Source organism: Ranitomeya variabilis, chromosome 4 (genome assembly GCF_051348905.1).
Source record: "Ranitomeya variabilis isolate aRanVar5 chromosome 4, aRanVar5.hap1, whole genome shotgun sequence".
In the NCBI taxonomy this organism is placed as follows: Eukaryota; Metazoa; Chordata; class Amphibia; order Anura; family Dendrobatidae; genus Ranitomeya; species Ranitomeya variabilis.
In genome coordinates this window covers 189,729,578-189,801,666 of record NC_135235.1, presented here as the reverse complement: position 1 = coordinate 189,801,666, position 72,089 = coordinate 189,729,578, and the positions used below count along the sequence as shown (strand labels likewise).

Here is a 72,089-nt window from a genome sequence, read left to right as displayed (position 1 = left end):
TTTTTTGAACCCCAAAAACACACTTTGAACCCTTTACACACAAAGAATTCTCCCGCAAAACCTGAAAAACCCTCCTGACCTGCTGAACATGAGACTCCCAGTCATCAGAAAAAATCAAAATATCATCCAAGTACACAATCATAAATTTATCCAAATATTCACGGAAAATATCATGCATTAAGGACTGAAAGACAGAAGGTGCATTAGAAAGGCCGAAAGGCATTACCAAATACTCAAAATGGCCCTCAGGCGTATTAAATGCGGTCTTCCACTCATCCCCCTGCTTAATTCGCACCAAATTATACGCCCCACGAAGATCAATCTTAGAGAACCACTTAGCCCCCCTTATGCGAGCAAACAAATCAGTCAGCAAAGGCAACGGATACTGATATTTGACTGTAATTTTATTCAGGAGACGATAATCAATACAAGGCCTCAGAGAGCCATCCTTTTTAGAGACAAATAAAAAAACGGCTCCTAAAGGTGATGAAGAAGGAAGAATATGTCCCTTTTCCAGGGACTCCTTAATATACTCGCGCAGAGCAGCATGTTCAGGTACAGATAGGTTAAACAAACGACCCTTTGGAAATTTACTGCCAGGAATCAGATCTATGGCGCAATCACAATCCCTGTGAGGAGGGAGTGAACCAATCTTAGGCTCTTCAAAAATATCATGATAATCAGACAAAAATGCCGGAATCTCAGATGGAATAGATGACGAAATGGACACCATAGGAGTGTCCCCATGAGCCCCCCGACATCCCCAGCTTAACACAGACATAGCCTTCCAGTCAAGGACTGGGTTATGAGACTGTAACCATGGTAATCCAAGCACCAAAACATCATGTAAATTGTACAACACAAGGAAGCGAATCACCTCCTGATGGTCTGGAGTCATACGCATAGTCACTTGCGTCCAGAACTGTGGTTTATTACAAGCCAAAGGTGTAGAATCAATACCCTTCAGAGGTATAGGGACTTCCAGAGGCTCTAAATCAAACCCACAGCGCCTGGCAAAGGACCAGTCCATAAGACTCAGAGCGGCGCCAGAGTCCACATAGGCATCCACGGTAATAACTGATAATGAACAAATCAAGGTTACAGACAAAATAAATTTGGACTGTAAAGTGCCAATTGAAATGGACTTGTCAACCTTCCTAGTACGCTTAGAGCATGCCGATATAACATGAGCAGAATCACCACAATAGAAGCATAACCCATTTTTACGCCTATAATTCTGCCGCTCGCTTCTGGACATAACTCTGTCACATTGCATTTTCTCTGGCGTCTCTTCAGAAGATACCGCCAAATGGTGCACGGGTTTGCGCTCCCGCAAACGCCGATCAATCTGAATTGCCATTGTCATGGACTCATTCAGACCTGTAGGCGCAGGGAACCCGACCATAACATCTTTAACGGCATCAGAAAGGCCCTCTCTGAAATTTGCCGCTAAGGCGCACTCATTCCACTGAGTAAGCACAGACCACCTACGAAATTTTTGGCAGTATATCTCCGCTTCATCTTGCCCTTGAGATAGGGCTATCAAAGCTTTTTCAGCTTGAATCTCCAAATTAGGTTCCTCATAAAGCAACCCTAAAGCCAGGAAAAACGCATCCACATTGAGCAACGCAGGATCCCCTGGTGCCAATGAAAATGCCCAATTTTGAGGGTCACCTCGCAGCAAAGAGATTACAATCTTAACCTGCTGGACAGGATCTCCTGAGGAGTGAGGTCTGAGAGAAAGGAATAATTTACAATTATATTTGAAATTCAAAAACCGAGATCTATCTCCGGAAAACACCTCTGGTGTAGGGATTTTAGGTTCAGAAATGGGAGCATGTATAACAAAATCTTGTAAATTTTGAACCTTCGTAGCAAGATTATTTAAACCTGCAGCCAAACTCTGAGGATCCATCTTTAAACAGGTGAGCTCAGAGCCATTCAAGGATTATAAGGAGAGAAAGGCAAAGGCTGTAATTAAAGCTGAAATACAACTGATCCAACTATGGAGCAAGCATAGGGGAAAAAGGGAAAAAAAAAAAATTTACAGACTTCTTTTTTCTCTCCTTTCTTCTGCCAATAAGTTTAACACAGGCCGGTCATACTGTCATGGTTCCCAATGGCAAGGGAACGTAAGAAACATACAAGTAACGAACGAGCTCTCGGGTGATGGAAACTCGAGTTGACCGTGAGCTAAATCTACCACACAACTAACAGTACCCAGGGAGCATACCTACGGCTTCCTATATGCCACGCGCCAGCCGGAGGACTAACTACGCCTGGTAGAGGAAGAAACAGACCTGGCTTACCTCTAGGGAAATACCCCAAAAGATGATAGCAGCCCCCCACATGTAATAACGGTGAATTAAGAGGAAAAGACATACACAGTATGAAAGTAGATTTAGCAAAGAGAGGTCCACTTACTAGATAGCAGAAGGATACAAAAGAGGACTTCACGGTCAACTGAAAACCCTTTCAAAAACCATCCTGAAATTACTTTAAGACTCCTGTGTCAACTCATGACACAGGAGTGGCAATTTCAGCCCGCAAGAGCTTCCAGCTACAGAGAATTACAAAAACTGCAAACTGGACAAAAGGTACAAAACAAAAGGACAAAGTCCACTTAGCTGATCAGCAGACTAGTAGCAGGAACATGCAACCGAAGGCTCTGGTTACAATGATGACCGGCAAGGAAATGACTGGAGAGCAAGGCTAAATAGGAAACTCCCAAACACTGATGGAAGCAGGTGAACAGAAGCAGCAAAGTGCAAACAAGTCACCAGTACCACCAGCAACCACCAGGGGAGCCCAAAAAGCGGATACACAACAGGGAGCATTACTAGTCAAGCATCACTATACAAGGATGGGGTGCTACATAGCGCAGAAAGCAAAGCAAGTGAAAATTGGGAAGCGAAAAACACTACGTAAGGATGTGCACACCCCAAAATATGCAAAGGTTTATTGAACAACAAGGACAATATTAAAAACACTTAAAATTGAATCAGTAGTGCAAGATACTGTCATGATCCAGAACGGGCTTAGGGTCTTGTCTCTCCGTTCCCAGTCTAGTCATGTCAGGGCTTAACTTTCTCTGCCTCGTTCCAGTGTCGGGTCTGCTATTTAGCTGCGCTGCATCCTGCAGGCAGTGTCAGTTATATTTCCTGCCTATGGCATGCGTAGCTGGCTCTGGTGAAACCCTGATTTGTCCTGCTGCGTTTAGCTTACTTTGCCCGTGTCTGTTCGTACCTCTCTTCCCACCCCTTACTCTGTTTGTCCCTGTGTGTTTGGATTCCCTGGTACCCAACTCTGCTTTGGCTTTGACTTGCTTCTGTCTCTCCCTTCTGATACTTCTGATATAGACCGGTACTGACCTTCTGGCGCTCTTTTGACTCTGTGTTTGGAATTTCCCTTTATTCTAAGCTACTCTCTGGTATCTACCCAGGTTGTCTGACCATTCTGCTGCCACCTGGTGGTAGCCTCGCTGCAGTTCTGCTGGTCTGCTCTAAGCAGGATTTCAGCCCTCTCTCCACTCTGCTGCCATCTAGTAGAGTCTGCACTTACCTGCGGACTGCAGAATGATACATCCCAAGCAACAATTTGCCCATCTAAACATACAGCAGATATTAAAGACCATAGTTAGAGGAGTAATATCCCCAGTGCTTAATATGCCAGCAATAGTTAAAGTGCACAAATATATAGAGAGGTGAACCCACCAGGTATAAGATAGAGAATAATAATGTCAATGGTGCCAGTCCTAAAATAAATACACACTGGTCCTTGCTCTGTGAGATCATAAATTGTCATAAGGTTCTAGTGAACCGATAAGTCCATGAAACCCAGTATCTAATAGTACCTGACTATATGCAATGCATAATGACCACGAGATCATAAATAACTAAGGTAGGGAAGATTGCGAAAGCGGTACAATTAGTCATGATGGTGGCAAGACAATAAGTAGATGAGAGACAACAATAACGATCATAGAGGCTCAGGTAAGGATCAAGTAAAAGGGTGAGGTAGGAAGATCAGAGTATAGCTACTGGCACCTATATCAGACAACTACTGGTGCTATGATTATTGACAGCCGGCTTCCCCCAGTTAGGCAGCAGAATCCGGCTGTCAATCAGCATGACACCACTAGTTTCACCCTGTCAACAGGAAGAGAAACTGCTGCTCTGTTGACAGAGAGCAGCTGAATCTCCGGCAGGAGCAGTCAATTACCGGCGCCGGGTACAACAGGCAGGTAGTTGGCTCTCTTACAGCTACCTGCCTTTTTTTTAAGTATTGGATATCCTCTTTAATGACATGGGCTATATGTTTGGGTCACTTGAACTATGGATATACAGCATTCCTGTAAACAACGAGTGCTCAAGAAAGCTTCTACTTCTGTAAAAATTTTAAAATAAAGGTACTTTGTCATCCAACGAGAGAAAAATAATTCCGATTTTATCTTGAGGCAATCCAGAGAATATAATGGTAATGTTTCGGCCCAATACATGGACCTTCATCAAATATGGATTGCTATGGGGTATAGAGAAACCCAGGGCCGGCCCGAGAGATTACGGCGCCCTAGGCGAAACTATTTTGTTGCGCCCCTACTATTTTTAACATACCTCCCAACTTTTGAAGATGGGAAAGAGGGACAAAGTTTGCGGCACGCAAAGCGCGGCAAATTTTAGGCCACGCCTCTGACCACACCCATATCCACATCCCAACCACACCCATTTAGCACTGCTGATCACACTGTTTCATAAAGAATAATTATAAACAAAAAAATATGGCCACACAGTGCTCCATACTGTATAATGGCCACACATGATGCTCCATACTGTATAATGGCCACACATGATGCTCCATACTGTATAATGGCCACACATGATGCTCCATACTGTATAATGGCCACACATGATGCTCCATACTGTATAATGACCACACATGATGCTCCATACTGTATATTGGCCGCACATGATACTTCGTACCGTATAATGGCCACACATAGCTACTCCTACACACGCGGCTGCGTTCCGTACACACGCGCTCCGCTCCATACACCTCGTACACACGCGGTTCCGCTCCGTACACCTCGTACACATTTATCTCCGCTCCATACACCTCATACACACACGACTCCGCTCCGTACACCTCATACACACAGCTCCGCTCCGTACACCTCATACACACACGGCTCCGCTCCATACACCTCATACACATTCAGCTCCGCTCCATACACCTTTTGCCTTTTGAAAAGATTTTTTATAATTTTTTCTATTTTTTCTCTGGCACCCCCTTAGGGTCGGCGCCCTAGGCGGCCGCCTAGTTCGCCTATACGTTCAGGCCGGCCCTGGAGAAACCATGGTGAGGCAACGACTAAGAAAGAGCGTCCGTTGTCGCTGTGTGTGGTGCTGTAAAGTCCTAGATGCCTCATTTATACACAAGATTTAAAAGATATAGATGGATATAAAACACCTAAAAAAAATTACAAAGCGTAAGAAAAGAGAAAAGGGTGGCAATAAAATGAACAAAAATGTAAATTGTAAAATACATTTTATTACATGTAAGTACCAAAAAAATCATGCATATTTTAGATATAATATCAAAAAAACAGAAACCATAATTAGCCTAACCCGGGAAAGAAAAAAACACAAGTGTGATAATTAATAATAACCCGGGGGCTTAATTCATTGCTCCAGCAGCATTATATAGGAAGGAGAAACAGGGAGCCAAGAGTACAAATGTACAAACATAGTTTATTGTTTAAAATTAGGACATAAAACAAGAACAGGATAATTGAGGTATCATGGCAATACAAAAGGGAAACAAAAGAGGGGAACACCTCTACCTGCCAGTCCTCCCAAAGCACTAAATGTAATAAATGTGAGTAGGCACAGATAAAAGGTGAAAAATAGTGAGTGCTTTTATCTGTGCCTACTCACATTTATTACATTTAGTGCTTTGGGAGGACTGGCAGGTAGAGGTGTTCCCCTCTTTTGTTTCCCTTTTGTATTGCCATGATACCTCAATTATCCTGTTCTTGTTTTATGTCCTAATTTTAAACAATAAACTATGTTTGTACATTTGTACTCTTGGCTCCCTGTTTCTCCGTTTCTCCTTCCTATATATTTTAGATATGGCCGTCACAACTTGGACACTTTATTCAACAGGAAATGTAATTAAAACTATAAAAAGGCAGTCATTAAGTGGTTAAACACTATAAGATCTGTGATCTTCAGATAGTGATTCGCACTTACCGTGCCCTGAACCCAAAAGCTCTATTTCAAACCCCATATGTGTTTCCTTTTAGACAGGAAGCAGATAAATGAAATGAGTCAATTTCTAACTGTAGACTGGTAAAAAAAAAAAAAAAGTGAAATGAATTATATGGAAAAGAGCTGACTTTGTAAATGACCAAACCCAGCGTTGGTTGCTGTAGTTACCCATAATAAAAACGTCTTGAACGTTGCACAGTGTTCCCTATTCTGGTCTCGGTCTCCTTAGCTACAGTTTATTTCTGCACAAATAAACCAGTTTCTCATACAATCAGTACCGCAGCACAGTGCAGCCCTCACTATACAATTAATCACGTAGTGTAGAAAGCCAGATGCTATCATTCTACAGGAATTTCCTAAATGTTAAGCTATAAAAAGAAAGCAATGGAGTTCCCTCCTGGTGAATGATATGACACCAATTCCCTCTTACTACATAAGTAGCATTCCTGCCTCTGTTCTCACTTCTGCTGTATGGAAACAAGCCTGGCGAATCATGGCCATCTCATCCACTGTCCCACTATTTGTGTACCATCGGTATAGTCATCAGCGCCGGTCAGTGTCACAAAAACACTCACAATGAGCAAGTGTGGAAAAACAATTAACGTCATTAAAATGTTTATGCCCTCATGCCCATTAAATTAAAGTCATCCAGTTCAATTAGGCAGGATTGGCCGGCCTCCCAATATGCAAGGAGCCTCCAAAATGTCCACCGATAAATTATGTCAGGAGACATAAGGATCGCGCAACTGGAAAGACAATCCCGACCAAAGGGGTAACCCTCAACCAGGTGTTATGTCATCTCTGGTTTGTCAAGAGGAGACCAAGATTCACAGGAACACAGTCCATAGTCACACGTTCAAGTATTTGGTAAGTATATTACCTCAGTATTTGTAAGACAAAACCAAGGGTGGGTAATAAATACGGAAGTGGTGACGTGTTTCTATTATACCTTTCCTCTGATTGTTCCACTCCTGGTTTTGGCTTACAAGTACTGATATAAAATACTGACCGAATACTGAATGTGTGAACCTTGGCCTAAGTTTCAGAATGGGAGTTGGTGAGGATTACTGGTGGTGAGGATGCTTTTATCAGCAGGATAACACATTTAGAGGGGTAGTCTCAAGTTTAATAGATATTGTTGGGACAGAGGACCACTTCCCAAATGATGAGGACTCCGACTGTTGGGACCCCAGCAATTCCAAGAACTGGAGCTCTAATGTGAATGGAGAAGTGGTCAATCATGCACACTGCTACTGTATTCGGAAAGTCAACAGCTGCACCATGCTGGTCTTTTGCCCTCCCTTAAAGAGGTTATTCGGTCTAGAATGTCAAGTCTGCAGTCACTCTATGTGACTACAGACTTGTGAATCCTCCCATAACATGCACTTTGCGCTACAAGGATTCACGGTTGTCAGTGCTAGGAACGGCGATCAAATATGTGATATGTATGTTCCCAGCCAGAACCCATTTAGTGGGCGCAGCCTGGCTCAAAAATATATTGTGCATATGGTGGGAGGATTCACAAGTCACACAGAGCGATTGCAGACATCTCATTCCAGACAAGAAAACCACTTTAAGAATGAGTGGAGTGGAAGTGTGCATGATCATTCACCACTCCATTTACATGGTACCTTTCAGCGTGGTTGGACTCCCAGCAAGTCGAAAGTTATCCCCTATCCCATTGATAGGGGATAGCTTCCAGACTTGAGAATACCCCTGTAAGAAGAGTTTGTTAGTGGTCACCTCGCAGCTCTAAAAAGGACGTCTAAAAACAGGCTTTGCGCTGGCCATGAAGACTTTCAAGTTCCAGAGTTATTCACTAGAACTGGCACTGCAAACTTCCTCTCTTTAAATAGAGAGCAAGCCAGACCCAGGCAGACAGCAGGGGGAAACACTTGCTAAGAATTAACCCACAAGCTTCCGGGCATGGTGGAACCACACGCCCAAGGAGTAAAACAGGGCTACTATATTGTCACCCTGGGTCACCCACCAACCAAAGCAGACATAGAGAGAGCAAACAGCGGTGCACAGGGGAAGGCTCCTGGGATTCGGGTGCAAGTGCTGTCATGCAGAGAACAAAAGTGTGTCATGTCACCATATGGCCTCTGACCACAATATAGTAAAGTGTGCCTCCATACAGGTTCCTTGAACATACTGTAGGTATAAGGATTTTCCAAGAATTAAAATTTGTATTGTACAGCAACGGAGCATTACTCACCAATTGTTCCAGCGCTGCTTCAGGTCTTTGTTGACAGGCTACAACTAGTGTTGAGCATTCCGATACCGCAAGTATCGGGTATCGGCCGATACTTGCGGTATCGGAATTCCGATACCGAGATCCGATACTTTTGTGGTCTCGGGAATCGGAATCGGAAGTTTCCAGTGTATGGTTCCCTTGGTCTGAAGGAGAGGAAACTCTCCTTCAGGCCCTGGGATCCATATGAATGTGTAAAATAAAGAATTAAAATAAAAAATATTGATATACTCACCTGTCCGGAGGCCCCTGGACATCACCGCTGATAACCGGCAGTCTTCTTTGTTTAAAATGAGCGCGTTCAGCACCTTCCATGTCGTCACGTCTTCTGATTGGTCGCGTGCCGCTCATGTGACCGCCACGCGACCAATCACAAGCCGCGACGTCATCCCTCAGGTCCTAAATTCCCTTCTAGGAATTTAGGACCTGAGGGATGACGTCACGGCTTCTGATTGGTCGCGTGGCGGTCACATGAGCGGCACGCGACCAATCAGAAGCCGTGACGTCATGGAAGGTACTGAACGCGCTCATTTTAAGCAAAGAAGGCTGCCGGTTCACAGCGGTAAGGTCCAGGCTGCGTCGGAGAGGTGAGTATATCAATATTTTTTAATTCTTTATTTTACACATTAATATGGATCCCAGGGCCTGAAGGAGAGTTTCCTCTCCTTCAGACCCTGGGAACCATCAGGGATACCTTCCGATACTTGAGTCCCATTGACTTGTATTGGTATCGGTATCGGATCAGATCCGATACTTTGCCGGTATCGGCCGATACTTTCCGATACCGATACTTTCAAGTATCGGACGGTATTGCTCAACACTAGCTACAACCGATCACTGAGAATATTGTTTAAATGCAATCTGTCAGTAGGATCAAACCTCCTAACCCATCTATTTTGGCATGTAGGACATAGGAAGCTGCATAAAACGATGCTTTGATACCTGGAATCGATGTTGCATTCCAGAGATATCCATGTTTTTCTTATATGTAGCTCCCTATGACCTGCATGCCACATGTCTTTTAGACTAATTATACAATGATATAGGCAACTTCACCCCTATAAAATGTATACTAGCATTATTGCTCTTACTGGTACAGCGCTTGTAAAAATACCTTTTAATCACTATGCAAATGTGGGGGTTTTGGTGAACCCATGGCATGGCCGTGAGCTGGGTGCACCGTTACGTCCCCCCAATTTGTGTCTTGGTGACAGTCCTAGTTTGTGACGACACAGCTCACTCCTGGAGTGAACACTGCCCTGTGTTAGTATACATGCGCTGTGATACTGACTGTACGGCCGAGTGGGCACATAGTGGCTGGGCACACTCATCATCCTGGCTCCTCTATACTGAAGCCACTCACACCCTAGGAAGTGGAGCAAGTGGAGAGAGCCAGGTAGAAAGTGCACAACCACTGTGTAAACCAGCAGCTGGCACAGCCGGAATCATAGCACATATGCATGCACTGGGCAGAGTTTGCTCTAGGAGTGAGCACTGTCCATCACAAGCCATGACAATCCACAAGGCACAAACTAAGGGAGCATAGCAGTGAACAAAGCTCATGGCCATGGGTGCACCGAAGCCCCTCATTTGCCTATAGATTAAAAGTTTTTTTTACAAGCACCTTACCAGTCACAGCTACAGTACTAGTTTGAGTTTTATAGGGGTAAAGTCCCTTATATCACTGTATAGTTAGTCTAAAAGGCATTTTTGGGGTGACAGACAACCTTTGAGTTTTCAAAGTAGAACCATAACATACTAACATACTTAGCAAGGCCGAAAAAAGACATTTGTCCATCCAGTTCAGCCTATATTCCGTCAGAATAAATCCACAGATCTACGTCCTTCTAAAGAACCTAATAACTGTAAGATACAATATTGTTATGCTCCAGGAAGACATCCGGGCTTCTCTTGAACCCCTCAGCTGAGTTGACCATCACCGCCTCCTCAGGCAAGGAATTCCAGATTCTCACTGCCCTAACAGTAAAGAATCCTCTTCTATGTTGGAAAAACCTTCTCTCCTCCAGACACAGAGAATGCCCCTTTGTGACAGTCACATTCCTTGGTATAAACAGATCCTCAGAGAGATATTTGTATTGTCCCCTTATATACTTATACATGGTTATTAGATCGCCCCTCAGTCGTCTCTTTTCTAGACTAAATAATCCTAATTTTGCTAATCTCTCTGGGTATTGTAGTTCCCTATCCCCTTTATTAATTTTGTTGCCCTCCTTTGTACTCGCTCTAGTTCCATTATATCCTTCCTGAGCACCGGTGCCCAAAACTGTACACATTACTCCATGTGCGGTCTAACCAGGGATTTGTACAGAGGCAGTATAATGCTCTCATCATGTGTATCCAGACCTCTTTTAATGCACCCCATTATCCTGTTTGCCTTGGCAGCCGCTGCCTGGCACTGGTAAGTTTATCAATAACTAGGATCCCCCAAGTCCTTCTCCATGTCAGATTTACCCAGTGGCTTCCGGTTCAGTGTGTAATGGTGATATTGATTCCTTCTTCCCATGTGTATAACCTTACATTTACCATTGTTAAACCGCATCTGCCACTTTTGCGCCCAAGTTTCTAACTTATCCAGATCCATCTGTAGCAGGATACTATCTTCTCTTGTATTGACTGCTTTACATAGTTTTGTATCATCTGCAAATATTGATATTTTACTGTGTAAACCTTCTACCAGATCGTTAATAAATACTGTATGTTGAAGAGAATAGGTCCCAACACCAACCCCTGCGGTACCCCACTGGTCACAGCGACCCAGTTAGAGAACATACCATTTATAACCACCCTCTGCTTTCTATCACCATGCCAGTTACTTACCCATTTACACACATTTTCCCCCAGACCCAGCATTCTCATTTTGCGTACCAACCTCTTGTGTGGCACAGTATCAAACACTTTGGAAAAATCATGATATACCACGTCCAATGACTCACCGTGGTCCAGTTTATAGCTTACCTCTTCATAAAAACTGATTAGATTAGTTTGACAGGAGCGATTCCTCATAAACCCATGCTGATATGGAGTTAAACAGTTATTCTCATTGATATAATCCAGAATAACATCCCTCAGAAACCCTTCAAATATTTTACCAACAATAGAGGTTAGACTTACTGGCCTAGAATTTCCAGGTTCGCTTTTAGAGCCCTTTTTGAACATTTGAACAGACCCCGTCGCTATAGAGTCCCTAAATTCATAGACAGCAGGATTTGAACTTGACCCAAATGGATTTCTAGTCCATCACTTTAACCAATCGGCCACGACTACTCAGACATGTGATAAAATGTGAAAAATTACCAATTCCACAGATTGTTTCCTTGGTTAAAAGTACACAAACAAAGGTCTCCTCCCGTAGGTCGCGAGTCATGAGCGCTATTTCCCTACTGTGGTGAGTGGGTAAGTTTACTCTTAGAGGAGATTTTACTTTTTTGCATCACATTGTACAATTTAGATAGCAGAGTGGATATTTACCACAAACAATCTTTATTTTCTAGGAATAAAAGTTAGAACACACTGGCACTCACCGGTATACAGTAAAACACAGCAGCTGGTATCTAGACAGATTCTGTGCCAATTCTGTCGCCAAGCATAAAAAGAAAAATATTCAAATTAAAAGATACCGCGCTATGGGATGTACGATCTAAATGTGAATGCTCACTTGGTGGGTGAGCACGTCACTCAGGGTGTACATAGAAGCCTAACCAAAGTTAATGAGATCACCCCCTTAGGTTTGTACCTTTACGTGGATGCAGGCGTATGTCAATACAGTCACTGGTTCATAAAAAGACATGCGGTACATGCGGTCCTTTAACCCCTTCCCGACCTGTGACACAGCATATGCGTCATGAAAGTCGGTGCCAACCCGACCTGTGAAGCATATGCTGTGTCACAGAATGATCGCGTCCCTGGAGGCCGGGTGAAAGGGTTAACTCCAATTTCACCCTACCAACAGGGACAGGGGGAGTGGTACTTCAGCCCAGGGGGGGTGGCTTCGCCTCCCCGTGGCTACGATCGCTCTGATTGGCTGTTGAAAGTGAAACAGCCAATCAGAGCGATTTGTAATATTTCACCTATGAAAACTGGTGAAATATTACAATCCAGCCATGGCCGATGCTGCAATATCATCGGCCATGGCTGGAAACCCTGATCTGCCCCCCCACAACCAAACGCAGTGCCTTTTACCTGCGGATTTTTCAAAAAATGGTGCGGAAAAATCTCACACGAATCCGCAACGTGGGCACATAGCCTTAGGGTTGGAATTAGAGTTAGGGTTGGAATTAGGGCTACGGTTGGAAATAGGGTTAAGAATAGGCTTGTGGTTAGGGTTATGGTTAGGGGTGTGTTGGGGTTAAAGTTGTGGTTAGGGGTGTGTTGGGGTTAAAGTTGTGGTTAGGGTTGGGGTTAGGGTTGGGATTAGGGTTAGGGTTGGGATTAGGGTTAGGGATTAGGGGTGTGTTGGGGTTAGGGTTGTGATTAGGGTTATGGCTAGAGTTGGGATTAGGGTTAGGGGTGTGTTGGGGTTAGTGTTGGAGTTAGAATTGAGGGGTTTCCACTGTTTAGGCACATCAGGGGTCTCCAAACGCAACATGGCGCCACCATTGATTCCAGCCAATCTTGCGTTCAAAAAGTCAAAAGGTGCTCCCTCCCTTCCGAGCCCCGACGTGCGCCCAAACAGTGGTTTACCCCCACATATGGGGTACCAGCATACTCAGGACAAACTGGGCAACAATTATTGGGGTCCAATTTCTCCTGTTACCCTTGCAAAAATAAAAAATTGCTTGCTAAAACATAATTTTAGAGGAATGAAAAATTATTTTTTATTTTCACGGCTCTGCGTTATAAACTTCTGTGAAGCACTTGGGGGTTCAAAGTGCTCACTATACATCTAGATAAGTTCCTTGGGGGGTCTAGTTTCCAAAATGGGGTCACTTGTGGGGGGTTTCTACTGTTTAGGCACATCAGGGGCTCTGCAAATGCAACGTGACACCCGCAGACCATTCCATCAAAATCTGCATTTCAAAACGTCACTGCTTCCCTTCCGAGCCCCGATGTGTGCCCAAACAGTGGTTTACCCCCACATATGGGGTACCAGCGTACTCAGGACAAACTGGACAACAACTATTGGGGTCCAATTTCTCCTGTTACTCTTGCAAAAATAAAAAATTGCTTGCTAAAACATAATTTTTGAGGAATGAAAAATTATTTTTTATTTTCACGGCTCTGCGTTGTAAACTTCTATGAAGCACTTGGGGGTTCTAAGTGCTCACTATACATCTAGATAAGTTCCTTGGGGGGTCTAGTTTCCAAAATTGGGTCAGTTGTGGGGGGTTTCTACTGTTTAGGCACATCAGGGGCTCTGCAAATGGAATGTGACGCCCGCAGACCACTCCATCAAAGCCTGCATTTCAAAACGTCACTACCTCCCTTCCGAGCCCCGACTTGTGCCCAAACAGTGGTTTACCCCCACATATGGGGTATCAGTGTACTCAGGACAAACTGGGCAACAACTATTGGGGTCCAATTTCTCCTGTTACCCTTGTGAAAAAAAAATTGCTTGCTAAAACATCATTTTTGAGGAAAGAAAAATGATTTTTTATTTTCACGGCTCTGCGTTGTAAACTTCTGTGAAGCACTTGGGGGTTCAAAGTGCTCACCACATATCTAGATAAGTTCCTTGGGGGGTCTAGTTTCCAAAATAGGGTCACTTGTGGGGGGTTTCTACTGTTTAGACACATCAGGGGCTCTGCAAAAGTAACATGATGACCGCAGACCATTCCATCAAAGTCTGCATTCCAAAACGTCACTACTTCCCTTCCGAGCACCGACGCGTGCCCAAACAGTGGTTTTCCCCCACATATGGGGTATCAGCATACTCAGGAGAAACTGGACAACAACCTTTGGGGTCCAATTTCTCCTGTTACCCTTGGGAAAATAAAAAATTGTGGGCTAAATAATCATTTTTGAGAAAAGAAAAATTTATTTATTTTTTATTTTCATGGCTCTGCGTTATAAACTTCTGTGAAGCACTTAGGGGTTCAAAGTGCTCACCACACATCTAGATTAGTTCCTTGGGAGGTCTAGTTTCCAAAATTGGGTCACTTGTGGGGGAGCTCCAATGTTTAGGCACACAGGGGCAATCCAAACGCGACATGGTGTCCGCTAATGATTGGAGCTAATTTTCCATTCAAAAAGCCAAATGGCGTGCCTTCCCTTCTGAGCCCTGCCGTGCGCCCAAACAGTGGTTTACCCCCACATATGGGGTATCATCGTACTCAGGACAAACTGGACAACAAGATTTGGGGTCCAATTTCTCCTGTTACCCTTGGGAAAATAAAAAAATCTGGGCTAAAAATCATTTTTGAGGAAAGAAAAATTATTTTTTATTTTCACGGCTCTGTGGTATAAACTTCTGTGAAGCACTTGGGGGTTCGAAGTCCTCACCACACATCTAGATTAGTTCCTTGGGAGGTCTAGTTTCCAAAATGGGGTCACTTGTGGGGGAGCTCCAATGTTTAGGCACACAGGGGCTCTCCAAACGCGACATGGTGTCTGCTAACGATTGGAGCTAATTTTCCATTCAAAAAGTCAAATGGCGCGCCTTCCCTTCCGAGCCCTGCCGTGTGCCCAAACAGTGGTTTACCCCCACATGTTAGGTATCATTGTACTCAGGAGAAATTGCCCAATACATTTTAGGATCCATTTTATCCTGTTGCCCATATGGAAATGAACAAATTGAGGCTAAAAGAATTTTTTTGTGAAAAAAAAGTACTTTTTAATTTTTACGGATCAATTTGTGAAGCACCTAGGGGTTAAAAGTGCTCACTATGCATCTAGATAAGTTCCTTGGGGGGTCTAGTTTCCAAAATGGGGTCACTTGTGGGGGAGCTCCAATCTTTAGGCACACAGGGGCTCTCCAGACGCGACATGGTGTCCGCTAACGATTGGAGCTAATTTTTCATTCAAAAGTCAAATGGTGCTCCTTCCCTTCCGAGCCTTGCCATGTGCACAAACAGTGGTTTGTTACCACATATGAGGTATCGGTGTGCTCAGGAGCAGTTGCCCAACACATTATAGGATCCATTTTATCCTGTTGCCCATGTGAAAATGAAAAAAATTGAGGATAAAGACATTTTTTGTGAAAAAAAAGTACTTTTTAATTTTTACGGATCAATTTGTGAAGCACCTGGGGGTTCAAAGTGCTCACTATGCATCTAGATAAGCTCCTTGGGGGGTCTAGTTTCCAAAATGGGGTCACTTGTGGGGGAGCTCTAATCTTTAGGCACACAGGGGCTCTCCAAACGCGACATGGTGTCCGCTAAAGATTGGAGCCAATTTTTCATTGAAAAAGTCAAATGGCGCTCCTTCCCTTCCGAGCCCTGTCGTGTGCCCAAACAGTGGTTCCCCCCCACATATGGGGTATCGGCGTACTCAGGACAAATTGTACAATCACTTTTGTCATCCAGTTTCTCTTTTTACCCTTGGGAAAATAAAAAAAAATTGTTGCTAAAAGATCATTTTTGTGACTAAAAAGTTAAATGTTCATTTTTTCCTTCCATGTTGCTTCTGCTGCTGTGAAGCACCTGAAGGGTTAATAAACTTCTTGAATGTGGTTTTGAGTACCTTGAGGGGTGCAGTTTTTAGAATGGTGTCTTCAAACTGACTTCAAATGTGAGGTGGTCCCTAAAAAAATGGTTTTGTAAATTTTGTTGTAAAAATGGGAAATCGCTGGTCAAATTTTAACCCTTATAACTTCCTAGGAAAAAAAAAATTTGTTTCCAAAATTGTGCTGATGTAAAGTAGACCTCTGGGTAATGTTATTTATTAACTATTTTTGTCACATAACTCTCTGGTTTAACAGAATAAAAATTCAAAATTTGAAAATTGCGAAATTTTCAAAATTTTAGCCAAATTTCCATTTTTTTCACAAATGCAAAGATTATCGACCTAAATTTACCACTAACATGAAGCCCAATATGTCACGAAAAACAATCTCAGAACCGCTAGGATCCGTTGAAGCGTTCCTCAGTTATTACCTCATAAAGGGACACTGGTCAGAATTGCAAAAAAACGGCCAGGTCACTAAGGTCAAAATAGGCTGGGTCATGAAGGGGTTAAATACACACTTGCCAATAGTTGAACCAAATTACCATCTGGGTTTTACCATCTGATTTTTTTTTTTTACCATCTGATTTTTTTTTTTTACCATCTGATTTTTTTTTAATCGCAGCATGCCAACTGAAACATTTATGTGACCTGTGCTTGGTCAACTGTTAAAAGGGTATATGCATGCAAAAAGTCTGACATAGCCCGTGCGGCTAAGCACTTACCCTGCTTGCATTTCTCCCCAGTCACGAGTTGTGGGATCCAGTCCGTTCGTGTGGGTGGATGGACGGCGGGCTGTCGGAGTGTGACAATGCGGTACGTCACGGTGGGAGAACACAGAGTAGCCGCGCATAGTTATGGGCGCCCTGGCTGGTGGCATCCCTGGTTACCTGGCAGAAGAAAAATGGCCGACTATGCCTGGCAGCGTGTAACGTCACTACAGCTACGGAGCGTCTCTGAGGCTAAAAAGCAAACCAACAAGTTTCAACGGACTCAGTCCTTCTTCTTCAGGGTTAAAGTCCCTAATAATATATCTAATAGATGTGCCTTTTGTGGCGTGCCGGCGAGATGCGACTTTTAGGGTAAGGGCTTGTTTCCATTTGCGAGAAACATGTCCGTGTCTCGCATGTGGAAACCAAGCTGTGGCGCCGGCACTTGGGAGCGGAGCTGTGCAGCTCCATGTGTTCCTATGCGGCCGCACGCTCCATTCTGGAGTGCGGGCGCCAGAGCTTGGTTTCCACATGCGAGACACGGACATGTTTCTCGCAAATGGAAACAAGCCCTTAGGGGACCAATATCCATGGCCTCTTACCAGTCTGAGAATACTAGCCCCATGTGTAGTATGGTATATATTTTTAAATGATTTCAACACTCCAATTAATTAATACTAATTTGAGAGATATTGATATGGTTTCAATCATATATATATATCCCCCATAGCGCGCCGGTGTCCCCGCCTGCTCAGGACACTGGCACCTTGCTCCCAGCTACTAGAGGTGAGTATGTCTTTTTTTTTTTAATCGCAGCAGCATATGGGGCATATTATTCTATGGAGCATGTTATGGGGCCATCATCCTTTGTGCAGCATTATATGGGGCATAATATTCTATGGAGCATCTTATGGGGCCATCAACCTTTATGGAGCAGCATATGGGGCATATTATTCTATGGAGCCATCAACCTTTAGGGCTTGTTCACACCATCCTTTTTTTGCTGCGGATTTTTCAGGTCCTGATTTTGCAAAACCGCAGTGCAAAACCTGCGGTGGTTTTCACTGCGGTTTTCTGTCCTTTTTCTACTGCGGATTCCACTGCCGGTTTCCAGCTGCATTTTCCTATTGGTGCAGGTGGAAACCCACTGCGGAATCCGCAGAAAGAATTGACATGGTACTTCTTTTTTTCCGCAGAAAATCAGCGCGGATTTTCCAGCAGAAAAAAGGAACGTGGGAACACCAGATTTTGTTTTCCATAGGGTAACATTGTACTGTACCCTGCATGGAAAACATCTGCGGATCCGCAGCTGCAAATCCGCTGCGGATCCGCAGCAAAAACCGCAGCGTGTGAACATAGCCTTATACAAAAATAGGGAAAAAGGAAAAAAGGGGGAGAAAATAAGTCAGCTCACCGATCCCTCAGCAGTGCAACAATGTCCACGCACGGAGCTGCCTTGGTCAAGGGCGTAGTCCAGAGCCAGCAATGAAAGAGGAAAAATAATCTCCAGCATGGATCTTCTAAAAAGTCAATTTATTGGAAACATTTTAAAAATGCAAACATTTGCAAAGAGATGGGGGTCCCAGGTGGTCAACGCTGACGCGTTTCGACCATCAGGTCTTAGTCATCAGGTCGGTGTTTTTTGGCTTGGATTTCATGTGCGCCTTTTTTTTTATTTGCCCGTTTATTTTTTTCTATATCCAGCAGTGTGGATGGCGTTTGGGGCTTCTAGATGTTTTCAGCCATTTCATCAATTGTGAGTTTTTCAAAAGTCGTACAATTTTTCCCTAATTTCTTCAGTCGATCCTCTGGAGTGACGTTATGCGCGCCATATATTTGGCACAAATCCTCCTCCGGCTTGGGAAACCTGCGACCTTTGCACTAACCAGTTGCAAAAAGCCATGAAGACCATTTTGATGCAAAAGTCAGGAGCTGCTTGCGAAATTTGAAACAACAGGAACGAATACCATAAAACTAAAATGTGATCATAGAAAAAACCTTTTATTTTTGTCTTTAACTTATTTTGTGATTATTATTTTCATAGCGCAAGTTTCTCTAAAAGTTGCACACAAAAAAAAAAAGTCTCAGGCACAGATAAAATCGCTGCTGTACCTTTGCGACAAATTTTTGCAACCTCTCGAAAAGTCACGAGTGGTGAATCAGGGGGAAAACCATCTTATAAAGTCTGAACACGACGGAAGATAAATGGGCGAAGACATAGGAAACAGACGTGAAAAATGGCGCAACTTAAAAGAAGCGAATAAAGAACAGGCAAAAAAACAAAAATGGAGACCAAAAAAATGGGCAAATGAAATAATAAAGGAAGACCTCCCTGTAAGTTTGCCTTTTTGGTGTAATTTATGTCAGTAATTTACATTTAGTATGTTGAGAACTAGAAGTCCCAGCGTGCAGTCTGGAGCAGCACAATGGAGGCTGTACCACAGCAGCAGTTACCTCAGCTCCTCACATAACTTGCAGCCTCCTGAAGGAGACACGTAGGGACAGAGGGTAAATGTACACTCACGTAGAGCGGGGCAGGAGCCGCAGCTGGGCCCCGCTGTGTGTGTGACGTGCTCTTGTCTCCGCTCCCTGAGCCGTGTGTATGTGTCTTTTGGCCGCACCCGCCCAGCACCGGGTTCCGAATCTGCTCATTCCCTTCTTGTCGTCGGGCGGAGAGTTGCACAGTGTCGGTGCTCACCAGGTAAGTGCCCAGGGTCTGCAGGTGAGGTGCTGGCCGGACCCCTGCACTTGTGGGGGGCACAGATGTTCCCAGCTGCTGCACATTAGCTGTCGGAAACGCTTTCTCATTGTTTTTTATTTTGCTTTATTTCCCCCTTTCCTCCACTTTTCCGGCTTATGATGTCACACGATGTTGGTCCACAGTGATGTCATCATCCCAGATTTGGGCGTGTGACATCACCGTGGTTGCAGAGTTTAAAAAAAAAAAAAAAAGTTTTTTTGTTTGTTTGTTTGTTGTAGACCAGTTATTTATTTATTATTATTTAACGCAGGAACAAAGCGCAAAATGCATGATGTTTCTCCTTCCAACACTGCTGTTTTCGTGTGTGAGACACGCACGCACTGTGAACTTAACATAAGGGGCATTCCATTTTAATATTGGGAATTTGTTTTTGTTTTTTTGTTTTTTAAATCTTCCCCCATGAAATATTCAATGTCAGTGATTTTTCTCCTATGCAAAAATGAAACAATCCACTCTTCGTCAGTGTTTGGTTCTTGCAGTTTGGCCGTGTGCACATGAGGAGGCTTTTTGCAGAGTTTTTGGAACAAGTTTTGAGATCTGGAGAGTTTTTGCTCAGTTTCCACTCCTAAAACTCAGCAAAGGGGGTGCCTACCCTGGGGGGACGTGCCCACAATAAGGGAGAGCAGCGTTTTGGACAAATCCCAGCTACACTTCATCCAAACGCTGTTATATTGTGGGCTCGTAGCCTAAAGCTAGATTCACATGGAGGTTTTTGAGGTGGATGCTCCAAAGTCCAAACAAGGCACTGCCCAATCAAAAGGATGCAAAGAACATTTAGGATGGGAATACCTCCCAAACGCTTCAAAACCCATTCACGAAAAGGGGGGAGAACTCCCATGGGGGAAAAAAAGACTCTGGTTACAAAAAAAAAAAAAAGCCTCCCACCTTGTGAACCTGGTGTAAGTGGTCTACATTAGGCTGAGGCTATAGGGCAACTTGTAGGATTCCACACCCCTGGGCGCAGCACTCAGCTGATTCTCCTAACGCCCCCCCCCCCCCGTACTCTGTAGATGGCTGCTGGCTGAGAGACGCTTTGATAGATAGTCGGGCCGTCCACCACCTTGGCCTCCAAACCTTTCATTCAGTGTTATCTTTCTGAGAGCCGCTGCCAGACGTCTCTGCCACCGGCCTTCCTTCGGCAGACCAAAGCAGCCTGCCATCTGTAATTGGACGCGCCCAATCTCCCGCTTCCCTGACGAACAGTTGGCTGGTGCCCCCACACGTTGGCTGGTGGCCCACATTAGCGTGCCATCCTAACTTATCGGCCATGTATATGGTGGCTTTAGCCCAATAGACATAGTGGAGAGGCAGACACTGGTAGACCATTCCTACATTGAAGCATGCAGTAAGGGACAACACGGAGTTGAGGACCCCGCTTCTTGTGATTGCGGGCCCCCAAGGTTCAGGCATTCATCACCTGTGGGAAAACTAAACTGATCCTCTGATCACCTCCTGATACAGAGGAGCCTGGATTATTGCTCTTTGATAAATAATTGGCATAACTGTGCCTTACATATGGCGGTCTTTGCAGTAGAGACCGCGCTGCTTTGTTGCGCCATTTTCGGCAGTGCAGCTCGCTGCCCCTGCATGCTCACGTGTTCGTACACCCCTCGGATCTGCTGTATGTGTACTCTGTGTAACAGCTCTCGCCAACTTTTGCGTCTACTGTTCTATCAAGGTGAATATAACCTGTGTGATTGGGCACAGTTCACACCACAGTATTATCGGTCCATGGGGAAAACTGACCTCACACAGACAGCACTAGGAGTAATTTTATTCAGCAGGGCTGATCAGATTGTATTTTTTCAGACCGAATGTCCATGTGAAATCAGTGGCAGCCAAAAAATCTGACCCCGCACGGATCACCTGTACAGCATCCGATTATTGGCAGAGGACGCTGTATCTGGTCTTCTCAACTTTCTCCACTGCGGAAGAGAATACAGATGAGAAGTCATTTTTCTTTTTCTGGATTATTATTTTTTCCTCACTGGGCGAGGCAGAGCTGACCGTTGCGTGCCATGAGATTCGATATAAGCCATGTTGGTAAAGATTCAGTTGTAGCCACGGACTAATGTTACTGATCATCATTACATCATTGACCCAAAAAACGCAAATTGTGACTCGAGGTGATGTCGTGTTACAACAGCTGGAGAACCACAGCTGAGCTATGGATGTCCAAGCTACAAATGTGACGCTTAGGGTATGAAAATGCGTTAGTCCTGCCTCGGTCTGTAGTGATAGCGATAACATCACAATATGTATGATACATATGACAAAAAACTGAGTGACATATCCAAACTAGTCTGAATAGGTGCATACAAGGAGGAGCCACCTCCATCTACACTATACAAAAATGGCTGCACTCTATTGTGCTAAAGCATGTCAATGTGAAATATAATATAATATGAATAGCAATACGGCTTTTCAATATTAAACAATTGCATAAACTTTGGCCAAATTATATCTGCCCATCAACCAACGTCTAAGTGGTCTCAAAGGCTGAGAACAGGCATTACTGAGAGAGGTGTCCACATTCGCCCAGGAATTCAGACATCAGCCTAAGGGCTCCTTTCCACTTGCGAGAAACACATCCGTGTCTCGCATGTGAAAACCAAGCTCTGGCGCCGGCACTTGGGAGCGGAGCGTGCGGCCGCATAGCAACACATGGAGCTGCACGCTCCGTTCCCAAGTGCCGGCGCCAGAGCTTGGTTTTCACATGCGAGACACGGATGTGTTTCTCGCAAGTGGAAAGGAGCCTTAAGAGAGGTAATCATATAGATAGGGACCCATCAGTCTTTGAGACCACCTTGACGTTGGTTGATGGGCAGACATAATTTGGCCTAATTTTATGCAAGGTGTCTCATTTTTTTTTTCCTAATATTCAAAAGCCATATTGCTATTAGTATTTCATTTCACATTGACAAGCTTTAGCACGATGGAGTGAAACCTTTTTTGTATTTCACATTATGATACAGTCCAGCAGTAAACGTCATAAATTCTTCATTGAAGAACTGGTTAGAAACGTTCCATCACAAGGCTCCGTCCTCACTGCACACGTCTGCCGGGATTTGTTATCACTATGTCTGGATACCATTATGCCCATATGTGGACAAGTAATGTGCTGTGTGCCTGGCTGCCGTCCATAGCATGTCATGGAGTGTTCACGGTACTGTCCTGTACTACAGTCATGTGTAGGGAGGTAATGCACGCTCCTGATACTGGCCGCAGTCCATAGCATTGCCTGTACTGAGGATACTACAGTCAGTGTGAACATATAATCCTTTTAAAACATACTGATTTACTGGGGATATTACAGTCATGTATGAGTGGTGTGCATGGTACTGCACCTGTGTAGGGAGGTAATGTATGCTCTCTATACTGTCAGCCGTCCATAGCATGTCCTGTTCTTGGGGTACTACAGTCATGTATGAGTGGTGTGCATGGTACTGCGCCTGTGTAGGGAGGTAATGTATGCTCTCTATACTGGCAGCCGTCCATAGCATGTCCTGTACTGGTGATACTACAGTCATGTATGAGTGGTGTGGAGGCAAGAGGGGGTCAAGGAGCTGCACGCCACACCAATCCAATCCATATGAGGCCGGGTCCAATGTATAACAGGTGAGTGCCGATCCCGCTGAAAAGCGCAGCCATGTAGAACGAAGGGGAGGGATACGGTCGGCACCTCAACTTGTAACTAAAACCCAAAACTCGAGGATGCCAAGCCATGTTAAAAAAAAAAAAAAAAAATCTATCTATCTATCTATATCTCTCTCATGCGTTTCAGGCGTGACAATAGCTCCCTTAGTTATATCGCCCTATGACTAAGGGCGCTATTGTCGTGCCTGAAATGCGCAAGGTTTTTTTTTTTTTATTAATATATTTTTAACATGGCTTGACATCCTAATAAAGTTTTGGGTTTTAGTTACAAGTTGAGGTGCCGACTGTATCCCTCCCCATCTTTCTATGAGTGGTGTGCACGGTGCTGCGCCTGTGTAGGGAGGTAATGCATGCTCCCTATACTGGCAGTATATCATGTGACATGTAACTGAACGTAGGGGCAGTTATACATCACATCAGTAGCTGGGAACGTTCTTCGTCTATGTTTATGCTGGGAATCCTATTCCGGATGACATGAGTAGAAGCCTTGCATCGGTGCAGTACAAGGACGCACCCTACAGCTACACAGGACGGGGGCATGCCCACGCACTATGGACTAGTCACTAACCTCAACTACTGTAGCCACTGTCTTGTGTTTTTATATACTGTGATAAAGCAAGCACCTTAAACGATCTAGGGCGCTCTTGGCTACGTTCACATGAGTTTTTGATGTGGCACCAATTAAAATTACGGTAGGTTACCTGTGTTTTTCACTGATTTTTTTTTTTTTTTTTTTTTTTATGTTTTCATAAAACGCTGTGTTTGTAATTTTTTTTATTATTTATTTTTTTCTCTTGATTTAAAGGGAACATGTCAGCAGGTTTTTGTTCTCTAATCTGAGAGCAGCATGATGTATGGGCAGAGTGCCTGATTAGTGATGAGCGAAAATGCTCGGGGTCCTCAGAGTATTTTTTAGTGCTCGGAGTTTTAGTTTTTAGCGCCGCAGCTGAATGATTTACATCTGTTAGCCAGCATAAGTACATGTAGGGATTCCTTAGCAACCAGGCAACCCCCGAGCGTGATTGAGAAATCTCGAGTAACGAGTATTTTCTCTCATCATCACTATTCCTGATTCCAACGATGTCGCTGTTTGGCTAGAATCAGTGTTATCAGCAGACAATCATCACTACTGGACTGTCTCGTACCTCCTGGTCCAACCCCACCGGCACCACTGATCAACAGCTGTGTCACTATTGTCACTGTTCAGTGTACAAAGGAAACCGCCAATCAGTGGTGTGGGTGGGGTTATACACAGCTCAGCATTCGAGCTCTGCTAGATCTGTAGCCGATAACTGTGATTCTCTCACAACGGCTGCACCCAGTAACCTAAGTGATTGCTGGAATCAGGGTCTCTGTTCCTACATTATGATGCTGTCAGGTTATACAACAAAGACCTGCAGACAGATTCCCTTTAAAGCTAGTTTGTTTGTTTTTTGTACTTTCTGATTTTTGGCTTTTGACTCCTTTTATTAATACTCATGTGCAGATCGCATGCATTCTTTTACCTGCTGATTTTCCTAATTTAGTGAATCTATATAGAAATTCTGCACATAGAGCTCTGCTTGCCCACCGTGGTCATGAGATTCACTCCTATAAATTCCACGCACTTTCCTGGACTGTAAGCAGCGCAAAAAAAAAAAAAAGACTATGGCGAAAGCTCATTGTGGGAACTTGAACCTATCAGGCATGCAATGTACCTGGATTTATTGGGTTAATCTATAGGTAAATGGCTTTAAAACCCTGTGTGGCTCTTTGCCTCCCGAGTGTGTTTACATGGAGAAATGAAGGCTTAATTCTAGTGTAAGATAGCAAAAAAGCTGAACTAAAACTTGACTTTTAGTTAAGTCGATACATAATGTCGATACAGTTAAAAGCAATGATGGAGGAGAGCGTCAGATTACGCTCCCCCATCATTCCCCTCTGCCACAGCAGGTGCGTGATCACGTCACTTCAGTGCACACCATGCTGTGGAGGGCAGTGGAGCTTCTGAGACACTATGCAGGGACCAAAGCAACGGTGTAAGGCCGGGATCACACATGTGAGAAATACATCCGAGTCTCGCATGGTAATACCCGGCATTGCTGCCGTCACTCGGGAGCGGAGAGTGCAGCTGCATAGCAATACATGCAGCCGCACGCTCCCCTCCAGAGAGTCGGCATCAGTGCCGGGTATTACCATGCGAGAGTCGGACCTACTTCTCGCATGTGTGATCCTGGCCTAACAAGGAGGAGAGGTGTATTTTTTTTTTTTTTTTTTTTAAGTAACACACAATACAAGGACTATAGGGTGCATTATACTATGGGTAGTGCATTGTATTATATGGAGGACTATGGGGAGTGCATTATACTGTATCAAGGACTATGGGGTGCATTGTGCTATATGGAGGACTATGGGGAGTGCATTATAATGTATCAAGGACTATGGGGTGCATTGTGCTATATGGGGAGTGAATTACACTATTTGGAAGACTATGGGGAGTGCATTATACAACCCCTGGCAAAAAATTATGGAATGACCGGCCTTGGAGGATGTTCAGTCAATTGTTTAATTTTGTAGAAAAAAAGCAGATCACAGACATGGCACAAAACTAAAGTCATTTCAAATGGCAACTTTCTGGCTTTAAGAAACACTAAAAGAAATCAAGAACAAAAAATGTGGTAGTCAGTAATGGTTACTTTTTTTTAACCAAGCATAGGGGAAAAATTATGGAATCGCCCTGTAAATTTTCATACCCAAAAGTAACACCTGCATCAAATTAGATCTGCTCATTAGTCTACATCTAAAAAGGAGTGATCACACCTTGGAGAGCTGTTGCACCAAGTGCACTGACATGAATCATGGCTCTAACACCAGAGATGTCAATTAAAGTAAAGGAGAGGATTATCAAACTCTTAGGGTGTGTGTCCACGTTCAGGATGGCCGGTGGTTTGGACGGAGCGGCAAACCCGTTCCGCCCAAAGCTCCACCCCCTTCTGTAGACGCGATGATGCCGGATGTATTCATTGCACACATTCGGTATCATCGCACCCCACACATAGGGCCGTGTGTTTTACCTTGCGGCAGCGCGATCTGATGATTGCGTCTATGTAGCAGAGCTGATCACGTTGTGCCAGCTTCTAGCCTCCATGGAGGCTATTGAAGCATGGCAAAAGTGGGAAAAAAAAAAAAGTAAAAAAAATGTGAAAACATAAAAAATATAAAAGTTTAAATCACCCTCCTTTCGCCCCAATCAAAATAAATCAATAAAAAAAAATCAAATCTACACATACTTGGTATCGCCGCGTTCAGAATCGCCCGATCTATCAATAAAAAAAAGCATTAACCTGATCGCTAAACGGCGTAGCGAGAAAAAAATTCAAAACGCCAGAATTACTTTTTTTGGTCGCCGCGACATTGCATTAAAATGCAATAACGGGCGATCAAAAGAACGTATCTGCACCGAAATGGTATCATTAAAAACGCCAGCTTGGCACGCAAAAAATAAGCCCCCCAACCGACCCCAGATCATGAAAAATGAAGACGCTACGAGTATTGGAAAATGGCGGAATTTTTTTTTTTTTTTTTTTTTTTAAGCAAAGTTTGGATTTTTTTTTTCACCACTTAGATAAAAAAATAACCTAGTCATGTTAGGTGTCCATGAACTCGTACTGACCTGGAGAATCATAATGGCGGGTCAGTTTTGCCATTTAGTGACCCTAGCAAAAAAGCCAAACTAAAAACAAGTGTGGGACTGCACTTTTTTTGCAATTTCATCACACTTGGAATTTTTTTCCCGTTTTCTAGTACACGACATGGTAAAACCAATAATGTTGTTCAAAAGTACAACTCGTCCCACAAAAAATAAGCCCTCACATGGCCAAATTGACGGAAAAATAAAAAAGTTATGGCTCTGGGAAGTAGGGGAGCGAAAAACGAACACGGAAAAATGGAAAATCCCAAGGTCATGAAGGGGTTAAAAGAGGGTAAATCATCACGCAATGTTGCAAAAGATGTTGGTTGTAAAATCTGGAGAAATACAAATAACATGGGAAGGTTGTTAAAGGCAAACATACTGGTAGACCAAGGAAGACATCAAAGCTTAAAGCAATATGTCTCCAAAACAGGAAATGCACAACAAAACAAATGAGGAACGAATGGGAGGAAACTGAAGTCAATGTCTGTGATCGAACTGTAAGAAACCGCCTAAAGGAATGGGATTTACATACAGAAAAGCTAGACGAAAGCCATCATTAACACCTAAACAGAAAAAAAACAAGGTTACAATGAGCTAAGGAAAAGCAATCGTGGACTGTGGATGACTGGATGAAAGTCATATTCTGTGATGAATTGCGAATCTGCATTGGGCAAGGTGATGATGCTTGAACTTTTGTTTGGTGCCGTTCCAATGAGATTTATAAAGATGACTGCCTGAAGAGAACATGCAAATTTCCACAGTCATTGATGATATGGGGCTGCATGTCAGGTAAAGGCACTGGGGAGATGGCTGCCATTACATCTTCAATAAAAGCAAAAGTTTATGTTGATATTTTGGACACTTTCCTTATCCCATCAATTGAAAGGATGTTTGGGGGTGATGAAATCATTTTTCAAGATGATAATGCATCCTGCCATAGAGCAAAAACTGTGAAAACATTCCTTGAAATAAGACACAAGGTCAATGTTATGGCCTGCAAATAGTCCGGATCTCAATCCAATTGAAAATCTTTGATGGAAGTTGAAGAAAATGTTCCATGACAAGGCTCCAACCTGCAAAGCTGATCTGGCAAAAGCAATCGGAAAGTTGGAGCCAGATTGATGGAGAGTCCTGTGTGACACTCATTAAGTTCATTCCTCAGAGACTGCAAGCTGTTATAAAAGCCAGAGGTGCTGCAACAAAATACTAGTGATGTTTTGGAGTGTTTTTTTTTTTTATTTTTCTTTATTTTCATCAGAATTGAGTGATTCCATAATTTTTCCTCCATGCTTGGTTAAAAAAAAGTAACCATTACAGACTACCACATATTTGTTCCTGATTTCTTTTAGTGTTTCTTAAAGCCACACAGTTTTGTGCCATGTCTGTGATCTGCTTTTTTTTTTTTTTTTTTTTTTTTTTTTTTTATACAAAATTAAACATCTGAATGAACATCCTCCAAGGCCGGTGATTCCATAATTTTTGCCAGGGGTTGTACTAAACAAGCAAAATGCTGCCTATTCATCGAGTGATTTAGATGCCGGAACAAAAATCATTGTTCTCAGCAGCACATCACCTGGTGAAAAAAATATTTTGAGCCAAGCATATGAACCCAATGTGTTGATGAGTATCTTTAATCTGATAAAGGTATCAAACACAGTGCTTGCGTCATAGCTGAAGCAGTTTTCCTGGAAAGTGTGGTCCACTGAAATATGCATGATCTGATGGGGTTTCCTGTTTGAGGGTGGGAGCTGATGTCCCAGATAAGTGTTTTCTAGTATTGATTAGTACGTCTATGAACAGTTCCCAACTAGCAACCTGGTTCTAATATCATTCATTTGTTGCCAGCACTTGTGATTGAGCAGCAGCCGCTTTATTACATACACTGTGTGCTCAGACGAGATATTGCAGAACGTTTTCTGCATGGAAATGTGGCTTGCTGGAGAACATTTGGGCAATACCAACACTGAGTAGAACAATCTGACCCTTAAAGGGAATCTATCAGTAGGATTGACCTCTCATAAGCCGTCGATATGGGCCGGTAGGTCATAGGACGCTGAATAAAATGATACCATGATATCTGCAATACTGGTAAATGATAAGGAACCCCTTCACCTGTGGTAGCCCCTGTCCAAGATCATCACGGACAGTGCAGCCGCAGGACGTCACATTTGCCTGCAAAATGTCAGACATGACCGTGGGTCATCTCGGAAAGAGTATTGGGACCAGGAGAGGCGTTTAAATTATTTCTCTGCCTTTTACAGTATAGATCGCACCAATGATGTAATCTGACCTATGTGACTCCTGCCACTAACCCCGAAGAGGAAGTTGCCTGACATCACATTGACAGCAGTGGATTTTCCTAGCAGCCTAAAATGCAGAAGTCCCATGGTCTAGAAACTGACTTGAAACTAAACTATATTTTTGGTCGCACTCTTGATTCTCACACAGATCTTGTTTCGACTGAAGTCAGTGCTGTGATTTAAAAGCTACGGGCACTTTTAAAACCTTTAAAAAAAAAAAATGGCTAACTGTTAAAATTTCAGTCCTCAATCTTCATTCATTTCAGATGCCCATGATATGCAGTTTGCAGCCTGATCCAAGTTTCAGGTTTTTCTCCTGCGGAGGTGACTCTCCTAAGGCTATGTGCAGACGTCAGGATTTTTCCTCAGGATTTGTAGCCAAAACCAGGAGTGGAACAATTAGAGGAAAAGTATAATAGAAACATATGCACCACTTCTGCATTTATCACCCACTCCTGGTTTTGGCTACAAAACCTGATGAAAAATCCTGACAAAATCCTGACGTGTGCACATAGCCTCATAATGTAGGCTGGATGTGAGCTTTGTCTATCTACTGTCGGCACAGCTCCAGAACTGCACTTATTTCCTCTTTATGTGCTTTCCTCTTTTTCTGCCCTCCCTGAGACTGTTGATGCTTTCCACTCTCTCCGCACTGGAGATCTGTGTACAACTTAGTGAGGGGAAGAGCAGTTAAAGTAAGACATTTTGTATTAAGATTTTAAGATTTCTAAAAAAAAAAAATATCCTGTCCCTCCCTTTTCTAAAATGTCAGTCTCATTATGACCACTATACAAAAGAAATGTTGCCTGGAAATAGATCTTGGTGCGTTCCCTTTTAGACAATGAGTCATATGTATCATGAGAAACTAAAATTTGTTTTAGGAGTTAAATGACCTCTCTGCTTAGGGTCATGGGGATTAGGAATGTTTGTAGTATCACATTCTCAGTCTAAGGGTACCGTCACACATTGAAATTTTCATCGCTGCGACGGCACGATTCGTGACGTCGCAGCGTCGTATAATCATCGCTCCAGCGTCGTAGACTGCGGTCACACGTTGCAATCACGGCGCTGGAGCGATGCCGAAGTCCCCGGGTAACCAGGGTAAACATCGGGTAACTAAGCGCAGGGCCGCGCTTAGTAACCCGATGTTTACCCTGGTTACCAGCGTAAACGTAAAAAAACAAACAGTACATACTCACCCGTCGGTGTCCTTCAGGTCCCTTGCCGTCTGCTTCCTGCTCTGAGTGCAGCCGTACAGTGAGAGCAGATCGCAGCACCGCTGTGATCTGCTCTCACTTTCCGGCCGGCACTCAGAGCAGGAAGCAGACGGCAAGGGACCTGAAGGACACCGACGGGTGAGTATGTACGGTTTGTTTTTTTACGTTTACGCTGGTAACCAGGGTAAACATCGGGTTACTAAGCGCGGCCCTGCGCTTAGTTACCCGATGTTTACCCTGGTTACAAGCGAAGACATCGCTGGATCGCTGTCACACACAACGATCCAGCGATGTCAGCGGGTGATCAAGCGACGAAAGAAAGTTCCAAACGATCTGCTACGACGTACGATTCTCAGCAGGGTGTCTGATCGCAGTAGCGTGTCAGACACAGCGATATCGTAACGATATCGCTAGAACGTCACGAATCGTAACGTCGTAGCGATGGAAATTTCAATGTGTGACGGTACCCTAAGACCAGACACTCCATAACTGTCTTCAGACAGGATCCTCCCAGAAATGTCAGTGCTGCTAGGGAAACCAGGTAGTGCATCATATATACTGTAAGATCTTGAAGGGATTTTCTGAGTTGGTAGTCGCAACCATTGCTTCTAATGTGAATATGCAAGTTTACGTTGGTGGGACCTGACATTCCCCCCCACCGTCAGTCACCAGTCCTGTGGAATGGCCAGTTACCGTCTGCCCTTGGATAAGTAAGAATTGTCCAAAGTGTGGATTTTTTTTTTTTTTTGGCTGTGTTCACAATCAGCGGTCATGATGTGGCTGGAAATCTTGTCGATGGAGCAGCTGTTTGCTTTCAAGATAAAGTCATTGTGCAGAAAAATAGAGGAAAGCCCACAGTGGCGCAGGCTGCTGCATTTCTCGGCTACAGTGTAAAGCCCACAGTAGCACAGGCTGCTGCGTTTCTTGGTTGCGGTATAAAGCCCACAGTGGCACAGGCTGCTGCGTTTCTCAGCTACAGTGTAAAGCCCACAGTGGCACAGGCTGCTGCGTTTCTCGGCTGCAGTGTAAAGCCCACAGTGGCACAGGCTGCTGTTTCTCGGCTATAGTGTAAAGCCCACAGTGGCACAGGCTGCTGCGTTTCTCGGCTGCAGTGTAAAGCCCACAGTGGCACAGGCTGCTGTTTCTCGGCTATAGTGTAAAGCCCACAGTGGCACAGGCTGCTGCATTTCTCGGCTACAGTGTAAAGCCCACAGTAGCACAGGCTGCTGCGTTTCTTGGTTGCGGTATAAAGCCCACAGTGGCACAGGCTGCTGCGTTTCTCGGCTACAGTGTAAAGCCCACAGTAGCACAGGCTGCTGCGTTTCTTGGTTGCGGTATAAAGCCCACAGTGGCACAGGCTGCTGCGTTTCTCGGCTGCAGTGTAAACCCCACAGTGGCACAGGCTGCTGCGTTTCTCGGCTGCAGTGTAAAGCCCACAGTGGCACAGGCTGCTGCGTTTCTCGGCTGCAGTGTAAAGCCCACAGTGGCACAGGCTGCTGCGTTTCTCGGCTGCAGTGTAAAGCCCACAGTGGCACAGGCTGCTGCGTTTCTCGGCTGCAGTGTAAAGCCCACAGTGGCACAGGCTGCTGCGTTTCTCGGCTATAGTGTAAAGCCCACAGTGGCACAGGCTGCTGCGTTTCTCGGCTGCAGTGTAAAGCCCACAGTGGCACAGGCTGCTGCGTTTCTCAGCTGCAGTGTAAAGCCCACAGTGGCACAGGCTGCTGCGTTTCTCGGCTATAGTGTAAAGCCCACAGTGGCACAGGCTGCTGCGTTTCTCGGCTGCAGTGTAAAGCCCACAGTGGCACAGGCTGCTGTTTCTCGGCTGCAGTGTAAAGCCCACAGTGGCACAGGCTGCTGCGTTTCTCGGCTATAGTGTCACTGCCGTGTGTGAACACGGCCCTAAAGCGTCGCCCTGTAGTGATGTCACAGGCTAGATTCCAGTACTAAGCTAGTAGATTCGGGAGTGTTGAGCTTGGCGTGTTCCTCTTCCCCCTGGTGCTGAGACGAGCGGAAAATAGAGGGAGAATGCATCTAGTCACAAAGTCTGTTGCGTTGCCAAGAAATGAGTGATTTGTGTGCATATTGCAGCTTTGAGCTAAGCGGGATTGGAGCTTGTTCCAATAACCAGCCTGCAATGACAAGGGGCTGCTGAACTGTGAGTGCACTACAAGTACCAGCAGTCTGTCTAATGTCACAGAGCAGCTCACCATCCCTATATGCCGCGCACATTCGGATCAGACTGGTAGCGGGAGACGCCCCACCTTTATTTGGCTGCTCTCGTTAATGCTGCAGTTATACTTTTATTACAGATTACCTCATACTGTATAGTACAACAGGAAATGTCTGTGACTCATGCACCCGAGCTGCTGAAATATCTTCCTTCTTACCTTAAAATGGAACAGTACGTTCAACTAAACTATAGCAGACTTTGTAATAGATCTTATCAGAGAAATCTGCTTCCTTCCCCACTGAGTCTGATGGCCAGCTCAGCTCTGCAGTGTTTCTGTTGTGTGTTTTTTGCAGATCAGGAATATACTGCGCACACATGCGGTAGTCGAATGTGGTGTTTAGCTGCAGGGAGAAAGTGAAGTTGCATCCTCCCTGCAGCCGCTCACTTCTGATCATCTGGTTGGTGGCAGTGAGCAGTCACTTCTGAACGGAGCGCTGTAATCAGTTCCATGAGTGACATCATGCTCAGCATAGTCACATGATGCTGGTGCGGTGCCACCCAGATGACTCAAGGCAAGCGGCTGCAGGGAGGATGTATCTGCATTTTCTCCCTGCAGCGAAGCATCATGTTAGTTTGGGGAACTGTATTTCTATATACTCTGCAGCAGCAGAATGGTACAACTCTTAATGCAGAGTGTGTACAAGCCATTCACCTAGCTGGCTTCTCTGCAACACTGGCCAAATCCATCACAGCCCTGCTCCCTGCATAGACACCTCTGCTGCCTTTCTCTTGGCTCTTGTTAGAAATAGTAGGCAGGGATGGCGTTGTGCACAGATCTGAGAGGAGGAGAAAGGATTCATCTATTTCTCAGGGAGGACCTAAAACAAAAATGATGTAGAGAATGTGGAAAGATATATAAAGGGGAAAACGGTCGAGTGACTCTGTGCTGACACATGGGAGTCATTCTCCGGTGATGTGTTGTGCCCCCAACTGTTCTCAATGTGTCTGCTCCCGCATTGTGTCCTGTCTTGGAGGAACTTTGTGCAGTCCACAGTTGGTGAGCAGCCATTTTGCATTAATGAGGAGCTGCTGCTGGCGGCGCAGTGACGGGTGAATCCGTGAGTGACATTCGTTGTCTTTGCCTCCTTGTAGTGTGAGGAACCTGAATCCCTGATAGGATTGACCTTGCTCGCACAAGGCCTAGATTCAGGTGGGATGTCTGTGAGGGTGATTTCCATAAGCTCCATTGTATACCATTTCCTCAAGTGACCGCAGGTGCGTTTCCATAAAACAAGTTGAAGCCATCTTGTGTGTCCATATAATCTTCATATCGGGTCCTGCTGACATAAGGGGTAGTTGGCAGGATGAGACCCAGACACGAATATGGACACGAAAAGCGACAATAGAGCCGCTGGTTAGTGATGAGTGCAAGTGCTGAGGTATACACCGAGTATTGTGGGGGAAAAGCAACAAAACATAGTATGACATTGGAGCGAGTGCTAGCCCATGAAACATCGGACAACACTCTTCCGAATTATATGTTGGCTACTCATCAGTGAGCGCAAACCCTAAACGTCAGCCCCTTCCTTCTCAGGAAGCTAGACATAATGTAAAACGTGGCTGCCATCCTGGCTTCCATTTTTTGTTTTGCATTCTTGGAACCTAACTGACTTGTTGGAGACATTTCCTGCTAGGTTTTTTTTCTTTCTCATAGTTGTATAGAGGTCGCTGTGACAATCCCTGTGCAAGGAATCCTTTACTAATGGAGAAAAAATGATCACAGGGAGAAGGCTGCTTCCTTATAAGGCCCCCTCCCCCGAGGCCTGGCCGCGTGCCACTCACTGCACTCACTCCATCACTGTGACCAGGGCTGCGGAGGAGTACGTTTACATGTCACTAATTTGCTGGACTTCCTTCCTAATTAGATATTTGGCAGCCGGATCCTGCTTCATTCTCTATCAGTCTGGATGTCCTTTTACAGCTCTCACTATGGGGCTGCTGCTTGGTGCTATTGTCTTTACAATTTTAAGTTGAAAAATTGTCGGATTTTTGACTATTCAAGTGGTGACCAGTCATCAGGCGGTGCCAGGGCAGTGAACAGTCGGCACTGACTACACAGTAAGCACACCCGCCACTGCTTGACTAATATCCTGCTTTTTTGAGTATTCATTTACAAAGAAGAGTTTACTATTCAGCTAAAACAAAAGCTATGCCATCATACAGGTAAATGCTGACCTGTGGGCTATCTGATGGAAGATTAGAACTTTGATATGATGCAGACAGAGGAAATATTACAAACATGCAAACAGACAACCTTTGTATAAAGCCCATAGTTTGTAAATGTTGTATACATCTTTCTGCACTGATGCTATAGCAGGAGTCTCCAACCTGTGGCTTGGGAGGCATGTGGCTGGTGGGCCCATGATGTGCGGCTCGCGGCTGTCTGAGTGGTGCATTAGCACCAGGTTCAACGAGCCATGAAAACAGGACTTTTGTGGGTAGAAGAGCAGATCTGGATGCGCACATACGGGCATTGGGGTTGGAAAGAGGAATAAAGTGCTAAGCTGGACACAAGATGATATTGGCGGATAGAGGAGGAGCTCAAAGATGGATGTGAGTGTGGTGGGAGTGCTTGATGCAAGAATACGTAATGAGGGTAAGGTGGGAACCTGTGGGTGCAAGTTTACTGCTGCAGTGTGATTTCTATATGAAGACACTGACTCTGTACCGATAATGGGGGCAGTGGGTGTCTTTAATGTGGGGGAAGCAGAGATGGATATCGTTGCTCGGGAGGGAGGAGGTTGCAAATCTCTCGCTGAATGTGGCTGTAGTATATTTTGTGATTTTCAGTGTATATATAGGCTGCTTATAGTCCTGCTGTCGCTGCCTGTGCTGCTCACATCCAATCCACACTTGATTTCCTAATACTATGGACTAGTGGACTTTAGCTGTATGGGGATCCGTTACTTGCCATAAAGGTCATATTTTTTTATCTTGTGTAAGTGCAAACGATGTCCTGAATATGGAGTTGATTTTTATTTTATTTTTTCTGTTAGCCAATTGTGTGTTTTCAATTGTTCTTTGTGGACATCTTCATCTAGCTCACACCCATTTGGCTAACCATAGATGAACATACAGGATAAAGGAGGTCATATCTCCAGAATGGAGAGGTGTAGGAACGAAAGAAAAACATCCCCAGAATCAAGAGAGCAGCGACATATCCGTGGCTAGTGAGTGGTCCTCTCTAAGAATGCTGGAAAGCTCCAGCTCCCAGTATGGTGCTTTTGTGATATTCATATCCTAAAGTCCTGAAAAAATCATGCAACAGAACGGACTTCACTTGTTCAGGGGTCGTACAACTTCTTTATTGTTGAGCGTTTGTTCTCCTTACTAAACTTCTATAAAATTGTGATGAATTACTGTCTCTGCTCTACTGTAATTGTCTTTTCTTTTGGCAGGTACATCAACCATGCCAGTCCAAAAGAGGACCGTGGTGGTGGGCAATGCCCACACCTTAAAGTCTCCTGTCGGAATTGTGCGGATTCTTGCAGCCATCTTCGCCTGTGTCACCTTCAGCTTGGTCGCCCACAGTGGAAGATGGAGTGGCCGAGTCGGAGATTTGTGCATGTTTTCCTGGTGCTTTTGCTTCGTAGTCACTATAATTATCCTCGTGGTGGAGTTTGCCGGAGTGCAAAACCGGATGCCAGTGTCCTGGAAGAACTTCCCAATCACTTTTGCCATGTTTGCTGTCCTGATGTGTCTTTCTGCCTCCATCATTTATCCACTGTACTTCCTGGAAGACAGAAGCTATGGCAGCAGTAAACGTACCTACGAAATCGTGGCCACTGTGTTCTCGTGCCTTACCACCTTGGCTTATATCATCGAAGTGTCCTTAACCAGAGCTCAACCAGGAGAAGTCACCGGATACATGGCCACTGTGCCTGGACTCCTGAAAGTCATAGAAAGCTACATTGCCTGCGTCATTTTTGTCTTTATTTCAGATCCACCTCTATATGAAAGCCATGATGCGCTGAAATGGTGTTTGTCCGTATACTGTATCTGCTTCATCCTTTCTATTCTGGTTATTATTTTGTGTGTCGGAGAGTGCACCAGCTGGTTGCCCTGTGCTTTTGAGAAGTTCCTCAGTGCCTATGCCCTCCTTGCCGTCCTCTTCTATGCATCTGCCTTGATCATCTGGCCTATCTTTCAGTTTGATTCCAAACATGGCGGCTACCCCCGAAGGCCTGATGGCTGCAGAAACACTTTGGGAAAACTAGGACTGTGTAATTATGACAAAGCGGTAGCCATTGCTGTTCTGACCGCTTTCAATCTTTTAGTTTATGTCGGGGATCTTGTGCATTCGGCAAGACTAATTTTCATCACGGTTTATTAGGAGACCACGGCTTCAGGTCGCTCTATGCATACAGGCTGTAATGAGTCCACTGAAAAAACGATTTTAGGCCAAAGATCAGCTTCATCCCTTCACTATATCACATTACAATATATATATCGATATGAAGGTTTTATGTAGTTTTTTTTTTCTTAAATGAACGGATATTGTGGAAGTGTTGCGTAATTTCAGGCAGACGTCATCCTGATTGTCCACCCTGGACCTTTTCCCACAAGCTCCATTGTATTGCACTCGTTTTTCTTGCCTATTTTTTGGGCCATTCGGGTTTGACTTGTTTCCAAGCTAATGTAGACCGCTGTTAGTGACACAAATTTAGGCCCTGTCTTTTTTATTTTTTTAGAAAAATAAATAACACATTTAATTGCATACATGTAGGTCAGCATATATAGTAGTTTGTGTTTTATATCATTGTCCATTGGAAAGAGTTTGTGGGATATTTTAAATGTTATAGAGTAGGGAATGTAAAAAAAGGAAAAAAACTTTGGCGACCACCTTTTGATTCCTGTGCTCCAGCTGTGTCCTCTGGCATCTGAAAGTGATCTCTGGTCCATCAGTCCTCCACACTGTCTTATGACCGCCATGGCCAGTCATTGACTGCAGTGGTAATGAGACTAATGAAAGGGACGCCATTGTTTCCGATACCAGCAGAGACAATTAGAGAGGCATTAATGGAAACAATAAATATGAATGCAATCTGATAATCACATGGGATAAGCACGTATTTAGCCCAAGGTCCATGTAATCAAAATTGTGAGGTGTCTTCATATCTTCTGTGACGTGGGTCATAACTCCCTCAATGCCCATGTTGACTAGTGTCATGATCACCCATGCTAAACGTTGTTTTATGCCTTTTATATTTCATATGGGATTTTCATCTTTACCAAAGGAAATCTGGTTTTGGAAGCTTTTCATTACAACTTGAGATGGCTGTTTTTCTGGGAACAAACAGATGTATGTCAATGAGGATGATTGTTAGATTTAGTAAGATATTCACTGAAATAGTAGAGATCACAAAAGTTCCTACTTTATGACACACAATAGTTTCATTTTTGTTTTTGAGTGATAACTTTTTCTACGTCTTCTCAAAGCTCCCTGGGTACAAGTATCCGATTTAGATCATAATAGTTTACATACGAGTTTGTCTTGTGCTCAGAGGTGACCCTATACCTAAAATTGCAATCCGTGGTTTTATATCCACTACCGATTTTTAAGTTTTTATTGTGAAATAAGTGTCGACAATATCTGACGTATTCATTGTTGGCGAGTCTGAAAATCTGAGACGTAACAATTAATGGTTGGTAATTACGGTAATTCCAAAAAAGTTTTATTGTATAGAGCTTAAAGCGGCACTCCAGCATTTTATTTTTACTCAATTTACCGTATGGGTTATTTAGCTGAACTTTTATGGACCCCAAAATACCAAAATTGTCTATTGTGAAGGGTGGTTTGAATTTGTGTTTTTTGAACTTTTTTTTTATTTTTTGCACTTTATTTTTTTTCTACTACTTCCTTTCAATCGCTCATAGCATATACAGCAATACCATTGTATTGCAGTCTATCACCATCTCTTATGAAGCCCAGCCTGTGGCTGAGATGCACAGGAGTAAGCAGATGGCAGCCGTAGGAGCCTACTGTCTGCCCCCGCCTGCCAGGGTAATCAATCAGTTACCCAAATACAAGACAAGCAGATGCCACACTGCTGGTCAAAGCGGACACAGACCAAAAAGGTGAGAATAAGATCCTTCACACTGATGAAAAATGGTCTAATTTTTTTTTCTTGTACAAGACCAATTTCGATCAGTGTTTTGGGTCAGACTTTGAGTTTTTACCATCAGAATTTCATCAGCTTTTCTGGTATGAAAAAAAAAATTGGAGTTTCTAGATTGTCATCAGTTTACTGTCCAAGTTTTTCTTGGACACGGAGACTTGCATTGGTGAGTTTTGAAACCGGATTCAGAACAAAAATGAACTTGCATCTACTTTTATTTTCTTACAATCCGTAAAATGAGATGGACATTTGAACATCCCGTAGAATATAATGGGTATATTTGTGCTCTAGCCACACAAAAAACATGGACAGAAGATATGTCAAAGGAGAGAAAAATATGACACGGCAACATTGAACTCCAGGCATTTTACATTCTCAAGAGGTCTTCAACTAAATGTAATTTTAGAAGAATCTGATTAATAAAGCAGGCTGAGAAAGTAAGTCTAATGGCTGAACTGCCAGAGTTACAGCCATTAGTATGGGATAGTCGGGCAGCTCATCCTCAGATTGGTTACTCTCTCAGATTATTCCGTCCTTCCACTCAAGTCCAAAATGACAATCGCGCGTAGAGAAGTGAAAAGTCTTGACAATACTCAGATAATTTTGCCTTATTAATCAGATATTTTGTGGAACTATGAAGCCACTAATTCCACCTCCTTGATACTTTAGTATTTCATCTTTTCTGCTGTGTTCAGTGTTAGTTTTTAACCCTTCATGTGTTCATCTTAATCCTGGCTTGATATGTCATCAATAGTTTGAAACTTGAAGCCTTAATATGAATCGTTATCTCCTGGTGATGACCGAGCGTGCTGTGAATATAGCGGTATCCGAGAATGCTCGGGTGTTATCCAAGTGTCATGGGTCCTCGAGTAATATGTTCGAGTCCCTGCAGCTGTATGATTCGTGGCTGCTAAACAGCCCAACACATGCGGGGATTGCCTATTTGTTAGGCCTGCCTGTTGGGCAATCCCCGCATGTGTTGGGCAGTTTAGCAGCACGGGGACACGAACATGTTACTTGAGCACTCTCGATACTCGAATAACCTCTCTCATCACTAGTATTTGCTCTTTAATGTAAAATGTTTACCATCAAATATAAGTGCCATTTCACCTTGTATCCCAAGCAAAAAAAAAAAAAAAGTCCATTTATTTTCACATGTAGCCTTATAGACTTGATAGAATGAAGGTTTGGGGCTTTATCAATCTTGTAGCAAAATGAACTATGCTTGAAAAAAAAAAAAAAATTTAAAAATATATTCTTGCACATAGTGGATCTATAGCATGCTCTGAGTTTTCTTGTTTTTGTACCAAGTGCCTCCTTTTGAACAGTATTGTACACAACTTATGTAAACTTTTCAAGCTTTTATATTCATTTTGTATGATTTTATTTTTTGTATTTTTTTTTGAAGTTGAACAAATCCCGTGCCTTTTTATTGTTGTAATAAATACATTGATGTACAATATTTTGCTAGCTGTGTCTCTACAATTTGTGGGAATAAGCTACAGCAGTGATATGCAATTTAAAAGAATTGTTAACCCCTTCACCCCGAAGCCTGTTTTCAACTTCCTGACCAGGCCATTTTTTTCAATTCTGACCACTGTCACTTTATGAGGTCATAACTCTGAAACGCTTCAACGGATCCTGGTGATTCTGAGATTGTTTTCTCGTGACATGTACTTTATGATAGTGGTAAAATTTCGTCGATTTGACTTAATTTGTGAAAAAAACGGAAATTTGGTGAAAAATTTTGAAAATTTTGCCATTCTTAATCTTAGTTTTTATGCCCTTAAATTACCATATTTACTCGAGTATAAGCCGACCCCCCCCCCCCCCCTAATTTTGCCACAAAAAACTGGGAAAACTTAATGACTCGAGTATAAGCCTAGGATGGGAAATGCAGCAGCTACCGGTAAAAGTCAAAAGTAAAAATAGATACCAATAAAAGTAAAATTAATTGAGACATCAGTAGGTTAAGTGTCTTTGAATATCCATATTGAATCAGGAGCCCCATATAATGCTCCATGCAGTTTATGATGGCCCCATAAGATGTTCCATATTAAAATATGCCCCATATAATACTGTATAAAGGTTAATAAATGCCCCATAAGATGCTCCATAGACACATTTGCCCAATATAATGCTGCACAAATGCTGATTATGGCCTTATAAGATGCTCCATACAGTCACTTGCCCATTATAGTGCTGCACAAACCTTGATTATGGCCCTATAAGATGCTCCATACAGACACTTGCCCCATATACCGTAATGCTCCACAAACGTTAATTATGGCCCCATACAGACACTTGCCCCATATAGTGCTGCACAAACGTTATGGCCCCATATAGTGCTGCACAAACGTTATGGCCCCATATAGTGCTGCACAAACGTTATGGCCCCATATAGTGCTGCACAAACGTTATGGCCCCATATAGTGCTGCACAAACGTTATGGCCCCATATAGTGCTGCACAAACGTTATGGCCCCATATAGTGCTGCACAAACGTTATGGCCCCATGTAGTGCTGGGTCATTCCATATCAAGTGATCCAAATATGAATATTTTTTTTACCTGACGTCTTTAGATTTTTTTTATTTTTTGTTTTTATGAAGTACAACTTTAGTTAATTACAAATTAAAAGTTTAGAATTTTTTTCTTCATCAGTTAATTTTTTACAGATTTTTAAAGTTTTAAAAACGTGCGGATTTTGGCCTGGTATGGCTTTACATTTTTTATCATATCTCGGGCTAGAATTAAGATATAGAGGTGGGAGAAGCATCATTTTTCTCAGAACGGTACTGGCTTTCATTTGATATGTCACAAGACTGTTTCTTTATATTTTGCTTTGGTGAAATCAAATTAAACATTTTGATGTGCAATTCTGAAAAAAATGTATGTTTTAAAATTGTGAAAACATGCTTGTGTGTTACTTGTGTCCTTGTTTATATTTGTACAGGGATTCAACTTGGGATCTATCACATTTGTATTTTTTTTTTAAGCCTTGAATCATCTGATTTTATGTTTGTGTGAGCTTCTTCCCTTTTTCTTTTCAAATTACAACTTATTGCATTCAACATTTATATGTAACAATAAAGAAACCCAAAAAATAAATACCAAAGTGCCAGAATAAATACATCTTAATCATCATAACACAACTTGCTCAGCATTTTCAACCTGAATGCATTGAACAAGCCAAAAGATAAAAGGTGATCACATCCTCAAGTGTGATTTTCTAAATACAGTCTGATCCTAATTATATGTTAAAAACAAGATTAAAAGAACCAATATTTCTACCACCTATTTATACATGGAACAATTTTTTTTCTACTATATCACTAAACCTGTCATTTCTGAAGTGTTTAAGAAGAATAGTCCAGTAGTTAAATCCTCGTACTATAAAATATGAACTAATCAAACAATTAATAGTAGGTTTTTACACTGGCCTTCTATCATCAATGTGTCCCTTCTAGAGGATGAAATGTCATCTTGCCCATAAGCGCTCACTAGCAATGGCCGTTTCCTTCTGTGTCAGTATGCATGGCTGTCATGGTGCTCGGCTCCACCTGAGTTATATCTGATTTTTGTTCACTTTTACAATGTCTGATTTTCTTGGATACACAAAGTATGGCGCTGGACCAGAAGGTGCAGAAAAGTCCTTTCTACGTCTTCATTTTCACAATCTTTGGAGAGTCCAGTAGCCGTCAGCGCTGATCATATTCACAGGTCACATCACCAGTTATGTCATCCATAGCCGATCTTGTGCCGCCTTCTACCACGTCATGGACGTCACTGTCTTTATTTCCACTACATGGGATGACAGTCCGGTATTGCTGAGTCCCTGTGATGGGTTCTGCTTCCTGTAACCGATGTTATAACAATCTCTCCTCTTCGTAGTCCTGGTTTGTACAATACATGAACTGGATGTTAAGAGTATTTTTCTCCCTCCATTTGAACAGTTGTCTGGGTGATAAGATTTGGTGCGAATACGGTCTGTGGAGGCCCGAGCTGCCGGCCTGTCATCTGCTCTGCAGTCACTGTCTACCCCTGTTCAATCTCAGGTTGGGCCCTAACAAAGCTTCTCCTCTGTCCTCTCCTGCTTCTAAGCTCTAACATATTAAAATAATACAGGAATATCTAACAATCATGGATTATTTGGTAAATATAGACCCCACACTTCTACACCACAGGCTGAACAGACCTGAAATCAAGATTTTTGAACTGACACTGTAAAAGTTTTATTTTTTAAAATATGATCCCATCACGATCCCAGCTTGTATTTTGGTACAGATGTGGCTAGGACCATACCAGGCACATGTGCTGTTTTTGAAATTTTTTAATTAAACGTTTTTTTCGGAAATGTATTTTAAAGTTTTGCGCTTGCGTTCGCATAGGTAAAATATTATTAAAGATACTCTTGTGACATATCTGGTGAAAGCCTGTACAGTTCTGAGTAAAATGGTGTTTATTTTGTTTCTCTATCTCTTTTCTAGCCTGAGTTATGGGGAGAAATGTAAAGGCAGACAACACCGAAATTCGCACTTTTTCCGAACTTTGAAAATCAATAAAAAAATTTAAAAAAAATCTAGAATTTTTTTTCTTCATATTTTGCATTCTCTGACACACTATTACCAAATAACAAAATCTCAAAAGAATTAAAAATATAGTGGTAAAAATCATTGGTTCACTTGACATGGAATGACCCTGCTGCACAAACGTTATGGCCCCATGTAGTGCTGCACAAACGTTATGGCCCCATGTAGTGCTGCACAAACGTTATGGCCCCATGTAGTGCTGCACAAACGTTATGGCCCCATGTAGTGCTGCACAAACGTTATGGCCCCATGTAGTGCTGCACAAACGTTATGGCCCCATGTAGTGCTGCACAAACGTTATGGCCCCATGTAGTGCTGCACAAACGTTATGGCCCCATGTAGTGCTGCACAAACGTTATGGCCCCATATAGTGCTGCACAAACGTTATGGCCCCATATAGTGCTGCACAAATGTTATGGCCCATTTGCTGTTGCTGCGATAAAAAAAATAAATCACATACTCACCTCTCCGTCGCTCAGGCCCCCGGCACTTTCAATAGTCACCTGCTCCTCATTCCAGTCGCCGCTCCATGTTCAACACTGACGTTCAGCAGAGGGCGCGCACTAACTACGTCACCGCGCCCTCTGACCTGAGCGTCACTGCCGAAGACAGCGGCGCCCGGAACGAGGAAAGGTGACTATCACGCAGCGCTGCGCTCCCCCTCCCCGTTATACTCACCTGGTCCTGGCGCTGTGCAGTCCCTGCTTCCCCGACGCCGCAGCTTCATCCTGTACTGAGCGGTCACCGTTACCGCTCATTACAGTAATGAATATGCGGCTCCACCTCTATGGGAGGTGGAGCCGCATATTCATTACTGTAATGAGCGGTACCATGTGCCGCTCAGTATAGGAAGAAGCTGCCGGCGCCGGGGAAGCCAGGGGACGTGCAGGGACCGCGCCTGGAATAGGTGAGTATAATTAGACAGCCCCCGCTCCCCCTCCCCTGCCGACCCCTGGGTATGACTCAAGTATAAGCCGAGAGGGGGACTTTCAGCCCAAAAAAGTGGGCTGAAAATCTCGGCTTATACTCGAGTATATACGGTAGTCATATAATACAAAAAAGTTAATAAATAACATTACCCACATGTCTGCTTTACATTAGCACAATTTTGGAAACATAATTTTGTTTTGTTAGGAAGTTACAAGGGTTAAAAGTTGACCAGCGATTTCTCATTTTTACACCAAAATTTGCAAAACCATTTTTTTTTTTTTTTGGGACCACCTCACACTTGAAATCACTTTGAGGGGTCTGTGACACAAAATGCCAAAAAGTGACACCATTCTAAAAACTGCACTGCTCAAGGTACTCAAAACCACATTCAAAACGTTTATTAACCCTTCAGGTGCTTCACAGGAATTTTTGGAATGTTTAAAAAAAATTGAACATTTAACTTTTTTTTTTTCACAAAATTTTTACTTCAGATCCAATTTGTTTTATTTTGCCTAGGGTAACAGGAGAATTTGGACCACAAGTCGTTGTACAATTTGTCCTGAGTACGCCGATACCCCATATGTTGGGGTAAACCACTGTTTCGACACATGGCAGAGCTTGGAAGTGAAGGAGCACCGTTTGACTTTTTCAACGCAGAATTGGCTGGAATTGAGATCGGACGCCATGTCGTGTTTGGAGAGCCCCTGATGTGCCTAAACAGTGGAAACCCCCCAATTCTAACTGAAACCCTATCCCAGACACACCCCTAATCCCAACCATAACCCTAACCACACCCCTAACCCTGACACACCCCTAACCCTAATCCCAACCATAAATGTAATCCAAACCCTAACTTTAGCCCCAACCACAACCCTAACCCTAATGGGAAAATGGAAATAAATACATTTTTTTAAATTTTATTATTTTTTCCCTAACTAAGGGGGTGATGAAGGGGGGTTTGATTTACTTTTTCAAATTTTTTGGGCGGATTTTTGATTGGCAGCCGTCACACACTAAAAGACGCTTTTTATTGCAAAAAATAGTTTTTGCGTCTCCACATTTTGAGAACTATAAGTTTTCCATATTTTGGTCCACAGAGTGATGTGAGGTCTTGTGTTTTGCGGGACGAGTTGATGTTTTTATTGGTACCATTTTCGGGCACATTACATTTTTTGATAGCTTTTTATTCTGATTTTTGGGAGGCAGAATGAACAAAAACCAGCAATTCCTGAATTTCTTTTAGGGGAGGCGTTTATACCGTTCCGCGTTTGCTAAAATGGATAAAGCAGCTTTATTCTTCGGGTTAGTATGATTACAGCGATACCTCATTTATATCATTTTTTTTTCTATGTTTTGGCGCTTTTACACAAACTATTTTATTTAAAAATTAATTGTTTTTGCATCGCTTTATTCTGAGAGCTATAACTTTTTTTTTTTATGCTGATGATGCTGTATGGCGGCTTTATTTTTTTTGCTGGACAAGATGACGTTTTCAGCTGTACCATGGTTATTTATATCCGTCTTTTTTGATTACATTTTATTGCACATTTTGTTCGGCGGTATGATAACTTGCTGTTTTTTGCCTCGTTTTTTTTTTTTTATGCGGTGTTCACTGAAAGGGTTAACTAGTGGGATAGTTTTATAGAGCAGGTCGTTACGGACGCGGCGATCCCTAATGTGTACTTTTATTTATTTTTTTTTTTATTTACATAAATGGATTTATTGGAAAATATTTATTTGTTTTTTTTATTTGGGGATTTTCTTTTTTTTTTTTTACACTTTATAACATAGTGATGGTCCGTTCCCCCCCCCCCCCCCCGGGACAATATTTCATCAGATTGCTGATCTGACACGTTGCATAGCACTGTCAGGTCAGCGATCTGACAGGCAGTGAAGGAGGCTTTCTGAGCAGGTGTCGGCAAGCCACCTCAGTGAAGGACTCGGGGGGAGCCCTGCGGCCATCTTGGATCCGGGGACTCCTTCCGGAACAACGCGATCGCATCCTGTTGTTCCGGTGGGAGAGCGCAGGGAGCCCCCGTCCTTGCGCGATGCCCCTCTATGTTGCTGTCACTACTGACCGGCATCAGAGGGGTTAAATGCCCACGGTCGGCGCTGGGGTGTCAGGCATTGCGGGGTGTCAGCTGTCACATACACGCGGCGCTCATCGTGAGGCCGCGCGATTGTGCTGCCATACTAGTACTGCGGTTTGCGGGAACTCGGGGGGGGGGGGGGGATAGGAGGAGGAGGAGGAGAGAGAGAACCCATGCCGAGAGAGAACCCATGCCGAGAGAGAACCCATGCCGAGAGAGAGAGAACCCATGCCGAGAGAGAGAGAGAACCCATGCCGAGAGAGAGAGAGAACCCATGCCGAGAGAGAGAGAGAACCCATGCCGAGAGAGAGAGAACCCATGCCGAGAGAGAACCCATGCCGAGAGAGAGAGAGAACCCATGCCGAGAGAGAGAGAGAACCCATGCCGAGAGAGAGAGAGAACCCATGCCGAGAGAGAGAGAGAACCCATGCCGAGAGAGAGAGGGAGAACCCATGCCGAGAGAGAGAGGGAGAACCCATGCCGAGAGAGAGAGGGAGAACCCATGCCGAGAGAGAGAACCCATGCCGAGAGAGAGAACCCATGCCGAGAGAGAGAGAGAACCCATGCCGAGAGAGAGAGAGAACCCATGCCGAGAGAGAGAGAGAACCCATGCCGAGAGAGAGAGAGAACCCATGCCGAGAGAGAGAGAACCCATGCCGAGAGAGAGAGAGAGAGAACCCATGCCAAAGCAAAGCTTCTGGGCATGCTCAGTGTACAAAAAACGGATTTGGTAGCTGGAACCGTCCCTTCAGGCTTTTTCGCCGCACAGAAAAAATGTTGCAGTACACATTTTTTGTGTCCGGCAAAAAAGCCTGAAGGGACTGATCTGGCACAGAACGAATGAAACGCATGTCCTTCAGGCACAATCCGGCGCTAATACAACTCTATGGAAAAAAAACGGATCCGGCGTAAAAAAAACTGATCCATTTTTTTTCTAAAACTGCCGGATTGTGCCTGAACCAAAAAACCTGATGTGTGAAAGCAGCCTTAGCTTACTACTCTGCACTTATTACCTGTATTTATTGCACCTGCTTAACCCCTTAACGACCGCCGATACGCCTTTTAACGGCGGCCGCTAAGGGTACTTAAACCACAGCGCCGTTAATTAACAGCGCTGTGGAAAAAGTGAATAGCGCCCCCCAGAGTCGGATTTTCTCTGGGGTCTCGGTTGCCGAGGGTAGCCGAGACCCCAGAGAACATGATTCGGGGGGGGTTTACCGACCCCCGAGTTGCGATCGCCGGTAATTAACCGTTTACCGGCGGTCGCAACAAACAAAAAAAAAACGCGATTTGCCGTTTAATTTCTCTGTCCTCCGATGTGATCGCACATCGGAGGACAGAGAAATGTGGTCCCCGATGGCCCCCAATAGCCCCCCGATACTTACCTACCTCCCCCGGTGCTCCTCGTGGCTCCCGATGGGCGCCGCCATCTTTTTTTCCGGGAAAAAATGGCGGGCGCAGTGCGCCCGCCGCCCGGCACCCGGAAGATCTTTGGGGTCTCGGCTGCCGGGGGTAGCCGAGACCCCAAAGAACATGATCGGGGTCGGTTTGCACCGACCCCTGTTTTGCGATCGCCGGTAATTAACAGTTTACCGGCGACCGCAAAAAAAAAAAAGCGATCTGTAATTCTGTCCTCTGATGTGATCGCACATCAGAGGACAGAGAAATAGGGGGATTCGGGGACCCTATGATACTCACCCGGTGTCCCTGGGTCCTCTTCTGTCTCCTCCTGCCGGCCGGCTTTTTCCTTATGGCGGGCGCATGCGCAGTGCGCCCGCCATCTGCTGCCATCTGCCGGCCGGCAGGAGAGACGAGTTGGGGCTAAAATTAGGGCTAGGGTTAGAGTTAGAGTTAGAGTTAGGGTTAGAGCTAGGGTTAGGGTTAGGGCTGGGGCTAAATTTAGGGTTAGGGCTAGGGTTAGAGTTAGGGTTAGGGCTAAATTTAGGGTTAGGGCCAAGGTTAGGCTACTTTCACACTAGCGTTTTTTGGCTTCCGTCGCAATGCGTCGTTGGAGAAAAAACGCATCCTGCAAAAGTGCTTGCAGGATGCGTTTTTTCTCCATTGGCTTGCATTAGCGACGGATTGCCACACGTCGCATCCGTCGTGCGACGGATGCGTCATGCTTTGGCGGACCGTCGGCACAAAAAAAGCTACATGTAACTTTTTTGTGCGACGTGTCAGCCATTTCCGACCGCGCATGCGCGGCCGGAACTCCGCCCCCGCCTCCCCACACCTAACAATGGGGCAGCGGATGCGTTGAAAAAACAGCATCCGCTGCACCCGTTGTGCGGCGCTTACAACGCTAGCGTCGGTACGTCGGCCCGACACACTGCGATGGGCCGAGTACGATGCTAGTGTGAAAGTAGCCTTAGGCTTCTTTCACACTTGCATCAGTACGGAGCGGTCACAATGCGTCGGCCCGACGTACCGACGCACGTTGTGAAAATTGTGCACAACGTGGGCAGCGGATTCAGTTTTTCAACGCATCCGCTGCCCAGTCTATGTCCTGGGGAGGAGGGGGCAGAGTTACGGCCACGCATGCGCGGAAATGGCGGACGTGATGTACAAAAAAAAGGTTACATTGAACTCTTTGTGACGACGGGGCTAAAGTTATGGTTAGGGTTGGGGCTAAAGTTAGGGTTAGAGTTGGGATTAGGGTTAGGGGTGTGTTGGATTTAGGGTTTTGATTAGGGTTATGGTTAGGGTTGAGATTAGGGCTGTTTTGGGGTTAGGGTTGTGATTAGGATTATGGATCGGGTTGAGATTAGGGTTAGGGGTGTGTTGGAGTTAGGGTTGGAGTTATAATTTGGGGGTTTCCACTGTTTAGGTACATCAGGGGGTCTCCAAACACGACAGCCAATTTTGCGCTAAAAAAGTCAAATGGTGCTCCCTTCCTTCTGAGCTCTGCCGTGCGCCCAAACAGTGGTTTACCCCCACATATGGGGTACCAGCATACTCAGGACAAATTGGACAACAACTTTTGGGGTCCAATTTCTCTTGTTACCCTTGTGAAAATAAAAACTTGGGGGCTAAAAAATCTTTATTGTTAAAAAAATATATATTTTATTTTCACGACTCTGCATTATAAACTTCTGTGATGCACTTGGGCATTCAAAGTTCTCACTACACATCTAGATAAATTCCATGGGGGGTCTAGTTTCCAAAATGGGGTAACTTTTGGGGGGTTTCTACTGTTTAGGCACATCAGGGGCTCTCCAAACGCGACATGGCGTCCGATCTCAATTCCAGTCAATTTTGCATTGAAAAGTCAAATGGCGCTCCTTTGCTTCCGAGCTCAGCCATGCGCCCAAACAGTGGTTTACCCCCACATATGGTGTGTCGGCGTACTCAAGACAAATTGTACAACAACTTCTGGGGTCCATTTTCTCCTGTTACCCTTGGTAAAATAAAAATTTGGAGGCAAAAAGATCATTTTTGTAGAAAAAATGTGATTTTTTTAATTTTTTTTATTTTCACGGCTCTACGTTATAAACTTCTGTGAAGCACCTGGGGGTTTAAAGTGCTCACCACACATCTAGATAAGTTCCTTAAGGGGTCTAGTTTCCAAAATGGTATCACTTGTGGGGGGTTTCCACTGTTTAGGCACATCAGGGGCTCTCCAAACGCGACATGGCATCCGATCTCAATTCCAGCCAATTCTGCATTGAAACAGTCAAACGGTGCTCCTTCACTTCCAAGCTCTGCGGTGCGCCCAAACAGTGGTTTACCTCCACATATGGGGTATCGGCGTACTCAGGAAAAATTGCACAACAAAATTTGTGGTTAAATTTATGTTTTTACACTTGTGAAAATTAAAAAAAATGGTTCTGAAGTAAAATGTTTGCAAAAAAAAGTTAAATGTTCATTTTTTTTCTTCCACATTGTTTCAGTTCCTGTGAAGTACGTAAAGGGTTAATAAACTTCTTGAATGTGGTTTTGAGCAGCTTGCGGGGTGCAGTTTTTAGAATGGTGTCACACTTGGTTATTTTCTATCATATAGACCCCTCAAAATGACTTCAAAGGTGATGTGGTCCCTAAAAAAAACATGGTGTTGTAAAAATGAGAAATTGCTGGTCAACTTTTAACCCTTATAACTCCCAAACAAAAAAAAAATTGTTTCCAAAATTGTGCTGATGTAAAGTAGACATGTGGGAAATGTTATTTATGAACTATTTTTTGTGACATATCTCTCTGATTTAAGGGCATAAAAATACAAAGTTTGAAAATTGCAAAATTTTAAAAATTTTCGCCATATTTCCATTTTTTTCATAAATAATCGCAATTAATATCGAAGGAATGTTACCACTAACTTGAAGTACAATATATCACGAAAAAACAATCTCAAAATCAGCGGGATCCGATAAAGCGTTCCAGAGTTATAACCTCTTAAAGTGACACTGGTCAGAATTGTAAAAATTGGCTCGGTCATTAAGTACCAAATTGGCTCTGTCACTAAGGGGTTAAACTCATTATGTGTACACATCACTTGTAGTGTTGAGCGATACCGTCCGATACTTGAAAGTATCGGTATCGGAAAGTATCGGCCGATATCGGCAAAGTATCGAATCCAATCCGATACCGATACCAATACAAGTCAATGGGACTCAAGTATCGGACGGTATTCCTGATGGTTCCCAGGGTCTGAAGGAGAGGAAACTCTCCTTCAGGCCCTGGGATCCATATTAATGTGTAAAATAAAGAATTAAAATAAAAAATATTGCTATACTCACCTCTCTGACGCAGCCTGGACCTCACCGAGGGAACCGGCAGCGTTGTTTGCTTAAAATGCGCGCTTGTCCTGCCTCCCGTGACGTCACGGCTTCTGATTGGTCGCGTCGCCCATGTGACCGCGACGCGACCAATCACAAAGCCGGAACGTAATTTTAAAATCGTGAAGGACCTAAAATTACGTCACGGCTTGCTGTGATTGGTCGCGTCGCGGCCACATGGGCGGCACGCGACCAATCACAAGCCGGGACTTCACGTAAGGAAGGAAACGCGCGAATTTTAAGCAAACAACGCTGCCGGTTCCCTCGGTGAGGTCCAGGCTGCGTCGGAGAGGTGAGTATAGCAATATTTTTTATTTTAATTCTTTATTTTACACATTAATGTTGTTTCGATACCGATACCCGATACCACAAAAATATCGGATCTTGTTATCGGAATTCCGATACAGCAAATATCGGCCGATACCCGATACTTGCGGTATCTGAATGCTCAACACTAATCACTTGTCCATACAATCGCACTCCAACCTCGCCACCATGGCTAAGACCAGGCTGAAGCTCTGCTATGTGTAGCACAAGCAGTCAGAAGATCGCAGCTTCAAGACTCCTAAGGAGACTATTGAAACAAGTAGAAAAACAAACAAACTATGAAATACTCAATCACTCCCCTTTTGACCCATTCCTAAAAAAAAAAAAAAAATACTCATTTGGTATTGCAGTGTACAGAAATACCCTATCCAAATGTAAAAAGAGTTAATCTGATCTGTAAATGGTGTAATGAGAGAAAAAAACAAAACTCCAGAATTACGCTGCAATATTGCAATAATAGGCGGTCAAAACATACTATTTTGCGGTCGATACTATCCATAAAAATGTCAGCTCGATGCTCAAAAAAAAAAAAAAAAAGCCCTTACCCAGCCCCATGTCACGGAAAATGGGAAGGTTTTTTTTTTTTTACCGCTTAAATAAAAATAGAATTGATACATGTTTGGTATCTATGAACTCGTAATGAGCTGGAGGATCCTAATGGCAGCTCAGTTTTAGCATATAGTGAACATGGTAAAAAAAAAAAAAATCCTCAAAAATAATTGTGGAATTGCAGTGTGAGAAATTCAGGCTATGACCCGAGACATCCTGCGGAATACATTCAGCAATATGGAACGGTGCGAACACTGGACATTTTCAACACCTGCTTCAAAGCATCAGTTTCTCATGACCCAAGGTATATACAGTGTCTTTTAGAAGTTACAGCTTTTTTTCCAGGTAAAATGGCGAGTGAATCCCCCTGTAGAATGGGAAACACTTCTGTTTCATTACGCATTCATGGAGTCGCCTATTTTATGCTTGGAGTCCTCGTGGTCAGTACCATATGATGTCTGGGCAGTGACTGTAAGTGTATGGCACCCCCCCAGCAGTAGACAATCATTGTAGCCTTAAAGGGAATCTGGCGGCAGGTTTGTTTCATTTGAGAAAAGCATAATGTATGGGTAGATGGCCTGATTCTAGGGATGTGTCACTTGCTCAGCAGCTGCTATGGTTTAGAATTCAATACAAGCAGTGTTTTATCAGCAGGAGATTATCACTGCAGGACTAGATCTGAGCAGGACAACCAATCTAGGACGTATGCATTAGCCTTTCCCCGACCCCACCACTGATTAATAGCCTGCACAATGTACATAGGAAGCTGACAATTACTGGTGGGGGACATGGTTATACAGGGCTCAGCATTCAGACCACTGCTACATCTACAGCAAGGAGTAAAAGGGTTTCTATCAAAACTGCAGCAAGCAGCCCAGTACGTGACATATCGCTGGAATCAGGGTGTCTGCCTCTACACCATGTTTCTCTCAGACTACCTAGCAAAAACAGATTCCCCTTAAGTGCCCCCCCCCCCATATCGCCCTGTGTACACACAGCCCAAGACTCCTCTCATGTTACTGCCACGTCCATCTTGTGTCAAACAACAAGACCGAACGAAGACATCAGGACCCAGCTCCTCCCAGGATCCTCAGGAGACATCCAAAATTAGGAACATTCAGCTCCCAGAAATAGTTTTGCTTCAGTCTCACACATACAGCACCCAGATCAGTCTAAAGGGGTCTTCTCACGACTACTAACGACCCTGTAATTGATATCTGTCCAATTCGATTGATCGCTGTGACCCTGGCTTCAGAACCCACAGCCGACTCCAGTAAAAAGATCAGTAGAGATGAGAAAAGAATGTGTCGTTCTACGGATGAGCGAACCCGTGGATGCTCCGGTTCAACAGCACTGTAGTTCAAAGTTTGGTTCCGCATCCGAGCGTGACCCGTAACCTGATAGCAGACCCCCAACTTCTGAGGGCAGAAAGACGGACAGATCCAGTGGGGTGTGTAGCACGTAGCGGCAGATGTTGGCCACACCCCAGGCCACACCCAGTTACCATTTCTCCCCTGACAGGAGGAGTTGTCAGAGGGACGCTGGAGACTGCAGGGCGTAGACCCAAATCCAGGACTGTCCGCTGTATCCGGGACAGTGGGGACTAGAGCTGAGCGGATGGATTCCGGGGTCTCTGGTCAGTGGTACCTGGCGGCTGGACGGGGGCCGTGAATCTCTTACCTTCCGGGGTCCCCGGCGGCTTTTCATTAGTCCGGGCAGCGCGGCGTCATCTGTGCGTCCGGCTCCTCTCTAGTTGGGACCTGGGGATTATTGTCTGTTCCTTCATTCACAGTCGGAGCCGCCAGAACGTTCTCATCTTTATGTAGCGTCACTATACGACCTCCGGCTCCTGTACGGCCGTGTTCACACGCGGCAGAAATACTGTGTTTTCTCCAGGATCCGCCCCAAACTGCACAATAACAATCTTCGCCCCTTATTTGATGCGGTTTTGGTGCAGATGTGAAGCCGCGTTTTTAATCTGCTTTTTATGGTCCAGAAAAGCTTTGATTCTGCAGTTAATAAAGTATCTGCAGTTTTTACATGAAGACGAGAGGAAAAAAAAAAGCCCCAAAACTGCACAGATCAGCCGCGACCTGGGGCGCACAGCTGGAGACTTTTCTGGTAAAGTCGTTTTTATTAAGGATTTTTTACATAAATGGGATAAAGAAAAAGGCGGGAGTCATATAATAAATCCACAGAAATATAGACGCCAACAAGACCAAACAACAGCAAAAAAGGGGAATATACAGGGCTGAAAGATATAGGAAAATAAAGGGTGGAAAGGGTTAAGGATGAGAGGGGGAAGGGAAAATATGGTTTATTAAAGGAAAGGGAAAAAGAAGAAATTAAAATGATAGAAGGAAAATGGAAAAGATTGGTCTGCACATGATAGGGGTTACGGTACAGGTATGAAACACATTATATATAAAACATTTAGTAGGCAGGAGGGGAAGAAAAGGAACGGGAAAGGCAAGGAAAGAAAACGGGAAGGAAGAACAGCTGTAACCAGGCGGAGAGACGACATCTACAGAAATACTGACTGTTACATCATGTAAAATACTGATTGTTGACTTCTAATAACAATGCAGTTTTCATGAAATCACATCCACTTTGCTTGGACAGTTAAACTCACCAGATTTTTTGTGCAAAAACAGCAGCAGAAAATCCGCCGCATTTACGCTACATGTGAACACGGTCTAAATTTCCAAGCAAACTCTACGTGATTCCATGAAATCTCCGCTCTCTGTGGTCTGAAGACGCTGCTGAACTTTGCGGTTTTAGTGCATTTTTTCTCTATAAGCTTCTTCTGAAAAAATCAAATGAAGAAAAAAATGCCACTGCATTGTCAAAGCTTTTCTGTAACATGAAAAAAGCTCCAAACTCTGCTTCTTATCTGCCCCAAAATCACATCAAATAAGCTGGAAAATGCATAAAAGAAAAGCAGCAAACACATCATAATCAGAGGAAATTGTTATTGCGTCTTCTGGTGCGGACACCTGCAGAAAAGCATCAGGACGAACGCAGCATTTACGCTATGTGTGAACACGGCCTCAGCATTACAATTGTATTACATTTTTTAATGGGTTTAATACAGAAAATTATCAATCACGTCTTTTTTTTTTTTAAAGTCATTTACCGATTCCCGTAAACAATCATATCGGTGTGTTGTACAGGTTATTACGATTACAGGGGCACCAAATATATCCATGTGCTGATTTGTGATGTTTATTATTTTTTTAAAAAAACATTAAAAATTACATTATTTTTTTAATTATCAAGTCTTTTTCATTATTATTTTTTAGCAATTTTATAGAAAGAAAAAAATCTCTTATTCTCCCTGTAGAATACAGAAACATCCATTTTTGCACAGCAGTGTATTTCTATCAATACTGTATAATTTGCCTGTAGTCAGAGCCTGCAATACAGATCAAGTGCACAAAGGTCTTTTTATAACTTCATAAGCGCTTGTGGCTCTAGATTAAGAGTGCTGTCTGTATTGTTTCAAGGTTATGGGTTTTAGATCTGGAACACTCACAGAAAAAAATGTAATAGCTTGTTATTTTTACTATTTTTATAGGAAAAAAAATCTTTCTGTTCACCTCAGTATACAGGCACCATAAAACATAAAAATACAATGTTATACACAATGAATCTTTGGGGATATTTGTAACCTACTTGTGGATTCATTGCCTGCAATAGAGGTCACAATAACCAAAATCTCCTGGCTACATCATTGGTGGGCAGTTGTAGAGCAACAACCTGCCAACACAGGCATGCATGCTGCACCAGCACGCCATTGTTCCCGCAGGACTACTGCGCCACCAATCCTACTCAGTTGCCACGGTCAGGACAGCGCTCCACTGGCTTGCTGCTCCTGTTCCTCCTCCAGTGCAGTACACATATACTGCACTAGCACGTCGTTGCTCCCGCAGGACTACTGCGCCACCAATTCTTCTCAGTTGTTACAGTCAGGACAGTGCTCCCTTGGCTTGCCGCAAACCCCTCCTGGACCATCCATTAAACTGCGACTATATGATAAAGGCCGGAGTCCGGCCGAAACGTCAAAAACTGTCGCTTCACCCACCACCGTAAATAAAATTTATTCACTTGAAAGCATATTTTTCCATTGAGTGCAGTGATTCTATATCTATTTCTAACTTATGCATTGAGCAGACAGCAGCCCTGCCCCTGAGGAGGAGGAGCCGGGAGAAACGCTTTGACCACCAAATCCAGGACGGTTGGGAGCTACGTCACTGTAGAAGTAGGAGAACAGTGGCCGAAAAAAGCAACAACTGCACCACCTGAAGATGAAAAGAGAAAATGAATGACTTCAAAGTGAAACCTCCTTGCTGAGTATCTGGAGTCACCTGTACTTTACACAGGGCCACCAGTATGCCCTCACTGGCATTTGGGGCCCCATAGGCAGGATTTGGCCTTTCACTCAATAATTAATCGTACATCCTCGGACACACGTTCAGTTGCAATCTATTGCCGTGCAGGACCCGCTTCCCGCACAGTAATAGGAGCCGCCAGGCAATCAAATGGTTGAGGAAGATGACGCCACTGGACTGCTCCAGGATGGCGATATATGAGGGGCAGGATAAGAATACACATGGGAGCAGGATGGAGACATATGGGGAGCAGGATGGGAGAACATATGGGGCGGCAGGATGGAGACATGGGTGGGGGCAGGATGGGAGAATTTATGGTGGGCAAGACGGAGACATATGGGGGCAGGTTGGTGACATGGGTGTTAGCAGGATGGGAGAATATATGGGAGCAGGAGGATGACATAAGGGGGGCAGGATGGGAGAATGTATGGAGGATGCAGGATGGAGACATATGGGTGGGGGCAGGATGGGAGAATATATTGGGGGCAAGATAGAGACATGGGGGTAGGATGGAGATGTTAGGGCATGTTAGGTTAGGCTATGAGTTGAACTAGATGGACTTAAAATCTTCCTTCAACCTTAATAACTATGTAACTATGAGATATATGGGGCAGGATAGAGACATATGGGGAGGCATGATGGTGATATATGGGTGGGGGCAGGATGGAAGAACATGGGGGAGCAAGATGGGAGGATATATGGGGGCAGGATGGAAGAACATATGGAGTGAGCAGGATGGGAGAAAATATGGGGGGCAGGATGGGAGAATATATGGGGACAGGGTGGAGACATGGAGGGCAGGATGGGGAACATATGAGGGGCAGGATGGAGATATATGGGTGGTGGTAGGATGGAGACATATGGGGCAGGATAGGAGAAAATGGGGGGCAGGATGGAGACATATGGGTGGGGCCAGGATGAGAGAACATATGGGGGCAGGATGGGAGAACATATAGGAGAGCAGGATGGAGACATATGGGGGGGGCAAGATGGGAGAACAAATGGGGGCAGAATGGGAAAATATATGGGGGACAGGATGGAGACATATGGGTGCAGGATTGAGACATGGGGCCAGGATGAGAGGATATATAAGGGGGAAGGCATATGGGAGGGAAGATTGGAGACATATGGGGCAGCGTGAAGATATATGGTGGGTAGGATTGGGACATATGGGGCCAGGATGAGAGGACATATATGGGACAGGATGGAGACATGAGGGGGCAGGATGGAGACATATGGGGCCAGAATGAGAGGACATATAGGGGAAGGATATAGACATATGGGGGCAGGATGGGAGAACATACGGGGGGCAGGATGTACACGTATGGGAGCAGGACAGAGACATATGTGGGAAGGATGACAGGACATATATGAGGCAGGATGGAAACATACGAGGCCAAAACGAAAGAACATATATGGGGCAGAATGGAGATAAACGAGGGGCAGGATGGAAACATATGGGGGGAGACATATGGGAGGGAGCAGGATGGAGATATATGGGGCCAGGATGAGAAGACATATATGGGGGCAGGATGGAGACATATGGGGGTAAGGATGGAGACATATGATGGTCAGGATGGAGACATATGGGGGGTAGGATGTAGACATATGGGGGGCAGGATGGAGAAACAAGGGGCCAGGATGGGTGAACATATGGGGCCAGAATGGGAGAACATATGAGGGCAGAATGGTGACACATGGGGCCATGATGGGAGGACATATGGGAGCAGAATGAAGACACATGGGGCCAGAATCAGACACATGTTGGCAAGGATATGGGATGTTATTACAGGAAGGTACTAGGATGTAAGACATTAATACTGGAGGGTCTAATTAAGGTATATTCTTACTGCTGTGACGCATTTTATTTTTGAAGATACTGTTTTCAGTGTGGGGGGGTCCTATTACTGTGCAGGGCGGCACTATTGTTTTTTTTCTTCATCTGGCATAGTGTAGAAGTTGGGGAAAAATTGGGGCATGTGCCCTAGATAACTGTGCTGTTTTCTGCAGAGACCAGTTCTGGCTGGAAGAAGTGATGGTGGTCTGCACTGGATGGAGAAGCAAAGCGAAGATGAATATCTTCAACTAGAGACATCACTAGTAAGTCAGTGTGTTACTTGTACACTTACACTAACACTATATGCTATATACAGAGCTCCTGTGTGTAATGTCACCGGTGATCCCTTTATTACCTGTACACTGACACTACAGAGCTCCTGTGTATAATGTCACTTGTGATCACTGTATTACCTGTACACTGACACTATATGCAGAGCTCCTGTGTATAATGTTCTCGATGATCCTTGTATAACCTGTACATTATACGCTATATACAGAGCTCCTGTGTATAATGTCACTGGTAAGTCACTATTACTTGTAGATCGACACTGTATACTATGTCTAGAGCTCCTGCATATAATGGCACACGTGGTAAGATTAGTATTGTGTTGTTTTTTTTATAAATGATCAGCATTGCAGTATTCAGTCACTGTCTGGTGATAATATGTGGTGTGGTCATGGTGTGGTGGTATTTGTCCCTGTATGTGGTATGATTCGATCGACATGTGGTGGTAATATGTGGTCTGGCCATGGTGTGTCAATATTTGTTCCTTGTATGTGGTATTATTCGGTCACTATATGGTGGTAATATGTGGTCCGGCCATGGTGTGACAGTATTTCTCTCTCGTACGTGGTATTATTCGGTCTCTATATGTCACTGATGAGTCACTATTACCTGTACACTGACACTGAATACTATGTACAGAGTTTCTGTATACAATGGCACATATGGTAATATTAGTATTGTGTTTTTTTTTATTAATGATCAGTATTGTAGTCTTCAGTCACTATGTGGTGGTAATATGTGATCTGGTCATGGTGTGACGATAATTGTTCCCTGTTTGTGGTATTATTTGGTCACTCTGTGGTGGCAATATGTGGTCCAGCCATGGGGCCATGGTGTGACAGTATTTCTTGTATGTGGTATTATTTGGTCACTATATGGTGTAATATTTGGTACGGTCATGGTGTGACAGTATTTCTCTCTTGTATGTGGTATTATTCGGTCTCTATATGGTGGTAATGTGTGATCCTGCCATTGTGTGATGCTATTTGTCACTTGTATGGAGTATTATTGAGTCACTATGTGGTGGTAATATGCGGTCTTGCCATTGTGTGACAGTATTTGTCCCTTGTATGTGGTGTTATTGGTCATTTTAAAAAAAATGTATGTGACACATTCCCTTAAAGAAAAATTTATATAAATATACCTAAAAAGAGGATTAGGTATTTTAAAAACTATTTAATAGGTTACAATAGAGTAGAGCTCAGGCAAAAGAGTCTATATTGTCGTGGTGGTGGCTTAAAAAATATTTTGGCCAAAACAAAAGCTACTGGCTATGTATGTGATATGGTGATGGGAATTCTTAATGTGCGACTGGTGAGGGACATGGTGCAGAAGTGGAGTTTTTCCAGGAGTGCACAGTGGAACTGTGGAAGGTGCGCAGGTTAAAGCCTTAACGGAGTCTCAAGGGGTCCTGAAAGTATTGCCAGTATGGTGCCCTGGAATTCCTGTTGGCAGCCCTGACTGATACTGATACTTTCTACCAGACGATCAATATATGGGGGTAACATTAATGTTAGTACTGTGGTATTTATTAAGAATTAGTATGCTGGTATTATTAGGCATGAGTGGTGATACTACAGTGGGTACGGAAAGCATTCATACCCCTTTAAATTTTTCACTCTTTGTTTCATTGCAGCGATTTGGTAAATTCATAAAAGTTCATTTTTTTATCATTATTGTACACTCTGCACCCCATCTTGACTGAAAAAAACAGAAATGTAGACATTTTTGCAAATTTATTAAAAAAGAAAAACCTAAATATCACATGGTCATAAGTAGTGTTGAGCGATACTGTCCAATACTTGAAAGTATCAGTATCGGCCGATACCGGCAAAGTATCGGATCTAATCCGATACCGATACCCGATACCAATACAAGTCAATGGGACTCAAGTATCGGACGGTATCCCTGATGGTTCCCAGGGTCTGAAGGAGAGGAAACTCTCCTTCAGGCCCTGGGAACCATATTAATGTGTAAAATAAAGAATTAAAATAAAAAATATTGCTATACTCACCTCTCCGACGCAGCCTGGACCTCACCGAGGGAACCGGCAGCGTTGTTTGCTTAAAATGCGCGCTTTTCCTTCCTTCCGTGATGTCACGGCTTCTGATTGGTCGCGTGCCGCCCATGTGGCCGCGACGCGACCAATCACAGCAAGCCGTGACATAATTTTCAGGTCCTTCTAGGCATTCAGTATTTTAAAATTACGTTTCGGCTTTGTGATTGGTCGCGTCGCGGTCACATGGGCGACGCGACCAATCACAAGCTGTGACGTCACGGGAGGCAGGAGACGCGTGCATTTTAAAATGCGCGCGTGTCCAGCCTCCCGTGACTTCACGGCTTGTGATTGGTCGCGTCGCCCATGTGGCCGCGACGCAACCAATCACAGCAAGCCGTGACGTAATTTCAGGTCCTTCAGGATTTTAAAATTACGTTCTGGCTTGTTATTGGTCGCGTCGCGGCCACATGGGCGACGCGACCAATCACAAGCCGTGACGTCACGGGAGGCTGGACACGCGCGCATTTTAAAATGCGCGCGTCTCCTGCCTTCCGTGACGTCACGGCTTGTGATTGGTCGCGTCGCCCATGTGACCGCGACGCGACCAATCACAAAGCCGGAACGTAATTTTAAAATACTGAATGCCTAGAAGGACCTGAAAATTACGTCACGGCTTGCTGTAATTGGTCGCGTCGCGGCCACATGGGCGGCACGCGACCAATCAGAAGCCGTGACGTCACGGAAGGAAGGAAAAGCGCGCATTTTAAGCAAACAACGCTGCCGGTTCCCTCGGTGAGGTCCAGGCTGCGTCGGAGAGGTGAGTATAGCAATATTTTTTATTTTAATTCTTTCTTTTACACATTAATGTTGTTTCGATACCGATACCCGATACCACAAAAGTATCGGATCTCGGTATCGGAATTCCGATACAGCAAATATCGGCCGACACCCGATACTTGCGGTATCGGAATGCTCAACACTAGTCATAAGTATTCAGACCCTTGGCTCAGTATTGAGTAGAAGCACCTTTTGAGCTAGTACAGCCTTGAGTCTTCTTGGGAATGATGCAAAAAGTTTTTCACACCTGGATTTGGGGATCCTCTGCCATTCTTCCTTGCAGATCCTCTCCAGTTCCATCAGGCTAGATGGTGAACGTGGTGGACAGCCATTTTCAGGTCTCTGCAGAGATGCTCAATTGGGTTTAGGTCAGGGCTCTGGCTGGGCCAGTCAAGAATGGTCACAGAGTTGTTCTGAAGTCAATCCTTTGTTATTTTAGCTGTGTGCTAAGGGTCATTGTCTTTTTGGAAGGTGCACTTTCAGACAAGTCTGAGGTCCAGAGCACTCTGGAAGAGGTTTTCATCCAGAATATCTCTGTACTTGGCCGCATTCATGTTTCCTTCAATGGCAACCAGTCGTCCTGTCCCTGCAGCTGAAAAACACCCCCATAGCATGATGCTGCCACCACGTTTCACTGTTGGGATTGTATTGGGCAGGTGATGAGCAGTGCCTGGTTTTCTCCACACATACTGTTTAAAATTATCACCAAAAAGGTCTATCTTCATCTCATCAGACCAGAGAATCTTGTTTCTCATAGTCTGGGAGTCCTTCTTGTGTTTCTTTGGAAACTCTATGCGGGCTTTCATATGTATTGCACTGAGGAGAGTTGGGCCACTCTGCCATAAAGGCCCAACTGGTGGAGGGCTGCAGTGATAGTTGACTTTATGGAACTTTCTCCCATCTCCCTACTGCATCTCTGGAGCTCAGCCACAGTGATCTTGGGGTTCTTCTTTACCTCTCTCACCAAGGCTCTTCTCCCACGATTGCTCAGTGTAGCTAGGTCTAGAAAGACTTCTGGTGGTCCCAAACTTCTTCCATTTAAGGATTATGGAGGCCACTTGCTGCAGCAGTGCTATCCCTGTACTGGCACCCCCCTCATCTGCCAACGTAGCAAACTTATTGGGGTGTGCCAGATCAGGACTAGCCTCCCTGGCACTCTTCCCTCTACCCGGCCTTCTAACTGTCACCCAGCTTGCTGCTCCACTGTCCTGCAGCTCCATCCTACCATCCCCCCCTCATCTAGCCCATTGAGCGTCTGCTCAGTGAGCAGAAGACTCCTTTCCATATTGTCAATGGATCTCAGTGTTGCCAGCTGCACATTTAGATTCAGAATCTGGGCTTCCAAATGCTCAACGTGCTCACATCTCGCACAGCAGTATGCACCCTCCACCGACTGCTCAAGGATTGCATACATGTGGCAAGATGTGCACTGGATGGCATTAGCAATAGTGGAGCACATTTCCTAATGGAGATTGCACCAGACAGAAAAGTTACAATAAAAAATAAATGCAAAGTATTAATAAAATACAGACAGCAATTCAGTAATTACTCCCTTGGAAACTCCCTGAATCCAAAGTCACTGAATCACAAGTCACACACTTACAGCCATTCGCACTTACACTCAGGTCACACTCAGCTCGTTCACACTCGCTAAGCTGAAGATTTAAATAGATTTTTTTTCTTCCCCTCAGCAGCAATCCACCTTGCTGTTCAATGCACTTCCAAAAAGGACTTGAGTCCCAACCAGCTGCCCCTTATAAACCCTTAATTATGAGCCCCCACCCTAAATTAACCCCTTGTGAATATAGCTACTCCCAATTCAGTAACATAGTTATTAAGGTTGAAGGAAGACTTTAAGTCCATCTAGTTCAACCCATAGCCTAACCTATCATGCCCTAACATGTTGATCCAGAGGAAGGCAAAAAAAACCCATGTGGCAAAGAGTAAGCTCCACATTGGGGAAAAAAATTCCTTCCCGACTCCACATATGGCAATCAGACTAGTTCCCCGGCTTCAACGCCCTATCAAGAAATCTAATATATATACCCTATAACATTATACTTTTCAAGAAAGGCATCCAGTCCCCTCTTAAATTTAAGTAATGAATCACTCATTACAACATCATACGGCAGAGAGTTCCATAGTCTCACTGCTCTTAGGCCGGCGTCACACTAGCAAGTTTTACGGACGTATGAGCGCAGAAAATACGTCCGTAAAATACGCATTACACACGGCCCAATGAATCTCTATGGCCCAGCTCCTATCAGCCGTATATTACGCATCCGTAATATACGGTATTGTACGGCCGTAGAAAATCACAGCATGCTGCGTTTGTCAGCGTATTGCACAAAAAATACGCCAATGAAAGTCTATGGGGGCGAGAAAAATACGGATTACACACGGACCAGCAGTGTGACTTGCGAGAAATACGCAGCGGTGTTCTATAGAAAAGCCGGTAATTCAATTGCCGGCTTTTTCTTTCTCCTTCACAAACCCGACAGGATATGAGACATGGTTTACATACAGTATACTGCTGGATGTCCTTATATGAACTCGAGCGTGGGAACTTTTCCCAGGCTCCAGTTCATGAGGACATCCAGCAGAGGGCACATCACCGCAACTCAAGGTAACTACAGCTCACCCTGCTTTCCATTAATTCCCCGGGTTTTTACAGGCAGGGGCGGCTGCATTAACAGGCTTCTGCTTGTAAAATTAGTTAACCATTTCAGATGGATTTACAACTTGGGACAGAACGACGGAAGGTATGGAATATTGTTGTTTGTTTTTTTTAACTTTGTTTCAGGTGACAAGGGTCTTCAGGTGGATTAAGAGTCTAATAAAATATTACAACAACATGTGTCTTTATTTCATTAAAGGACATTGTAATAATGTGTGTGTTTTCTTAACCATTTTGTACTATTGTATTAATAATGGATAGGTGTCATAATTGACGCCTCTCCATTATTAATCTGGCTTAATGTCACCTTACAATAGCAAGGTCACATTAACCCTTCATTACCCCATATCCCACCACTACACGGGAGTGGGAAGAGAGTGGCCAAGTGCCAGAATAGGCACATCTTCCAGATGTGCCTTTTCTGGGGTGGCTGGGGGCAGATGTTTGTAGCCAGGGGGGGGCCTATAACCATGGTCCCTCTCTAGGCTATTAATATCTGCCCTCAGTCACTGGCTTTACCACTCTGGCGGAGAAAATTGCGCTGGAGCCCACGCCAATTTTTTCCGCGATTTAATCCTTTAATTTAATAGCTAGAGGGCCCAAATTTTGCACATACACACTACTAACATTAGTAGTGTGGAATATGCAAATAAAAGGGATATGAGATGGTTTACTGTATGTAAACCATGTCTCATATCCTGTCGGGTTTGTGAAGGAGAAATGAAAAGCCGGCAATTGAATTACCGGCTTTTCTGCTATATCGCGCTGAATTAAATATAGATATATATATATATGTGTGTCTCAATGACATATATATATATATACTGTATATATGTTTTACCGAACATTTGAGCCCATAAATCCATTAGATGTCGGTTTTGCAAGCCTGCGAGAAAATATCGCAGTACGGATTCCATACGGATTACATTCGGAGGATGCCATGTGCAAAATACGCTGCCACACCCTGCCTACGGATGACATACGGATCACTATTTTGGGAACAGTTCTGCGTATTACGGCCGTATTACGGCCGTAAAAAACGGACCGTATTGTCTTACGCCTAGTGTAACGCCGGCCTTACAGTAAAGAATCCCCATCTGTTATTATGCTTAAACCTTCTTTCCTCCAGACATAGAGGATGCCCCCTTGTCCCTGTCTCAGGTCTATGATTAAAAAGATCATCAGAAAGGTCTTTGTACTGTCCCCTCATATATTTATACATTAACATAAGATCACCCCTTAGCCTTCGTTTTTCCAAACTAAATAGCCCCAAGTGTAATAACCTATCTTGGTATTGCAGACCTCCCAGTCCTCTAATAACCTTGGTCGCTCTTCTCTGCACCCGCTCCAGTTCAGCTATGTCTTTCTTATACACCGGAGACCAGAACTGTGCACAGTATTCTAAGTGTGGTCACACTAGTAACTTGTATAGAGGTAAAATTATGTTCTCCTCATGAGCATCTATGCCTCTTTTAATGCATCCCATTATTTTATTTGCCTTTGTAGCAGCTGCCTGACACTGGCCACTAAATGTGAGTTTGTCTTTTTTAAAATGTGATGCCAAGAACTGGTCACGGATGAGGTCTGACGAAGGAGGAGTAGAGGGGGATAATTACTGCACATTATCTAGACTCTATGCTTCTCTTGATACATCCTCGTACAGTTTTTTGCCTTTTTGCTGCTGCATCACACTGTTGACTCATGTGCAGTCTGTGATCTATTAGTATACCCAAGTCTTTTTCACACCTGGACTAAGGTGAGTGCATTATATTATATGGAGGACCATGGGGAGTGCATTATATTCTATGGAGGACCATGAGGAGTGCATTATATATTAAGAACAAACATGGGGAGTGCATTTTATTCTATGGAGGACCATGGTGAGAACATTCTATATTAAGAAGAAACATGGAGAGTGCATTATTTGCTACGGAGGACCATAGGGAGCTCATTATTTTCTTTGGAAGATGATAGGGAGTGCATTATATTCTATGGAGGACCATGGTGAATGCATTATATACCATGGAAGACCATAAGGAGTTTGTTATATTCTATGCAGATCCATGGGGAGTACATTATATTTTATGGAGGACCTTGGGGAGTGCATCATATTGTATGGAGGACCATGGTGAGTGCATTATAGTCTATGGAAAACCATGTTGCATGCATTATATTCCACAGAGCACCATGGGGAGTGCTTTATATTCTACAGAGGACCATGGGGAGTGCATTATACTATATGGAGGGCAATGGGAAGTGCATTATATCATATGGAGGACCATGGAGACTGCATTATATTCTATGGAAGACCATGGGGAGTGCATTACATTTTATGGAGGACCATGGGGAGTGCATTATATTCTATGGACAAATACACAACAATTGCTGTTCAGAAAACCAGCGTAGGGTAACCACAATAATTACAATTTGCCAAAGGCAACTAAACATGTAGGGGAGGCCTATGAATTGCTTTTAGGAGCTAGACAGTGGAGTGCGCACAAACTCCCAAGGAGAGTAGTGGTAGCGGCTGCACCAACTCTGGGGAAATCATAATAGATAGAATGTTGGAGTAAAATCTTGAGGATTTGAAAATTCATATAATAATATCCCAATATTGGACACCCACTGGTTTAGCAAATTTTAAATGTATTCTTTAATAGTCGAATTAAAAGTTTTGATTTACCTTAACCTTTAGTTAGGGTCTAGTTACCTTTTGGTAAATTGTAATTATTATATTCTATGGATGACCATGGGGAGAGCATTATATTCCATGGAGGACCATGGGAAGTGCATTATGTTCTATGGAGGACCATGGGGGGTGCATTATATTCTATGGTGGAATATGGGGAGAGCATTATATTCTATAGAGGATCATGGGAAGTGCATAATACTATATAGAGACTATGGAGAGTGCATTATACTATATGGAGGATTATGGGGGGCACATTACACTGTATTAAGGACTATATGAGGCCCATTATATTATATGGAAGTCTATGTGAGGACAGTATAGTATTTGGATTGCTATGTGGGGGCCATTATAATATTTGGAGGATTCTTTGGGGGCATTATACTTTATGCAAGTGATTATACAGTATGAATGTTTGTGCGGGGTCCATCAAACTGTATGGGGGCCATTATATTGTATGGATAGATAGTATGGGCCATTAAACGGTGTGTAGAGGTGTGGGGCTATTATACTGTATGTTGGCTCATAACACTGCATGGAGAGCTCAGTGGGGGGTCATTAAAATGTGCATGTGGAGACTAATGTGGAGGATTTCACCATATGGGTATCATACTGTGTTTGGGGAGCACTTTGGTTGGCATACTTTATGGGGGCAATGAAAGAGGAATTTAGGACTTTAGTAGGAGGAAAATTTCTTTGTAAAGGCTGCAAAGTTGTGATATGCTCTTATGTGGCCCTGACAAATATTTTTTTTGGGGGGTGGGGCAAATAGAACTTCTGCTATGGAGACCCATGATTTCTATGTATACCCCTGGTTAGGTCTGCTGCTGAAATCGCGGACAGTCTGTGAGCTTTCATCTCTCTCACCCTGCTGCGTGCCTGCCTGCACTGCAGTATCACTTTTGCCTTCCCGCTCCCCATCTCATATGCAATGTACACACTAGGTGGAACTCCATCTTACTTATGCTGGAGAGACTATGCAAGTAGAAGCAGACATAAGTGAAGTTTCAGCTGCAGCACATACTGGTCAGTGGCTCTGCGGACCACCACCACTTCACCACCAATGAGTGACCGTCCAGGCGTGACATGTGCCGTGTTGCGCTGCTTCGAGTACTCCACCGACAAGTCAAGCACTGATGACGCTATCGTCAGTTTACTTTCCCACTTCTATGACTGCTTGAAAAAACACTTCTAGTGATGATGGATGAGGTGGCACTGGAGGAAGAGAAGGAGGAACAGTGACCATGAATACCATTATCAGGCCAGTCTTCCACACATGGCTCGGAGGGGTGGTTCCTGTACCAAAAACCGTCAGGTACACAACTGTCCAGCCACGGGACAGCTTTCGAGGAGGAGAAAGAAGAACTGTGTTCACAGAAGGGTGGACCTCAAAGCATTTCACGGGCATCACTGGAGCATGGCTGGGTAAATTCAGAGGACCCAGACCATACACCTACCACCTCTGGGCAGCCTGGCACACATGAGACAATACATGCTTCTGTGCATGGCAATGACCTCCAAGTTGCCCGTATTGTCACCACTTCTGATTACTGGGTGGCCACCCTGCTGGATCCCGCTACAAGGACATCGTACCATCCTTACTTCTGTCACTGGAGCGGGATTGGAAAATCCGGGAATACAAGGGCACGCTGGTAGACGCAGTACTGACGATGTTCCCATCTGACAGTGGGGGCTCAATGATAGAACAAGACAGAGAAGGAGGAAGTTACCAATGCAGCTGGTTCACAGGAACCACCTTAGAATGGAGAATTAACCTGGCTAAAATGTGAAAAACCTTCCTCAGCCCGCCACAACATCTTGCACCGTCATCTAATATAGTCCGTAATAGCATCTCCACGTACTAACCGATGGGTCTGCCACATTTATGTTCTGGGTCTCCAAATTGGACACATAGCCTGACCTTGCCCTTTACGCCTTGGAGGTGCTGGCCTGACCTGTGACAACTATACTGTCACACCATGTGTTTAGCATAGCAAGGGGTGTGATCACACACAGGCTCATCTGCTTGCCCACCACCAACGTGGGCAAGCTCACATTCATTAAAGTGAGCCAGGCGAGGATCCCACAGTGCTAGAGAAGTTTTCCAGGAGCACCTAGCCATTGTTATACTCCACTGCAGTTTGTTCTTTCTATTTGCCATTCTCAATATTTTGGAGCCTCCCCAAATTTAAAGAAAAAGAAAAAGTGTTGGCTACCTACTCCTCCGCCTATTCTACCTACACCGCCACATCCACCTCCTCAATCTCCTCCTTCACTTGGATCTCCACCTCCTGGTTCAAGACTTTTATTTTTTTTACTCTATGCTAATTTAAGTCATTTCCCTAAAAAAAATACAAAAAACAATCCCATAGAGAGGATTAATTATGTTAAAGTGCCAGTGCTGATTAGTGTACTCACCTAGTAACTAAGTGGGGTTAGAGATTACCATTTACATGAGTGTAATGATCAATTGTAAAGGTTTCAAGCATGTGTTTACTTGCAGCTATAGGGAAAGGGGGATCTCTATTTCCAGCTGCTCCCACCCTGACACCGCCGTTTCGCCACGCTTCTTCCACGGGGAGAAACAATGTTGTTGCTTTTTAGCACCATTAAGGCATTCTCTTCTTAAACTTGACACTGAGGATCTCAGGCAAGTATAATGTAATAATACTAGCCACTGTGGCTACATAACATCATCTACAGCCTGCCACATGCTCATTACATGTACAAATGGCTGAGCAGCACCAACCAAAGTGCCGTATACCAGCACCAGTCAGGACCTCTGTATAAGTGACTGCGCCATCACGTGTCCCCGCACACAGGAACCACATACACAGTACAGTAGCGCTATAAGACTCCATTCACACTGGACATATAACGGCCAATGACACCTGTCCGGTCTGGTGTGTGGCTGTTTTGGTAAAGTATATTATCCCCTCTCCCATTCTCTATTGGGCACCATGACTGGCACTGATATGGGGACAATCCTACTGATAATGGTAAGAGGTAATAATTGGTAGAAAGTGTTAGTTATACAGAGAATATAAAAGGAAGAGTTTACAGCTCCGTGTATTCTGTACATGGGGTGCAGTAGAGCCAGCTGGGTGGCACTGGGGGTAATAGGTGCGCACCACTTTGGTGGAATAGACTCTTGGAAGAATTGATAAAGTAAATAGGAACATGGAGGAAATATGTGATAAGAAACATAGAAAAACTAATAAAAATATTAACTTTACAATACAATAATAAATAATGTAAGTTATAAAATGTAACGATGATGAAACACATAGAGGGATTAATAATCTAATAAATAAACCACTGGAAGTCACCATGAAATTCTGTGCCGTTCCTCTGGACCCTAAACTGTCACCCATGATGCCCACATCACAGTGTATAGGGCAGAGCAGGGCCAGGAGCCGCTGCCTGGCAGGAGCCACCTGAGGGTTCCGTCACCTCTGACCTCTGGTCACCTGCACACGACCAACTGCCATTTACTTTCAACTGTCGGCTGAAGTGATTGGACCGAGGTCTACAGGCGGGAAGAGATTACGGAGAATGGCGACTACTGGACGAGGGGAAGAGAGCGAGAAGAGGAGCGAGGAGAAGTGAAGAGAGGAGAAGAGGCACGAGGAGAAGAGGAAGAGAGAAGAGGACAGCGTGACCGGATTCAAGAAGATCATGAAGAAGAGGAGACGAGGCAACGGATTGGAGGAGCCAACACCTGGATGCAGCGGAGACCCTGGATCATCCGGCCCCTATGCCAGGCTCAACATCAGCAGCTTCAACATCCACCAGGTCCTGGGTAGAGGCGCCTTTGGCAAAGTAAGGCCTACATATTTTTTATTTATTTGAAACCTGAAATTTTATTATATCCCCATGTATTGTTCTCTGTTATCAGCCATGTCTTGCTTTGTTATTGCTCACTATTATGATCATCTGTGACATGAGGTATAAGACATCACCATAGTTAGGTCTAGTGCTGCTATAATGTGATATTCTTCTATACTGGAGGGTTCATCTCCGGGGTCGCAGCTGTAGGGGGCAGGGGACATTGCTTTTTTCCATGTCATTGCCAATATTGGCTACACTCAGGCTGCCATATTGTATATATTGGTCTCTAGGTAATCAGTTATATTTGGACCTCGCTAATGCCAGCGCAAAGCCCCCACTAATGCTTTAACTATTTATTCCCATATGGTAACAGAGGAAAACTCTTTTAAAAGTCATTGTCATTTTAATTTTTATTTTATAAATCAACAGCACATATAAAAAATAAGCAACTTTGTAATAAATCTTATTAGAGAAATCTGCTTCTTTCTCCAGCAGGAGTGAATTTTAATTTTCTAATTTCTGAATTTCTGGATAAATTCTGTATTTAGTGAAGACAGATTGCTACATTACTGAGAGGAGGTGACAGTTGGTGCCGATAATATTCTATGTAGAGGAGGTGAGGGAGGAGCTAAATGCAGCACTCCTCTTCTCCCCCCACCCTTCTACATAAAATATTATCAGCACCAACTGTCATCTCCTATCTCACTACTTTAGAATTTAGAAAATTAAAATACAGTTCTGGTGGAGAAAGGAGCAGATTTATCTGATAGGATGTATTGCAAAGTTTCCTATTTTCATGTGTGTTTTTGATTTATGAAATAAATATAAAAAATTAAAATGATGATTATTAGTTAAGACCTCTCCAAAGATTTGCTCCTCTACATTGTCCTGATCACCAGTAGACTGAGTGACAATTCAGTGTTCTCATGTGCCTTGTGTTGTAGAAAATCCAGATCCTTCCACCCCTGCAGACACCTTCTAAGTATTCTCCTTTTGTGTTTTTCAGGTGGTCCTGGCATCTGTCCCCGGGTGTAACATCAATGTGGCCGTCAAAATGATCAGCAAAAGGGACAATGAGGACACCATCATGAGAGAGCGGCGGATATTACTGGCGGCCAGACACTGCCCATTCCTGTGCCACCTCTATGCCGCACACCAGTCTCAGCACAGGGCATATTTCATGACGGAGTACCTGTCCAGTGGCAGCCTGGAGGATTTGATCAGGATGTGCGGCTGCCTCAACATCAGCAATGTGAGGTGAGAAAATGGAGAATCTACCATCTAGAGCATATATTTAGGGTGCTGGATGCAGGAGGTGGGGTGCCATGGTATTTGGGGATTGTCAGAGAAGGATTACATGATATTGATTCTACACTCTGTTCTCTCCATCAGATTCTACACAGCAGAGATGGTATGTGGCCTCCAGTTCCTCCATGGACACAACATCGTCCACCGGTAAGCAGAACTTTCCTCCTTCT

General features: G+C 44.0%; 1 protein-coding gene and 1 long non-coding RNA gene across 2 annotated transcripts; one reads left to right on the top strand and one right to left on the bottom strand.

The window, feature by feature from the left end:
• Positions 1 to 12,066: 12,066 nt before the first annotated feature.
• Positions 12,067 to 19,140, bottom strand: LOC143770156 (uncharacterized). The gene is made up of 3 exons (XR_013214560.1): positions 18,265 to 19,140; positions 16,866 to 17,102; positions 12,067 to 12,114 (listed from the first exon to the last, which is right to left on the bottom strand). It is a non-coding gene; the product is annotated as an uncharacterized LOC143770156 (long non-coding RNA).
• A 135-nt stretch (positions 19,141 to 19,275) lies between these two features.
• On the top strand, positions 19,276 to 40,269 carry MYADM (myeloid associated differentiation marker). The gene is made up of 2 exons (XM_077259485.1): positions 19,276 to 19,551; positions 36,087 to 40,269. The coding sequence occupies exon 2, from the start codon at positions 36,098 to 36,100 to the stop codon at positions 37,019 to 37,021; it is 924 nt and encodes a 307-aa protein (XP_077115600.1). The 5' UTR covers positions 19,276 to 19,551; positions 36,087 to 36,097; the 3' UTR covers positions 37,022 to 40,269.
• Positions 40,270 to 72,089: the final 31,820 nt, after the last annotated feature.

What these genes read in the sequence shown, in the direction of transcription:
- MYADM (XM_077259485.1), top strand. Translation starts at nt 36,098, where the DNA reads ATGCCAGTCCAAAAGAGGACCGTGGTGGTGGGCAATGCCCACACCTTA.